This window comes from Periplaneta americana, chromosome 4 (genome assembly GCF_040183065.1).
Source record: "Periplaneta americana isolate PAMFEO1 chromosome 4, P.americana_PAMFEO1_priV1, whole genome shotgun sequence".
Classification (NCBI taxonomy): Eukaryota; Metazoa; Arthropoda; class Insecta; order Blattodea; family Blattidae; genus Periplaneta; species Periplaneta americana.
Window position 1 is genome coordinate 93,397,555 of NC_091120.1, and position 72,089 is coordinate 93,469,643.

The following is a 72,089-nucleotide window of genomic DNA, read 5'->3' on the forward strand; positions in this document are numbered from 1 at the left end:
ATGTCAGTGGACGTTATACACATTCCTCATTCCGCCTGCGCAACCATTAAATACCTCCCACATATCTGGACTGATATTTGGGCTGCCTAAACATTAATAAAAGGCTTGAATCATATGCTCCAAACACTATAGAAAGCTTGACAGATTTCCCGTAATGCAGAAAGGTTGGCCAGAGACTACAAGATGACGAACGATCACGAAGCAGTGGCAGAATTACAATTGCAGGATGGACTAAAATAACTGAAAAAAACATATCCCGCCTCTCCTGATAATAAAAAAAATGTCACAGGGTCTAGACCCGAAAATAATACCTTAGAGCAGAAGCCATCAGCTGACTGACCTACAGTTGGTTCTTCATTTACGACTAGAGACGTTCCAAGTTAGTAACAATCGCAAATTCTCAACTGTAGATTAATAATGCAAGAATATTTCGGATGTCAAATAGCCTATAGGACATTTTCAAGTTATTACGAAGTCGGAAAACTATTTGGCAAGTTAGCAATGAAGGAAGCAGATACGAGTTTAGCGTGAAAGATAATGCCTGCAGGACGCGCACCGCTCGATTGTTTAGCGTTGGCTCTGCCTTGGTGGTCGCACAGTATCCTGAAGCAGTTACGGAAACTTGGAATGGGTCTCACTGGTATAATTGTATTGGCCCTGGGCCTTGGGGGACGAGGGTGATGGGTGATAACGAGACATTAACCACGATTCCGCAGCAGTGTGGGGCGTGGGCGGAACAGCCGTGTCCTCCATACACTGGACTTCCACTAACAGACGGAGAATATGTGCAATATCTAGCACCAGCAATACAATTTCTCCCCTTATCGCATAAGATACGCATTGAGGCCGGCCGCACGTACAGGCCGAAATATGTTGCAGACAAATGAATTTGAGCTCACGAGAAACGCCCAGTGGACTTCAACAAAAGCAACCCTACATACACACTCGAATTATAAACTTAATCAAGCTGTTTCTGCACCTAAACTAATATAATGTATTATAAACTTAACCATTTTACCTAATCTAACTCATCCAGCTGTACATTCCTACCAAGTCAACACAAATAATTTTACTTGCGCGTCATACAAGTGTAATTATCTCACGTAAAATATATGAAAACTTTATAAACACTCACAATACAATGCTAAATCTAATAAATGAGTGGTTTAGTGAAAATAAACCTGCACTTAATGCCGATATAACCAGTCATCAAATTTAATGTATGTAAATTAATAGTGTCCAGTTTTCCTATAATATTAGATGAAATGGAACTCATCTCAAAGAATCTATATGTAAAAACTTTCTCGGGTTTGTAACGGAATAATCACTTGAACTATAAAACAGACATATACTCTTTTCGCTGTAAAAAAATCCTAATGTAAACACAAGCACGTGGCTGTCATACCCGTGATTGGGTCCCAGCAGAAACATTCACACGACGCAGAAAAATATAGTCCCGTATTTGGAAACTATAACCTTGTATTATTTAAAAATAAAAATTTAATTCTAGTTATTAAATACGATGAAAGATATAACTTCACTCATATGTAAAGCACTATATAAAAGAAAAGCTACTTTTATATTTTGTTATTTACGTTGTAAGCGGATGAATACCGGTACTAAGAGTAATACCAAGGTAGTCTGTTCTTGTAATATATAGGCGTCACTTGAGCTTGTTCTCGTGAGCACGTGATAGTATGGGTTCTCTATCCTCAATGTTGTGGATACCAGTACTAAACATGAGTGGAAACCCTCTCTAAAACCGAGAGAAAGAAATAGTGTTGAATGTACTTATATAGTAAGTTAAGTGAGTTGAATCCAAGATCTACTTTGTCGAGTAACGGGAAATGTTTAACATGAAACATAATGTACAACTGTGGGCGGGATCTCTACTGAGAATCTCTGGCGCCAAACCTCGGCCAATCAAGCCTCACTTCAGTCACTTGCGATTGTTTACAGTAGGATTATTCTTATAACGAAAAGATTATAGAATATAATGCTTCTAAATTGAGATCTTTCTGTTATGCATTAAGAGCCTTATCTTCTATTGGCGATATAAATACGTATAAAATGGCATATTTTGCATATTTTCGTTCTATAATGAAATATGGATTAATATTCTAGTACAATTTATCCGAAACTAAACTTATTTTTGTTTTACGGAAGGAAGCCCTTAGGGTAAAGACAGGTGTACATAAAAGAATACCATATGAAAAGATTTTCCTTAATGTAGAAATACTGACCTTATCTTGGAGTACATTCTTTCCCTGACGGTGTTTTAGGTTAGAAACCAAGTTATATTTATTACTAGGCTTCGTATTCCAGCTACCTAAAGACTGAAGTTAAAGACGCTTGGGTATATAGTACGCCGAACACAGGTAATGCAACGGATAAGGGTATAAACAAACAGGTCGACGCTGTGTGTTTGTGGAGTACAGTCAACTCCCGGCATTCTGAAGCTATACTAGTAAACACACGCTTGAACCGTGATGTTCATTTTCGTCGTGATCTTTACAGTGAATAATAGTGTGCATTCGTAAGTTACGGAACTTGAACATATGCGGATGTCACTTGAAATGATTTTATATTACAAGAAATTCTTTCAATAACTGGCGTTCAAAGATATCTGACCTATGATTTTGTGATCGCGCAAGCGAATTTTCCAACCACGGGATAAGTCAGAACCAAAGATAGAAAAAACTGACAAATTTTGAAAGAGTTCTGCTAATTCTCAATAGGTGGCATCATTAATGGGGGCCATTAAAAAGGTGCCAGGGAAAATTATTATGTAGATTAAACATAAAGTATTCTCATAATTGACAATATCAGCAGTTTCCAACTATTTTACAATGAATAAAGTGGTATGAAAAATTGAATTCTATAATGCGCGTATATCTATGTACGACTGTTATCATCGCCATCTATTTATAGAAGTAATGACTAAAAAAGCTACACTTAAACAACAAATTATCGATCACTATCGATTAATGGGGTCAGATATTTTTTAGTGTCGTGTATATGACGTTATTGTGCATGATGTAGTACAAGATATTCCTATTGTCTGATATTTTTTTGTATTTCATTAGGATATTGCATATGTCGCTTATCACTCAAAACTCACTAATTTTCTATGTACTTTTATAGAAATTCCCTAAAATGTAGATTATTTAATTTATTATACATTTTGATTACACAATTTATTAATTGGGATGTTGGCACTGAACATCATGATAGGCTACACAAATCCAAGCTAAACGTCGAGTTAATAATTTCATAACATTCAGATTTTGATAGTACTGGTTCTTTTAGATTACGTCCAACACACTTTCTGTGCCTCTTGGTATTGCAGTGTCTTTCAGTGCACTGTTTTTGTCACGTTTATGTTTATTTTTCACTTTTATATGTAATTTTGTCTATATTGACAGTGAAAATATTAGTTTAAAATATCCTCAACTATGCCCTGCAATATTACACGCTTGAGCATCTTACCCAAGGCATTTTACCTCTGCAATGAACCTTCAATCAGCTAGGCCTACATTTGATCCCAAGACACTTTCAATGATTGTAATATAAATATTTCAGAATTGCCCAAATTATTTATGCCCAAATTATTTTTTATTAAAAAGTTGGTGTTTCTTATATATTCCTACTTATTGACATATAAGAAACAAAATAAGATGATTATTGGTCCTCTCATATCATTTACGCCGTAAATAATGCATGTTCCCATTTGGGAACAGTGGGAGTAAAGGGGTTAAATAATACGACTAGTAAGAGCAGTGATCGATGAGACTACTCACTATGACTGCGTCCTGGTTTTGACCTTCTAGGGGAAGCGGGCAGAGGATGTGTAACTATTTTGTATACGAACATACCTGTACCTGCGCTGTGACGTCACATATACTTTGAATCAGGCAACCGCATTCCAGTTCATAGGTAGCTGAATTACGAAACCTATTTATTACTAATCAAAATATTAATAATTTTTATACAAGGCATAAATCAGATCCCAATTTATTCTCTGTTAGTCAAAGCTGTTATGAAAATATAAATTCACTATTCATATGTTACGGTCTTCAATGCACTGCCTAATGTTCTTGAAGCTTTGAGGGCGAAAGGAAAAGATTTAGAATAGCAAACTGGATAAAATTAACCTGCTTGCTATGTATTGTAGGTCTATATTTTTGTATAACTTTTGACTTGTTGGAGATCACAGTTGATGTAAGATCTATGAAATACAATAAATTAAAAAAATCATTCATCCATGCACTTACCAGCCTAGCTTTCCAATGCACCCATTCATCCATTCTCCCAATTCAGTTCACCAATCTGTGTTGTTCTCTAAGCAAACTCAAATTATGAAACATTTTCCACCATTGTAGGCTTACTTATGTTAATTATTTAAAATCAAAATTCCATAATCTTTTTATTCTGCGTCTAGATACCTTAGGTCCTCAAATTTGATTTGTAAAAGTAATAACAATCTTGCAAGAAATGGTTTAAAATATTAAACATTTGTTAAAACTTTAAGGAACTTATCATTTTAACATAAGTTAGGCCTATTTAATATTTTGCACATTGAATTATGATTGTTGCTTCCCCCAGTCATGTTGAGCGTGATGTTTGAAACAATTCATAAACGGCTGAGTCAGACACCCGGTACAAGTTTGCATTCGTGTCAAGAACATTAACTTCTTAATAACATCGAGGGCATCACGCTAGAAGAGCATATCAACAAAACTGCACGTTTACCTGTACACTTGTTCATCATGTCCATTGTAATTCTCAAACGATTGTTTTCAAACGTACGAGTAAATAGGTTCATTTAAATATTTCAATAACACAAAATTTCATTGATACACACTTCTGATATGATGTCCCCTAATAGAGTTCAGTTCTTTATGTTACACACCGCGCCAGTAAGTTAGAGAAGTTGCCTAGCAAGTACGGCGCTTGATAATATCCAAATTTAATAGTAATAGACGTAGTGACGAAATGTTGGGAATGGCGAGAAGTAACCTACATACAATAACATTTTCTGTATTTAGACTATTAAAAATTACGATATTTTTCAATATGGCATTTTTCATAGTTGTGGAAACCAGATGTAACGGAACAACCTGAAAAATGAAATTTGGAACTTAAGGAATAGCCTATGTTCCTACAAATAAGTAGATTCACTGAGTAGTTTCCTAATCTCCTCTGTGACCTGTAGGCAACAGTCGATGTTAGATCCTTAGTTTATTATAATTAAACCCTAACAGTATCACGTGTTATATACTTTTGGTAGGTAAGTGAACCTATCTCTGAAAAGGAAGAGATAGATTTCAGTACAAAAATCTAGATTAAGCTTACACATGTTTGAACAATTTATTTAATTTCAATTTATTTACATTCAAATATACAGAATAAAGAAATATAATTACAAAAACAAACAAAGAGAAATACAAATAAAATAATACAAGCAATATAAAAAGAAGATACAGTAGTATTAACAAAATTTGAGACCGAATGAGCAGCGCTCGTGCTCGTGAACAGGACGTCATCTTTAATAAAACTGCATATATCTCAACAGGAGACGTCTTGCAGTGATGTCAATGAGAGCACAAGCGTGCCTCATCGCCCGTATGCGCTGTTCAGAGCACGTACGGCACGCAGGTACAAGTCACTGGTGAACTCAAGGGTTATGCATTACACATTGAGGAAGAAGTTGTTCAGTAAGTTTTATGCTGACTGGACTCCTGACTTCTTATGAGTGAAATAAGCGAAAATTTTCTTTGTCTGATATATGGAAAGCATTTAGTTATGATGAGGAGCAACGTAAAACGACCGAAATAATTAATTGATGTACATAATGATGTATTGAAGTTTTGTTGTTTTATTGACATTAAATAGTAATAAATATATGTTCAGATGTACTGTAGAGGTTCTTCCTCGCTGCATTGCATTTAAGTTTACAGAATAAAACACAAAAATTATGGATGCTAATAGCATAGACTTTTTATGAATTTTGTCTAAAAAATTGTGAAGATATGTCGTCCATAGATTTTCAGTTTGACAATGGTCATTACCATTGTGATGTCTTTTGGTTAAGCCGAGGAAAATTCTATCCAGGTTCTTTGAATTGAGTGATCAGAGTCAAGTTGGAAGTTCGCTTTGCCTGGTAATATATCCAGGATACGAATATTTGCATCGCAAATTATTTCTATATTTGGCAGTAAGCACGTATGTGAGCAATTTTCCTCACTTATGAACCTCACAAAACTAAGACTGATATCAAGGTTATCAGGAGGTAATAAGCGTACTATGCTACGTCATGCTGCAGGAGATATAATTTCGTCGGATATAAGAAGGTGGTATCGGAAAAAAAAAACACTTCTGTAGGCTATTAGACGAGAAGTCAGGAATTTAAATTTGTTTCTAGAAATGTGCTGTTATTAAGTGTGTAACAGTTACATAGCATTTAATTAGGAGGTCTCATTATCTAAAAACCTCTAAGATAAAAAATATACTATGTTTATTATTTGTTGTAACCCTATTATTTCATTTTTCCGTATGCACAATCTCCTGTAATTTATTTCACTTTTGTATTGGTAAGTTTAAAACAGGAAAACAGTGTTTTTATACTAGATGGATTATTAGATAATTATATAAAAATTAATTATAGTTTACTATTATTTGAAACTAAATAAGTTAAGGAGAAGCTATGTTTATTATTTATTGTAGTCTACTATTTTATAACTCATTGTATTTATTAGAGAGGTACACTCTACAAAACATGTTCTGATTTCTTGTTGTCTTGTATGAATGTAATGCGTTATCTATTATTATTAAAAACAGTTTAATTCATCTTGCAGTGACAGGCCAATAGAGTTCACTTTGCTCACTCCTTCTTATTCTCTTCTGCTGCCTGCAGAATAGATTCATTGCAACCAGTGAGCGCTTGATCGCACGCAGAACCGTCTACGTGCTCTTGACCTTGACATCGCTGGTATACTGCATGTCTCAGCACAACATGATACTGCACATGTATCAGGAGGATATCTTGATTAAAACTTCGTGTGTCGAAGCAAGACGACGTCTGGATCAGCACTGTAGATATCTCAGAAGAACTACGCCTTGATTAAGGCTGCACATTCCTCTACAAGTCTAAAACACTAGAGACTTCACACGTTTCAGCAGGACTAACTTTGGAATAAGAATACGCATATCTCAGCAGAACGATGCCTTGATTAAGACTATAAAAGTTAACATCTCGACTGAGATTGCACATAATTATTTCAGCAGGATAAACGTTTGAATAACACTGCAAGTGTCTAAACAGGACGACGTCCTAATTAAGACTTCGCGTGTCTCAGTAGGACGGGGTTTTAAAAAATACTCCATGTATCAGTAAAACTATATTTTGATAAAGATAAGAATGAGAGTGGAGTTGATGAGGAGAATGGAAATTTAAAAAAAGTGTATGATATAATGATAAGGATGAGGACGAAGAGAAAGAGGACGAAAATGAGTATGAGCAGAAGAAATAAGTATGAGATTAAGGATGTGAATTACGATACGGACGAGAACAAGGAGGAAGAAGAGAAGGAGGATAAGGGTAAGTATGAGGATGAAAATAAGTGTGAGGATGAGAATCAGAATGGAAATATGAATATAGATGAAAATACACATAAAAAGGATGAAGAGGATACACATCAATGCAAAAAGGCGTATGAAAATGAAGATAAGTATGATGGGGAGAATAAGGATGAAATTAGGGATACAGATGAAGATAAGATGAATGTAAATATGATGATGAAGATAAGTATGAGGGTGTGGATGAAAATACGGATAAGGATAACGAGGAAGAAGAGAATTAGGATGAAGATAACTATGAGGAGGAAAATGGTAATAAAAGTATGGATGTGGAGGAATAAATATGAAGGTTAAACTAAGTATGAGGAGAATGAGGTTAAGGATAAGAATAAGAATTAGGGTGAAGATAAGTATGATGAGAAAAATGAGGATGAAAATAAGAGTGTGAAGATAGGATCAATGTAAATATGAGAATGAAGGTCAGTATGAGGATGAAGATCAGTATGAGGATGAAGGTCAGTATGAGGGTGAAATTAAGGATATGAATGAAGATATCTAGATTAAACCTAAAACACAGTTATATGTATTACAAAATGTTTACCTAAAGTTAACAACAATCTAAACAAGAATCACAGTAAATATTTCAAGTGAAAAAGGAATTACTGTCTGTACCTGTTTCTTGACTCCATTTTACAAATCTTTTTATTGAAGATTTAAAAAGAAATAAGTTATAGGTCACTTGTATTTCCAAAATTCATTCATAGATACTGGCATAGGCTAGCTCACCTAGCCACGAATTTATCGTAGATCCTATAGTCTACATATTTTCGAATTGCCTATTACAGCGTTAAGTATCGATTACATCATGAAAGTAATAGTCGTAGTTACTACTTTATCAAGGGCATGGATCTTTGTTCTTCGAAAGTTTGGTGTCTTGCGTTGAAGTAGAGACAGCATCGTACAGACCATATGTCATCAAATATCATTACGTGTCCATCCTTGGAATTACAAAGCCTGTTTCAGTAGCCAAATCTCTTTCTTGGTCTTCCTGTATCATGTCTAGAATTAGTTTCATATTTCTAGGCTTTTTCTTAAACTTCTAATTGGCCATTATTAGTGCATGAGAGGTGCATCGTTTCCAGTTTTATTTTATTTTACAGGATAATTAATAAATGCTCAACTCATAACTTAATACCTCTTAAAATGTCACTTCCACTACCTTAAGGTCTCGTTTGTTTTTTTTTTCTATCCCGTAAGTCTATTTTACTTCCGTAAATTCAAGTGCCTTAGACCTACAATTGTTTTATGAAACTTCCTTGTAACAAGGAAAAAAAATCAATGGCAGTTGGAAATGATTTTTCCATTACAAATAATATCAAAAACCTACAAATTTCTGTTGTGTGTTTTATATTGTTAACACTTCTAAATCACAGCCCCAAGATTACAAAGACTGCATTTACACAGTGATTTTTTGAGTTCACTTTTGTTTTCCTGAATCAAAATACGATAAGTATTAAGTAATTGATATAAATGTGTTTTATAATCACATCTTAACATAATGACAAAATTTTAACTGATCAGCGACTGTACTTGTAATTCCTTATGAATTGAGTAACGTGCAACTTCATCGGAAGATTCGAGCTCAAACTTTATCAACTCTGCCGGACGACGGAGAAGTTGGAAATGGGATTCTGGTTAGAGGGTCTCAAGAAGGAGTTGAACTCAAGAGGGGACAAGTGTGGGAGTTGACAAGGGGAGAAGAAGCAGCATTTGGGTGGTTAACTCTCACTCCTCTCAACGGCTAACTCTAACTCACAAACCTTATACTGTAATCACGAGGTGTGAGGATAGCCCTTGCGCGATTTCAAAGAGATAGGTGAAGAATTTGCATATCACTATATGGCTCCACATTTTGCAGATAAGTCGTGTCCTGATATTCATGCTTACGCTTTAAGTCCTCATTATTATGAGGTAGGGAAAGAAGTTGTAATGTAGGAAGATTTCAACTGATACAGACAATTTTCAGTAGGCTATTCTTTCTGCTGAAAAATAGTTTTCAGAAATAAATTCCTAGAATAAGGCCTACTTTAAAAATAAACGTTGTAGTGCTTCATTATAATAATTATTTTATAGAATTCCATGATGAGTTCATGTTACATGTCATTTCTTTATCTCTCCTTTTGCCCGTTCATTTAGTTGTACGTTATTCTCTCCTGAACTATTGAAGGATTTTATAGGCCTACCAGGCCTATTCAGTACTTACAAGACAATTTAAGGGTTCAGAACCATAGTGGGCCAAGCGTCATTTACTAAAACCGTAGAAAACAAGGGTTAAAATGAAGTTATCACCATAATTCAATGGAAACATATAGCAAGTAATATAAAGTATACACATTCAAAATAAATTATGTCAATCTTCATTAAACTATGGTATTCACTTAACTTTAACCCTTGCTTTCTCCGTTTTTAATAAATGACGCTTGACCCTTCAATTGGCACTCCATGAATTGCGACTAAGACATTTCTCTCGAAAAATGACAACTTTCTAAATATCGTCTTCATCGGTTTTCTTCTTAAATATTTTGCTTAATAAGAGAAATATCTAATGAAATGTTGGAATCTTAGCTATTGAAGTAAACTTTCAATTATTAGAAAAGGCATTTTTAAATGCAGACGCGCTAAAAGGAGTAGTCAAAGTACTACAAGGTAACTACCTCGAAGAGAGCAGGTCATTTTTTATTTCGTATCAGGCCGCCCATGTGTATAACCAGTGCCAGCGTTTTTGGCGCGTGTCCTTAAGTAAAAAGTCAGTCAGTGAGCACTTTTTGCCAGTGCAGCTGAAAACAGTACCACCCAACACGTCACGTCAGCAATCTGCCCACTGCGTCAAAGGCAAGACACTCGCACTTCGCGTCTCTGGGGTGTGTCCTTGAGTACACTGTCCAGTTAGTGGCATCTGTTGTCACTTCGACTGAGAGTGGTACCACCTCCTAAACAGATGTGACGCCAGCAATCTTCCAATCACAGTTGTCAGCTTTCTCGCCCACATTTTGTTGCGAAGATAAGATACTCGCTCTCAAATTCTCATTTACTTATTTCACACGCCAGAATCGGTGGCACTGACTGTACCACCACAACCAACAAAGAGAAAGTGAAGAGGATTAAGAATTCTGTCCTACGTATTGGTTTCCCTCAATTGAAGTGGATATTTAGAAATCCATAAGTCTTCCCTGAAATATACATGATATTATTTGCTGACATGATAACAGATATATTTCATAGAATAATAAGTATTTTCACTATAAAACTTTAATACACTTCTATAGGTTACAAAGGCCTATATGGAGCCCTAATAGCTAGTCGGTGGAGCAGCAGACTGCGGACTCTGGTTCCGTAGTGGCAGGATTTTCTTGGCATCTTAAAGTTCAGGACAGCTCCGAGGTAGTAAACATCCTTCCTGTAAAATTAAATATAGGTTATTTCGGAAGGAATAAAAGACGGACGGTTAGTGGTGTTGATCACATCACCTCCTTCTCGTGCGAGGTCAAGGAACTTTGTGAGTTCTACCTCTATACCCCATTTGCTGTACGGGGTCAGTAATTAGTCTAGAGTCGTTCAGAACCGGTTACGAAAGATGTAAATTATAGGCCTATATTGTTACTGAACGCCTGGCGCTGTAGACAGTATGTGAAGCTCTTCCATCGTGCTGAGTGCCTCAGTGTTCAGTTTAACCCTGCTGTTCTGTTCGGGTCTATATGACCCGAAGTGAATATTGGTTTCTTAATATTTTCTTGAAATAGTGAGATATGCTTATGAGACTCAGTGACTTTGTCTAATAATGCAATATGCATTTGTGATTTAAAAATAATTTAAATTTTTCAAATAGATTTGTCATAACCTGTAATTGTTACTTATGTAACGTTCGGGTCAATATGACCCAACATAAGATTTTATTATTTGTCTAATGTGTTATTAACATTTTTCAAGAATTTGTATCATGCTTTTATTATAATGAGTAGAAATTGAATTATTCCCAACAATCAGATACACTAATTTACAACAATGGACTGGTTTCCTGTGTTTTTCTGAATGAATTCCTTTTTACTGGATAAATATTTCAATGTTGTTTCTCAGTTTGAGTTCACACACCATGACGGAAAGACCACTGATTAATGATCAGTTAGTATCAATTGTGAATTCCTCCGACAGTGAAGAGTTTGTTTCGGAATTTGAAGATAGTGTAAGTGAATCTGAAATTGAAAATGATGACGATTTTGACAGTCAACAACCAGTCAATATTGTTCAGTCAATTCTTTCAAGAATAAAGCTATAGAATTGAAGTTGAATCCACCTCCACAACAGGAGCATCTTTCTGCCTCGAACCTCAACAAGACTACACCAGGATTTACATGGTATGCCACCATAATGAAATAATATAGATGCCAAACATAGAAGGATGGCAAGTTTATGGCCAGCAATGGGCAAATGTCGACTGTATTGTTTACCAGGCTTATGTAGGACTCTTGCTTCTTTCTGGTGTGACTCGATCTCATGGGGAGTTAACAAAATGTTTGTGGGATCAGAAAACGGGCAGAAACATTTTGCGGGCAACTTTTGCAAGATATCGCGTGTCTTTCGATTTGATAAGAAATCTACTAGAGAATAACGAAGACTCACTGATAAACTTGCTGCTATTCGTTGCATTTGGGAGAAATGTCTGGAGGTCCTTCCTAAATTCTTCAATCCAAGCGAAAATATAACTGTCAAACAGTTAGTAGGATTTTGAAGTCATTGTCCATTCAGAAAAAAGTTAGGGTATGAGGGTAATGTGTGACCTTTCCAGTAACCTAAGGGGTCAAAATGTAACTTGTGACAAATTTTTCACTTCTTACAATTTGGAACAATACTTTTGAAAAAAATGACAATGTTGGGGACTATACGGAAAAATAAGCCAGAACTTCCACAGCAAATGAACAAAAAGGAAATACATAGTTCTTCATTCTACTTCACAAATGATACTACTTTGGTCAATTGTGTCCCAAAGAAAAACGAAAATGTTGTGCTAATGAGTACACTGCATCATGTCAATGAAGTCATCAACAGGAATGATAAGAAGCCTGAAATGATTTTAGATTATAATGCATCCAAAGGGGCTGTAGACACACTTGACCAAGTAACATATACATATACTTGCAAAAGAAAAACAAACAGATGGCCAGTGATATTTTTCTATAACATTCTTGATGTTTCTGCTTACAATGCCTAGGTCTATGTCTTGTGGACTTCGATAGATCCAAATTGGAATGCAAATACATTGACTAGAAGGAGATTATTCTTAGAGGAACTTGAAAAATCACTGACAAAGGAACATATTTCATCAAGAAAGCACTTTTCAAGAACAGAGGAAGCAATCAGAATTGTCAAGAACATTCAAAAACCTATAATTGTGACTACAGTACCGGTATCAGAGTCTACAAGAGGAAAAATTGTAAAATGTGAACGCTGTAAGTTCTGTCCATCAAGCAATGACAATAAAACGAACATGTTGTACGGAAACTACAGCAAACATATTGTAAAGGTCATGTCACATATTTGAGTCACATAATTGTAAGCAATGAGAAAGAATTGTGATTATGTATATCATGTGTGTTACACAAAACATAAGACAGAAGTTAATCATTATAACATAGCACAAGCATTTAGTTCAATCTATAATTTTCCAAGGCCTATTGTTATATTATAAGTTAAACATTTCAATCAAACAAGTATGTTTATTCAATTTGTTGTTATTAATTTTTAATAAGAATGTAGAAAAAATAAATGAAAATGTAGAAAAATAAAATATCACAAACGAATAATAGTAAAAAAAAAAAAGCAAAATAATGTAAGATTACAATAAAATAAAAAAATTAATAACAGTAATATTAACAATAGCAATAATGATAAACTATGTTATTGTAGTCATGCAAATGTTCACAAACATGATTTTGTAATTTTATATGCAATTATAATAGGTCGGGTCATATTGACCCGAACAGTACATTTCGTATAGTAAAATCTAACAGAACAGCAGGGTTAACGAATGTTCGAGTTTTCTCATAAATTTGTGTGGGTGGACGGCTCTGAGATATGAAAGTCAGACCACATTGAGCAATCTGAGAGTCCCAAGAATCCTTGCGAGGATAATTCGTGTACCTTTCAATTAGTATTTCCTTCTCTTCCCTCATTCATTCATTCATTCATTCATTCATTCATTCATTCATTCATTCATTCATTCATTCATTGCAGATAGGTATTTTCAAGAGCAACAACATGTATTATTAAATTATAACCATTAGACCAGAGCTTCAGAGTACTTTTATTTCTGTTAATAACATTATACCTTGACAATAATTAGTAATATTTTAATAATTTTACAAAGAAATTGTTGCATATTATTTCATTGCAAAGTTATGAAGATATATGCAAATTTATTTATTTTTGTGCTAAAAAATATTCCATAAGAAAATTCTTCATAGATTTGCAATAAACTAATAGGACAACAATTTTTTAGCGAAATATATAAGCTCATAAAGGTCCTATATAGCATATTTTATAAGTCTGCAATGAAATAATATGCAACAATTTCTTTTGAGCACTGAATAGCCTACTAACAACTACTATTTTAGAGGTAAGCTTATGCATTTTGATTTTATAGTTTAAACGTTACAATGGGACATGTGTATTATTCGCTCTTCTATTTTGTAAACACTTGTGTAATTTATTCTATTCTTGAATTTGTTTACATAAATCAAATTTCATATTATTAGGCCTATGTACTATGCTTATTTCTTTTGCTATGCCCACTTGTTCATTTAAGTTATATAATACTTATGAAGATAAATGTATTTGAAGTGTCCGATCAATTGTAGGTGTAAATGAAACACACATTTTTCTTTAATTAAACAAAGTAAATTTCCTTCAATTGTTAGTCCGATTGTGTACCCAGAAAATGTGAATTATCTTGTATTATGAAGTGCGCAATGATGATTTTGTTTTTGTTGTCTTCTATCTCAAATATAAGTTAATATCTACTGTAGTCTTTAACGCTGTAACTTTTGAATGAAAGAAGAGTTGTGATTTTTTGTTACCTTCCTTTCCATTTTCATACAATTATTCAGCACGATAATTTATTAAAATAGATGACATTAATAGTTAAAACAATGAACCGTTATTGAATTCCTAACTGGGGAAGACGAGACGCCAATTGGTATAGACCTAGGGCAGTGGTCGTCAGCACTCGCTGAAATGTGCGAAGGGTACGCGGTGCCGTCCCGTGTGCACCGTCGTTCAGCAGGAAGAGATAGAGAGCATACGCGCTAGCAGCTACGAGTGCACTATGGTGCACTGCGTTTTCCGCGGGTAAGAGACGCTAGCCCCAGGGTGCTCTGTGCTGACGATCCCTGACCTAGGGCTATACAAAAGCTTGGAGATTGTTCTTGGGAATGCAACAGTGAATGTGTTGGTTACGATATGACGCCGTAGGCCTACCGGTAATCTGGCTAACTACCCCTGACTCCACAGAACATTCGCGGCCATCAAACAAATTAATCTGTTTCCTTAGTTAATATGAAAAGACTGTGTGATGATCGTTACTTGAATCTGATTTTAACTTGAAACACTTATGCTAGAGGCTCAAATGAATAAAATAGTATGGAAGTTTCAACATCTGAGATCACTGGCTTAGCAACGGCAACGAGTTAGTATGTCATACTAATCTGACGTCACTTGCTTAGTAACGGATCATACTCTTGCATTGATATGGTGCAAGCTAGATAGATGGACTTACTTTCTTGCATGAATTATGTTCCGTATTTCCCTTATCATATACCCATACTAACAGCTCTCCAAGAAAACAATTCAAATTAAACACAACAATTACATTGCAAATACTTATATACAGATTTAGACCTATAGTACATATTTAATAACAATTATATTTTTCCTTTATTTCTTTATTGAATCATTATTCATAAGATAATTTAAATAAATAGCTTTGCGCGCGCATGTGGGGGACTCAAGGCCGCGCGATGCCCTGAAACCTGTTCTGCTCTATACTGTTCACCCAGTATTTTATTATATTAAACATCTTTAAACATCTTAGATCGATAACTTACTTTCTTAAAAATTTAAATTAAATTTAGCTATATTAATTCCCTTGCTAGCAAACAAATGATGTGGTCAAAGGCCATATAGGCCTAGTCTATGCTATATTAAGCAAACACAATAGGAAACCAGAATGTCGCGAATGTAATCCTAAGTTGTTACAGATCTAATAAATAACTTTCTATTTTGTCTATTATCTCATCCACCTTATTAGTAATAATCATAACATCATCACCGTCGTCATCATTACCGTCACCACTTATTGAGTTAAAACAATCACCTGTTCTGGCTTCAGCTAAAATTAGTGTGCTCTGGTAAATAACATACGCCCCTGAGTAAGAGACTAACGAGCAGAACAAAAAGGCCTATTCAGAATTCTCTAAAACTATTATCACCATTACTAGATTTACTATTGCCACAATTGTTACCGCTAACAATTACCATCCCCATACCAAATAGGTCTACCTTCAATACCACTAGCGTTACATTAGTCCAGACAGCGGATTTTCGGCCCCGATACTGAACGTTAGGTGCAGCGAGGTCATTGAACTCACTGTTACGCTCCTCCGTAAGTCATGACGTCTTGTCGCTGTGTAGGGACCGAAAATCCGCTGTCTGTACATTACCACCATTAGGCCTACACCAAGAGAAGCTAACAGAAATAATTACGGTGGTCAGAGGTGACTTTCACTACACTTTTTACTAAAAGCATCAAGTTAAATATCACTACCTATAGGCCTCTTAACATTAACACTAACAAAAAACTAGTCTACTGTTAAATTGCCATGGCCAGTACTAGGCCTATTGACTAGCCTACAAGTTGGATTTAAACTAATGCAACAGAAAGGCATAAGCTTACCTAAAAAACAGTAATGCGACTTTTAATTTAATATTACGACTCTTATGAAACAGGAAGCTCTGCTAATCATATAAGATTCCTACAGTGCCCAAAAGTTACCGTTTCTCCCATTCATACCTACGTGCCCACACGATATCTGGTTCCATGATCGTCCGCCTCTGCTTTGGCATGTGACTGTGAGGCCAGCAGCCGGCTGGTCTGTCTGGGCTCTTAAAAGACTGTAGTGCCACGGATTATTATTATTATTATTATTATTATTATTATTATTATTATCATCATTATTATTATTATTATTTACTATTCTACTACTGCTACTGTTACCACTACTAGTCTAATATTAGCCTATTACAGGGTTGTTTCCGATCTCTGACGATCTCTGATAACGAATTTGAATGCCATTATGTGCGTCAGGAGTCACACGACAGCTGAATTGTGGCGCGAGGTGAGAGACCAGTAGTGAATGATCTCATAGTCAGAGTGCACGGCGACTCACAGCAAAAATTCCTACTCACAAGATGCCTTTCTTGGAAATAACGAAAAGCCACGGTTTTTTTTTCACGTAGGCCTAACTGTACTTGGCATTGGAAAGTGTTGTTAAGAACCGCTATCAAAAAGGCTAGATTTTCTTGGGCGTTACTACTGTGATACACCGTGCACTGTGATTATGAAATCACTCACTACTTCTCTGTCACCTATTGCCGCAATACAGCTGTCGCATGTCGGTGTGATTCCTGACGCACATGATGTCATTCAAATTCGTTATCAGAGATCGGAAACAACCCTGTACCTCTACTATGTCCTATATACTAACAATCTACCATCACCACTACGATTACCATTACATAAGAATGGTAACAGGCTATATTAAGGATGTCAGCTTAATTGCTTACCTGGATTTTATTCGTCTCAACACTAGGCGTACATATATAAAGATTCCCATAAATTGGTGTCAGCACGACGCCGGATCTGCCTCTAGGGCAACACAAAGCACTATATTAGAGGCGGGTCAACATACATGGCTCTTAAGTAGGATTACAACTTGTAACCTGTTCCCAATCACGTTTTTGCTATGGATGAGTATTTATGACTAAGTTATAGGGACTATTAATTCATTAGGCTCATAAGGAGATCCCATATATAGGCCTATTGTAAGACGTCAATAAAGTATCTTATTAACATTCTCTACGTAGGTACCCGTCTTCTTAGACATGGACTCACAAGACGTAGGCTAATTACTAATCCAAGTCCATCCCTTTATAAAGGGATAGCTTTACTTTTATTTCTTGTAGGCCTACTACTTCAGATATTTATAGTTGTGCTTTTGAATGTGAGTAAAGATGTTGAGGCAACATAACCAAGTATTACTCGACCAAGGCCAGTAGAGTCCTGCAGCCCGGAGCCGTGGCGCTACTGCTCCTGCATTCGTAATACCGCATCGCGATAGTTCACATTACGCCCGCGGCTCCACTCTCCTTGGCCGAGTAATAACTCTTGTATCTGCAGGTCAAACAGTCTATCATTAATTTTAAGACTATGAACAAACACAAACAAAACCCGCGAAATTTCTGCTTATTCTAACAAATGTTTGCGGTCCGGTGTTGGTTCAAGAACCGCACACTGGGTATCAGTGCCGTAGATTTGACAATCCTTACTAAAAATAAACAAAACATGAGATAAACAATCTATTCAGCATGTCTCAGCTGCTTTGTTTTCTTGCTGTTTTATCCGTGTCAGGACTCTTCTCTGTCTCACGACTCATGACATCATTAGCAGCCCCAAACCCTTGTCAGCGTTCCTCCCTCACCCCTCGTTACCATGGCAACGCTGTAGGCGGGACTGTTACCTCCGGTTGGCCGGGGAGACGGTTTACATCCACCAATCAGAATGTCTGGGAACCCTGACCCGGCGGGACACTCTCATTCTTGCTGGCATATACCCACCCTATCCTTGTCAACGGGAGCATTCCCTCCGTCTGGCTTTCCCGTGGTGGAACGCAGCAGCACCTGCACTCTAGCACATTACGGCAATCTAGCGGAGCCCTCGCACGGTCAGTAATTCCACTAGGATTTTAGTTAACACAGTTACATTCATCTCTATTCGAGATGCCGATGCTCATGATGATCAAATGCCCTTAATTGTACATCATTTATTATAATAGTCAGTATAAGTGTTATGGTCAAACCATCTGCAATAAATCCCATCATATTTTACAGGAGACACGAAGTAAATGCGGATTTATTGATTTTCTGATAAAGATGAAATTTTTATATTTAAATTCTGATAGCCTATCATTAAAATTAATTTAGCATTCAGATTTTTACAGTAGGCTAGATATACAGAGTTATTTAAAAGTCTGGGAAAATTATTTTATTTTCACAGAAACTTCTGCTCCAATTGTTTCATTATTATTCATATGATAATTGAAATAAATAGGCAGCAATTCTTGAGTGAGTTAACGTGTGTATTTTAATTTCTTATCAGGAACTAATGTTTGGCCTTATTCAGTGTTGTTATGATTGTGAAAGCTTGTAAAAAATTTGAAGATACAGTGTCTACCAAAAGTTTAAGGACACCCATTCAAAATAGATTTTTCACTCCTGTTCTTACAGGCCTACTTATGTGAAACCCCCTGATTTTTTTATACATGGACCAAATGCCTGTGAAAAATGAAGTTTTCTTTTTTTACTGCAAACCCAATCTTTCTATCTTCCAAATTTTGGATTATATAGGCCTAACAATTTTCTGTTATGAAAACTTATTGAAAAATTACATTTTTGTAGGAAAAAAATTAATTAGGCTACTCCAGAATTGATACAGCTACTCATATAGGCTAAATGAATTTTGAGATAGTCTTAGACTTATCTGAAATGTTTATTTTGCAATTATCAGTTTTTATTTTAAAAATGTGTAACTTCTTTCCAGAAGGATGGAATAATCCAAAACGTCTGAATCATTATTAACAGGTGACGATGATTCTCGTTTTATCACCTAACTATCAGACTTTCTTTATTTAATAACTAAATATATTACTTTATTAAAATATTCATCAATGTAAGTATAAGAAGGCTCAAAACTAAATTTATTAAATTCTCATATTTCGTGATATTTTATTTAGGCCTATTTTAAATTCCTGCGCTTTATTTAGGCCTATTTCATTTCTAATTGTTCTTATACCGGCTAGTCTATTTGCTTTACTCCCTGAAGCGCCTTTAGGAAAAGGCGAGAAGAAGCGCTTAAAAATTCTATGGACGTATTTCTAATATATTTCTAAAGAAATTCATTATAAGCAAGAAGATTAAATGGCATGCAAGCTAGAATATTGAAGTTGCAGTTGCATCTCTTTATGAACTCTTTTTAATAACAGAGGCAATTCAAAGGACGACGAAATGATATATGATGCACTTCACCCTCTTCGACCACCATAAATGTCGCAAGATCTATCTGGTATCCAGTAGCGTTCTTTCCTTATGAAACTATATCTGTTAATTTGCTAGTTAGCGATTGGACTTTGTTAATATTAAAGTGGTCAGATATCAGGGTGCAACTTGAGAAAACATGTTGCCACTCTGGAAATAGACGTAAGTTAAATGTGAAAATTAAATTTGATAGAACTTTTTTTATTAATAACAGGTGGTCATTTTAATTGGTTTATTTTAAAATTCTTATCAACTACTATGGTTGTCTAACTTCTAAGTGAGATGGTGTTAATACCAGCGAAATTAGTACCGGATTCAGTTCCAAAAGTTACCCAGTATTTGCTGTTAATGGATTAAGGGAAAACGCCGGGAAAAATCTCAACCAGGTAATTTGTCCCAACCAGGATTCGAACCCGGGCTCACTCGTTTCACAGTCTGACATAACAGGTGATCATGTGAGCACTTTGACACTTGACAGTAAATTAAATTTGAGATAATATGCCAAACGAACGAGTGTTTTTAGTCTACACAGGCCTAAGTAGGTCTACCAAATAAAGATAGGACTGTAGATTCTAAGTTTAATAAGCGTCTTTGTAAGTTATAGTCTACCAAATGAAGATAGGTACTAAGTGTATAAGTGTCTTTAGCCCTATGTACCAAATAAAGGTAGGTTTGAGTATCTTTAGGCCTATGTATCAAGTGATGATAGGTATCAGTCTAGGCCTGTTTATGTACCAAATGAAGATAGATAGCCTATAAGTGTCTTCATGTAACAAATGAAGATGGATATGAGTGTCTTTATATAGGCCTACCAAATGAATATATATATATATATATATATATGAGTGTCTTTATGTACAAAAGGATCATAAGTTAGGTATGAGTGTCTTCATGCAACAAATGAAGATGGGTATGAGTGTCTGTATGTACAAAATAAGAATAGGTATGAGTATCTTTATGTAGGCTACCAAATGAAGATAGATATGAGTCTCTTTATATAGGTAGGCCTACCAAATGAAGATAAGTAGAGTGTCTTTATAGATCAAATGAAGATAGGTAGACCTATGGGCCTAAGTGTCTTTATGTATCAAATGAAGACAGGTATGAGTCTCTTTATGTAGGTAGGCCTACCAAGTGAAGATAAGTATGAGTGTCCTTATAGATCAAATGAAGATAGGTAGACCTATAAGTGTCTTTATGTACCAAATGAAGATAGGTATGAGTCTCTTCATGTAGGTAGTCCTGCCAAATGAAGATAAGTATGAGTGTCTTTATAGACCAAATGAAGATAGGTAGGTATGAGTGTTTTTGTGTACCAAATGATGATAAATATGAGTGTCTTTATTAGATAAGCCTACCAAATGAAGATAAGTATCAGTGTCTTTATAGACCAAATGAAGATAGGCAGCTATGAGTGTTTTTGTGTACCAAATTATTATAGGTATGAGTGTCTTTATGTAGGTAGACCTACCAAATGAAGATAAATATGAGTGTCTTTATAGGCCAAATGAAGATAGGTAGGCCTATAAGTGTCTTTATGTATCAAATGAAGATAGGTAGGTATGAGTGCCTTTGTGCACTAAATGATGATAGGTCTGAGTGTCTTTATGTCTCACATAAAAATAAATAATGGCGAGCACAGACTTTTGTTGTTACCATTCCTCTAAAAAAAATTGGATTCACAATCTCGTTTGGTTCCCTTTGAGATTGTGCGCCATGTGGACATATTCATAAGTTTTGAAATTCAGTGGTTATAGCCTATCATCGTTCCATGAGGGAACACTTGAGACAACACTGTCTCTTTCTCAGTGGGATTCAGTAGCCTAATAAAGTAGTCTATCCTATCATTTGGCCGGAGAGAGGAGTTTCGCATAGTCTGCGGCTATAGAATAATGAAGTGCAGAAAAGTACTAGGTACGAGTACTCATTGATCATCACAAACCTATGGTCTATGAGGAAAATAAGAAGCCTGAAAGGAATTCCTGAAATTGATAACAGCGAATGAGATAGGAAAGTAAACGAGAACATTGAGGAGTTCAATATTTAATCTTCATTTAAGCCATGATGGCGAACTCTGAAACTTTCAATGCAGTCCACGAAATTATTTAAGAGTAACTTAACAATGGTTGGCAACACTAAATTAGACATACAGATATTTAAAGGCAAAAGTAATGGTTTACTTACTTACAAATGGCTTTTACAGGACCCGGAGGTTCATTGCCGCCCTCACATAAGCTCGTCATCGGTCCCTAACCTGAGCAAGATTAATCCAGTCCCTAGCATCATCCCTACCTCCCTCAAATCCATTTTAATATTATCCTCCCATTTAGGTCTATGCCTTGACCTCCCCAAAGGTATTTTCCCTCCGGCCATCCAACTAACACTCTATACGCATTTCTGGATTCGCCCATGCGTGCTACATGCTCTGCCTATCACGTCTGAATTTAATGTTCCTAAATATGTCAAGTGAAGAATATAATGCGTGCAGTTCTGCGTTGTGTAACTTTCTCCATTCTCCTGTAACTTCATCCCTCTTAGCCCCAGATATATTCCTAAGCGGATCAGGTCAGATTTTTAAGATCGAACAGACCCAAACAACTTTAAGTTCTACACTCAAATTAAATCTTAATCCAACATCGAGGTTGCAATAAGCAATTATTAATAAATAGATTTAACATAAAATAGCTTTTACATAAGTACACATAATATATAGGCCTATTCAAATAATTGAGATTTATATTAGTATAAAATAACCTAATAGCTACCTTATGAGGGGGAGGAACATCGCAAGCATGATCAGTAGCACAACTACTAAACAGCTGGAAGGCAGGGTCGTCGAAGATATTAAAAGCCTGGGAGAGTGACTGGTGAAAGGAGGCGTCGCTGTCCTCGCTAGACATGGGATCTGATCCCTAGCGTTAGGCAAGTGACGATGGAGTAAGCTCGCCACTCAAATAGGCTACCCAAGGCGACACGAGAAAATCAAGGCTCCGATTTTTAAGGCGTTATTTGGAAAATCCCGAAATTTATGTGGAGGAGTATGTAGGTCTAGGTCCGTGGCCCATTTATTTTAAGGCTCATCCCGACGTTTGTCTTAGCGCCTTAGGAAAACTACTGAAAATTTCAGCCAGAATGAGTTGTTTCAATTTAAGAGACAAGGCAATTAGCTATGAGATCATTCTAATAAAATATGGTCCTATCGACCCTGAGGGCTTGATGGGGAAATGGTGGGTATTTCACTTGATCATAAATGGTCTTCATAGCTTGGATGACTCGTTAAGTAAAGAACTACTTGCGTTAAACAGAGTATGCAGGCTGAGTTTCCACTTCGTGGAGTTCGGGAGTAATAGTCGATTGGACGTCTAGCCGCCTCGTGTTCTTGGTAGCGCACTTGCCCCTGCTTGTTATGTATCCCTGAACCGCTGGATGGCGGTACAACACACATTACGCCAGCTGGCTGGACGTGACGCTGTAATTGTTAATTACTCCTCGTTAAGGTGTAATCATTTACAAGCTGATGACACGGCGTGGGGAGGCAGTTGTGGCATAAAATTGTTGATTAAAGAATATCCCTATCCCTTGCTCCATCCTTAGTTATTATAATGCATGGCTGAGGTGCACAAGGGACGCTACCTGCATGCACCACTCCTTATTTCCTGCATGCCGCGACTTTAAAAGAGGGTTATTACTCTGCAAGACGGGGGTGTAACAAGGAAAGAAATGCTTTATCCCCCGCTCCCCTGTTTTCTCTACGCGTCTTTCCTCATTAAATCTAAAGAGGTCTCGTGGTTATTGGGCTTGCCTCCGGTCCCAAATGCCCTAGGTTCAAATCCGGTCAAATGTGTATTTTAAGAGCAAACAATGGTAAGCATGCTTGCCAATGGATGAGAAGGTAAAGCCCTTCTAACTTATGTCCGAACTTAGGCTAAATAATAACCAGGTTAGTAAAGACTGTGGGGACATTTGAAATAGAAGAAAGAGAGTTTATGTCACCCTAAAATTTCACTGATCGACAATGTACAGAGTGATTAAAAACCTCTGCGACAAACTCTGAGGGGTGATAGATCTAACAATAAGAAACCCTTTTTGTTAAACAACCTATGTCTTTTGACGCGTCGTTTCGAAGTTACCGTTGAAAAAGTTTTTGCGCGGGTGTATGTCAATGTATGCAAATGTGTGCACCCCTGTTTGTTTGTTGAGATATTTGTAAGAAACGAGAAGGGTTGTTGTTTGTTTACGTTTAATGTTCAATACCTTTTCCTTTCAGTTCAGTGTAATCATCAATTGAGAATGGATGTCTACGCGATCTTCCACCAATGCGCCAGGAACGAAGAGACTCATCGTCTCGAAGGCGCTGATAAAGTCGAGCGAACATTGTGTGGTGAGGGTGATTTCTGTTTTGAAACTGTTGTTGGTACATGTGGAGAGCTCTTCTTCTGTTTCCGCGAGCCTCCTCATAACACATTACCATGTCTGCTAACTCGGGAAAAGTGTAGACATCCATTCTCAATTGATGATTAGACTGAACTGAAAGGTAAAGGTATTGAACATTAAACGTAAACAAACAAAAGCCCTTCTTGTCTATTACAAACATCTCAACAAACAAACAGGGGTGCATACATTCGCATAAGTTACATTGATATACGACCGCGCAAAAACATTTTCAACGATAACTTCAAAACGACGCGTCAAAAGACATAAGTTATTTAACAAAAAGGGTTCCTTATTGTTAGATCTGTCACCCCTCAGAGTTTGTCGCAGAGGTTTTAAATCATCCTGTATAACGATACCTGTCAGTGTAATGTACGTACGAGGTGCGCAAATCGGAAATGGATTACAAGTAGCCTAAATCGTAATGTTTGACTTATTTCTTATTAAAATATAGAATAAACTATGACAAAGAAAACACACACCGAAACAGTCTTCATTTCTTGCCCGAAATCTAAGTTTAGTTCTTAATAGTATTATTACAAACTAAATCCAGCTACAGTAAGTGTCTTATTTGGTAAATACAATAATCGCTGCTGACATGTAATTTATTGATGTGTCTACTACCGATCAGGTTCGTAGATTTGAGCCCAGAATTTATTTTATTTTACAAATCTGACTAACATTGAGCTTGCTACAATACAGCATATTATACGAAATAACATACATCATTAAAAAATATAACAAATTAAAAATTTGTCATAGGCCTTTATATAGACACTAGATTTTTTTTTTTCTGAGAAGGGTCCGAAAACTTGCACCGCACCAACCTCATTATTATGGGATGATTGCTGAAATCCTAGGACCGCATTCCTGTAAGTACGTGATTCACTGCTCGGTGCCATCTTATTGATTCAGCTATGACATCCAGGTCTGACGGAGTCTCCCTGTTGTCCACTGCCTCCTCAGATCGATGACATCTGTAAGAAAATCACGTAAAGCGGCCTGCTGAATCCTATATTGACCCGAAGATCGCGGCACCGTGATTCACCATGGCGCCATCTGTACGAGGGAGATGCACAGAGCTACCAGATTCCTGGTTTGTCGTTGTCAGCTGTAGAAGCCTCTTCGACTCCCTGGGATCATATATGATAGGCTATGATATTTATTCATTCATCATATTTCTACATGACAGACCTGTTGCAATTCTATATTATCCCAGATCTGCCTTACTTTGAAATTTTATTCACCTATGTGAAGTCTTACATTACCCTAAAAACAATCCAATACACTTTATTTTACAAAACATAACACATTCAATTAACTGTCTAATCACACACATAGGCCCTACGCATTAAAAGAAAGATCAATTTAATACACCACTAGTTTTAACTTTCTCTTCCCATTTCAGCTTCACTATCATTGAAAATTTGCCTAATTTTTTAACTTGCTTATATTAGTTGTACTACATATGTCGTATATACTACATATCTATTAATACCCAAAACGTTTTTGCCTAACTACTTTTTCCTTGTATTGTCTGTTTCTTAACATTCTAATACTAAGTTATATGAAACGTGTCTTCTCCCATGCCGCAAACGGGGCAGATATCCTTCTCTACGGTACCCTTTTGTTTTTCAATTTCCACATTCCTAGCCTCCACCAAGCTAGGCCCATTCTTACTTCTCTATTATTTATTCTTACATATTGTTCTTGTTCCATGACGTTTTCATGTCCTAATTAGGCCTACTTAATGTTCTTAATCCCTTCAGATTTTGTTATAACTCTTGTCTTGTAATTTCGTTGCACTTCCCTTTTACGATTTTACAAATTACATTTAAATTTATTACCCCAATTTCATCCCATAACTATTTTAGACCTAATCTACTCACCTTGTTCTTTATATCTTCTAGCCAATTGGATTTCAAACTCCCTAGGATCATATGCAGCTCCCCAGGCAGAGACACCTGTAGGCGGAGCACAGTACCACGTCTGCTGGATCTCCAAGTCGATCTGAAACAATTGTAGGTGATAGATGAAGTTGAAACTAATGCAAGCGAAATGAATCTGAGGTCCAACGCCGAAAGTTACCCAGCAATTCTGCCTCAAGGGGTTGAGGAGGAGAAAACCTCGGGAAAAAACCCAACCAAGTAGCTTGTTCCAATCATGATTTGAACCCGTGTCCGCTTGTTTCACGGTCAGGCATGCTAACCGTTACTCGACAGCGGTGGGCTACACATAGATTTAGTTCAACATTTGTTAAAGTTAAAATAGCCTACATGATACAACTCCGCCGATTGCTGGCCTCATGTCCATATGCCTCAGCAGGACGACCATCGAACCAGTATGGGGTAACGTGTTGTCAGCACTATGTTCATTAGTCGTTATAGTTGGTTTTTGAAACCGGATTAACTTTCCAAACTCATCACGATGCTAGGTGGATACTGGCCCCAAACTCTAGCCGAAATTTCATGAGAAAAATTCCTACTCATGAGCACTCGAACCAGCCCTCATTCCTTAACACAAGTGAAGGCATAAGTTACATTGACATTTATTAAATTCGCTTATAGAGTAGGTTAATATCAGTCTCACAGTTTGAGAAGAGGTAGGGCATACTTGGCTAATTTCGTGAGATTTCTTTTTAAATTTATCACGAAATTATACCAGCGATAATGTAATACTCGTATTGATGGTATAGTACACGGCAGAATATGTCAGCGTTTCTGGCGTGTGTCCTTATGTAAAAAGCCAGTCAGTGAGCACTTGTTGCCAGTGCAGCTGAGAACGGTAGCCTACCACCAAAATACACGTCACGTCAGCGATCTGCCAATCACAGTGTCTTATTGCCCACTGACTGCAGAAAAGGCAAGATAATCGCACTTTGCGCTTCTGGGTTGTGTCCTTGAGTACTTTGCCTAGACAGTGGCATCTGTTGCCACTTCGGCTGAGGTAGGTGCCACTTCCTAAACAGAAGTCATGTAAGTTGTCAGTTTTCTCGCCCACACACATTGCGACAAAGTTAAGATACTCTCAAAGTTTCCACTACTTATTTCACACGCCAAAAACGGTGGCTTTGGTTATATTATAACAAAGATTTTGTTCACTGCGCTCTTGTAGTGACGTGAGTGGATTTTTTTTTTGTTTTTTAGAAATTTCTTGAAGAGCTGTGAGATCTATAGCTTTGAATTTGTGAGTGAATACACCATGCGATTTCCTTTGTTAAAAGAAGAGTTTTTTTTTTTTTTTTGGCTGTGTTTTGTGGTCCAAATTGTTTTCAATGGTAAGTACTGACATTGTGAAAAATATGCCTATCAATGCACTGATTATGTAACTGAGCCTTATCTTGGGTGGTTATTTTCTTAGCGGTTTTCTCATTCCTCGAGGGCATTTTTTTTGTCTTTAAAATTTTTCTATGCTATAACAACACTCTCTACTGGAAAAAAAAAAAAAACATCAAATGCATGAAACGTAAACTATTTGTGTGTGTATTCATATAATCTCTGATAAATTGTGCATGTCGAGAATGTTGCAGATGGCATATAAATAATCAAATGTGGAAAGAAATAGGCCTATAATATAAATGATATGAAAGATATAATTGATTGTGTCTTAAACAAATGACAACTGTGCAGAGAAAGATCGTCTTTTTCTTGGCAAATTCGACAAGAAGCAGAAGGAACCAAAGCAACAGTCAATGAGAATGACATTTTCAGCATCTCAAGTGAGTTAAAAGAGGTAGAGAACGAAACATCATCATCTTCAGGAGCCAAGTAAAAAGAAGATCTGTGCTTAAAGAAAAGTTAAATGATAAACTTAATGATTTGTGCGGATCTTGCTGAGGAAATTTCGAGGATGCCAAGCATTGTGAAAGATGCGTCAGTTGTAATCAGTGGTTTCATGAAATATGTCAAGGCCTTTCAAAATACCGAAAGAACTTTAATTGTTTGGGTTGTATATATGGACATGACTAAGGAATTTAAAATTTGACTGAATATGCCTAAATATTTTGAATTTAAGGACTATCACGAAAGTACCTTTGTACTATCACGAAATTATACCAACCTCTCTAGAATGGTATTTTTTTGTTTGTTTATTTGTATTGCTTGTTTGTAAATATTGTATAAATTTATTTGAGGTAAAAATGAGGACTTGTAACTTCCTGAAATCTAAAAATGTAGCCTATTTCTTTTAATTAGAGCCTTATTCTTGCACCAAAACCTTAGTATCACGAAATTAGCCAAGTCTGCCCTACCCTTGTACTTGAGAAGGAAGTTGGCCAATGATCAGTCCAAGATTACACTTTCCCCTTATGCCAGAAGTGTGCGAATGTGTGAGATGGTGTGAAACGCGCTAAGCAGAGGCGGTCCCTGTTGACCCACACAGCCCCGAGTCCTCCACTCGAGAGTAGGGGCGTGCTTATCCTCGTTCTGTTCGCTCCTTCACATTTAGAAATTCCTCGGGAGGAAAGCACGAACCAACGATGAATATTAATCAACTTTCTGCGACTTCTTATTTTATTTAGTAACACGCAGGGAACGCGGCTGCGACGTGGGGTGTTGTGGCGGAGCGAGTCTCCCACTGTCGCGCGTACGAGAACCGCAAGACCGCATTAAAACTTTTATTTTATGGAGAATTATATTTAAGGGCCTGTAGGTAGTAACGCAAACTTGCTAATTTTGTAGGGGTCCATTTCCTCGAGCATTTCGGCTACCCTCAAATTATTTTAACCTGGATTAATTATACTTTATTAAAATACTGTCTGTTACCTACATGTTGAAGTTACTGCTATTTGCTTACAGCAAAACTGTTGTCAACTTGGAAAGTTGTTCCAAAATTACATTACTTATTGCTACAGGTAATATTTATGTTCTATAATTGGTAATTTATCAATGAAGTGTTTTACTTTTAGCAGCGAGATGTAGATTGGAGTTCAATAGGAGTAATAGGGATTTTATTGAACTTTTCCCATTGTCAGAGATATAAAAAATCTCAACGTTTCGCAGAGTCAATGTATCTTCGCCTCCTGCGAAAAATGTAATCCCCTAGTAGGCCTATCTGGCAAAATTGACTGAGACATGTTGTCGAGTTCACTTCCGAACTCACATATCATGAGGGTTTCAACATATTTCCATGTAGTGCAATGACGAATATATTAGAAATAGATTTAGGCAAAGCGCTTCCAGTGATGTAAGCTCAATTGAGTAGCCTATGCCTATTAACAGAAAGATTTTCGTACTGATTATCAAGATGTATTCTAAAATCTACATTTTAATGTGTTCCATATTGCATTATGAAACATTTTACAGGTCATCCGTCACTTGAGGTGTTGTACTACACAGGTACACCGTCTATGACAGTGGTTGTCAAACACCACGAGATTGTGACGTAATAGAAATGCAACCCGCACACCACTATCGCAGGGAGAGGGGTGGAGTGGGTATCTCAAGTAATGCAGTGAATAACAGTACAAAGACGGACTGTGACCGAAAAAGAAAAACAATATAATACTCTCCTACTTATTAATTACGTACATGCACTTTCTTCCGTGTTAACTTTTTATCCACCTATTCATTATTTTTGTATTATTAATAAAGTAAAATATATTTTCTTATTTACCACAAAAAGAACGTGTAGGCCTAGTTTACATCAGAAGATATTTGAAATTAGATAAACATACCAAGCTGGTCACGAAGTTGTATGTAAATTACACTACATAGGCTACTCCAGAAAAACGTCGAAGTATTTTACCCCGATTAAGAATAGAAGCCGATACTTTCTATTGTTTGTTTATTAATGAAATATTCCAATTACACTACATATGTCGAAAAAAAAGTCGAAGTATTTTTCTCCGATTAATACATAGAAGCCGATACTTTTTATTGTTTGTTTATTAATGAAATATTCAACTTACAGGTAAGGGAGTGGTAGTCTTCGTAACAAGAAGAATAATGACAACGTACGTTGTTCTTTTATACTTCATTTAAAATTTTACAACCAATTATGTATCTCATATTTTTTTCCATCTGCACAAAAGAAATACTTTTCCTCCCATGCTCCTTAAAATTAAGTTTTTACATATTATCTGTTTTGGAAAAGACATCGAAACATATTATCCAACACACTTGTAACATTACACGTGTAGCCTACGTCCGCTGCTGATAAATGTCTTATATCGAAGTGAAGGCTGTAAACAGAGGGTGCGGATATGATGCCATGATTACGCTTGAGTGGAGGCAGGGGCATGTGTCGCGACACAGCTTTTGGCGATCACTGCCCTATGATAACTAGACCTTGCACTTTTAGGACTTAAAACTAACTTTTAGGCACCTAAAACAGGCATTGAATTTATCAAATGGGCACTAAAAACATATTCCTATATTTAGACAGCTGAAATACAATTTGAAGCAGTTAAATAGGCCTATAGCTACTATTTTATGCAGCTAAAATTTAATTTCTATCCATAAAAACTACAGTAACTATAAAAATGCAATTAATTAGTGATTATTAAGCATTACGGTATGCAGTGACAAAAACGATAAAAAATTGCTGTTAGAAACTTTATTTTTGTTAAGTCTTAAATTATAAATACCGATACGTAATTTTTAATGAATTCATCGGCCTCATTGCTCTAAGGCTGCTAATACATAAGTGCTCATATTATAATTAGACTAAATTAATTAATTTACCAATTAATTTACAATTAATGTATTATTTAAGATTGGCATTGCAACCCACATAACGTTTTCCTCTAAATTTCTATTGTGAAAGTTCTCCATTTCTTAAATAGAACCATCTTATAAGCGAGAAAATTCTTCCCAATGATAGCGAAGCAAAGGATGGATATTTAAATCTAGTAATATTTGCCATGCTGATTTCATTAGGAAGAACTACATCCTCCGATTCGTCACATTCCTACTGTTTCTTCAAGTGCTCCACAAAACCAGAGACCTTCCAGAAATTTCTTAATTCCTACAACCAAAGTATTACCTGCAGGATATTTGAACTAAACCCAGCCCATGATATTCAAAACTTTCTCTTTCACTGCTACAAGAAAAATTAAAAAATATACATGTAACAAATAGAAAAAGGCAATTTTTGGCTCTAAACCTTAAAAATAGGTTTCAATGGGCAAAATAGGCATCATAAAACCCTTTCAAACATTATGTTATATAAAATGTGAAGATATTTAACTAGTTTTAGCTTATTCCTACAGAAAAAGAAAATAGGCACTTAATCTAAAATCCGAGGTCTAATAGGCATTTTAGGCACCATAAAATCTCTTTCAAACGTTCTTATTCTATATAAAATGTAAAGATATTTAACTAGTTCTAGTTTATCCCTACAGAAGAAAATAGGCATTTAAACTAAAATCCGAGATCTAATGGTAACACATTAGGCCTATATGACATTGTTAATGAAAAAACAATATCTATGTCCGACCACGAATTTGAAACTAAGATCATGGTACAGTATTTGTTATTTGTTAACTCAGGCAAAAAAAAAAAATGAATTAAGTACTTACTGCATCTAAGTAGTTCTCGATTTCATTTCTATCTGTCTTCAAAGTATTCCCAAGTCTTTTTATTTGATTTTCTCCGGGTCAAATCTGGCGTCATACACTAATGCACGACGAAGGTTAAACTCTGTAAATGATAAAATTTTATATTATCGTAACTTTTAGTACAAAATTTATTAATTGGTTAATTACATGTATAATACATTTATTTTCATTTCACTTTTAGCTAAAGTTTAATAAATTTTCAGGTTAGTTATTATGTTTAATTTTTTTAAGTATCGAAATATGACAAGCGACATAAATCAGGATTTGTCATAATTCTCTTTAAAGTACATTTACACATGTTATTAAAAGTGTCACTTAATTAGCAATATAGTGATATTGAAATGACATATTAAAATCAATGAACATCTAAAATAAAAATTCCATTTCATAATAAAAATAGCAAAAATAGTAAATTAACTAAATAAAATTGACTAGACCACAGTAATTTGAACGCTTATTTTATTATCTGCATATTCCACCATGATAAGAGTGGCACAACTCAAAATGTTTCATTTTTGAGATTCTTACAAAAATGAACTCGAGAAGTAGTGCGCTTATATTTTAATCATAAATAACGACAAGTGTATGATTAGCCTACATTATTTTCCCACCTGATAGTAGATGTGTCTTTATTAAACTGTTTTAATTTGACAAAATCATTGCAATAACAATTATTTAATTTTAGTTGTTACGAAGCATTGAAACTGAAACGTTTAAATCTTTTCATGAAGAGTGACAGAATTTGTTTTGCGTCTTTTCATTCAACAATTTTTTCCAGCAAGAACGAATTATTTTGTGTTGTGTCATTATTTTAGGTAAACAACAAAGACTTATTTAACTTTCTCTATCATCAATATGCGTACATTTAATATTGTCACGGTATTTATGATTAAAATGATGTTGATTTAATAATTAATTTGTGTTATGTCTGTCTATTTGAAAAGTACAATAACGTTCTACCGTTCCATTTTCTAATAGGGTTCGTAATATTTTTTATAGAGAAATGAGTCAATTACGTTAATTCTAAAAATGGCAAATCAGAAACTTTTAGAAAATGAGTATGTCTGGCAGCCGGTTACTCAAACACAGCCCGAAGGTTTGTTCATTAATATGCTGAAAATTTTATCAAGATGAATATTATTAATGCCTTGATTAAAAATTTAAAAGAAATAACAGTGTGCCTGTAAATGAAAAGTTTAAACTATGTAACATGAATAATGATCTGCCCTGTTATTTACAGAAAGTAAGCAGGGAAGTGTAAGTTATGTTGATCCTAATTATAAATATATTCATAGCAAAGGAAAAGTTTATGTCGAACTAGCCCAACTTCAGCCTGATTGTTCCCAAAGTCAGATTGCTACTTCTTGTTGATGTTTTTAAAAACACTTTACATATTACTGACAGAGCAATTCGCACAGTAGTGGAGAAGAAGACTGAAATGCCTATGGCCATGAAAGATAGACGTGGAAAACACGGAAACCACAAAGCTTGGGTTCATGACTTCATTAATAAAATCCCTAAGATACCAAATCATTACACCATGCACATTCTACTAGAGAATTTATAGATGGAAGTAGAACTATAGCTGAGATCTATCGAGACTATGTTCCTCAATGTCAGATTAAAGAATCTGCGTATTGCAATTACATAATGTTTTAGGTCTATCGCATTTTCACAGACAATTTCAATTTGTCATTTCATAAGCCTAAAAAAATCAATGCGATTATGTGTAGCATACAGTAATTCTACTGGTGAGGAAAAGAAAAGACTTAAAATAAAATATGATGAGTATTTAGTTCAGAAGAAATTATCTTGAAAGCAAAAGAAAAACGACAAAGAGAATAAAGAGACAAATACTATTGTCACTTGTTATGATTTGTAGGCTGTATCTCAATCTCCTAAAGGCAATATTTCAGTCTTTTACTACAAATATAAGTTGAATGCTTTTAATTTAATATTTTTTGACTTGAAAACAACTGGTGTCACCTGTTTCATTTGGCATGAAAGAGAAGCAGAAAAGGATGTCAATGAAATAAACAGATGATGTCACCTGTTTCATTTGGCATGAGGGAGAAGCAGAAAGGGATGTCAATGAAATAAACGGATGATGACATCTATTTCATTTGGCATGAAGGAGAAGCAGAACAGGATGTCAATGAAATAAACAGATGATGTCATGTTTCATTTGGCATGAGGGAGAAGCAGAAAGGGATGTCAATGAAATAAACGGATGATGTCACCTGTTTCATTTAGCATGAGGGAGAAGCAGAAAGCAACGTCAATGAAATAAACAGATGATGTCACCTGTTTCATTTAGCATGAGGGAGAAGCAGAAAGGAATGTCAATGAAATAAACAGATGATGATACCTGTTTCATTTGGCATGAGGGAGAAGCAGAAAGGAATGTCAATGAAATAAACGGATGATGTCACCTGTTTCATTTGGCATGAGGGAGATGCAGAAAGGAATGTCAATGAAATAAACGGATGATGTCACCTGTTTCATTTAGCATGAGGGAGAAGCAAAAAGGAATGTCAATGAAATAAACAGATGATGTCACCTGTTTCATTTGGCATGAGGGAGAAGCAGAAAGGGATGTCAATGAAACAAACAGAACCGATATGAACTCTGACAAGCAGAAATGCTACTATCTACATAGATGTTCCAAATACATATGTTATCCAGCAAATATATATGGACAGAAGTTGAAGAATATATAGTGAATTGGTGGAAGAAGTAAACAAGGTATGGTCACAATAAATTGTTACTTTTTTTTTTTGTTAATTAGGCTACTGACATCTTAAAACCACTGGAAAAGTATTCAAAGACTATAAATTCATCAACGCAAAATAAATTATCTTAAATACCGTTATGGTTCATTCTAAGTTATTTAGTTTCTAATCTTCCAGGTCACAAAAAAGAAGTGGCAATGTTTCATCTTGCTGGAATGTTTGCTAACTCCAGCTATGAATTAAGTAGACTAATTCAAGCAATTTGTACTGAAAAATGTCCCGTACAGACAGGCAGACAGAATGCTAAACATTTCTACGGGACAAAATTGTAAAAACATAGGCCTATTACAAATATGAATACGTATAATTAGGAAATGACATTTTGCTATCTCGTTCAGAAAATGAAAAAAAACAAGAAACATTTTTATTCAGGAAGCATTACTAAAACTAAGCATAGAAATAGCTTATAGGAAATTGTATAGAACAGTAAACGAAAGAAAACTGAGGGAACTCGGAAAATTTTTGTGTACAGTAAAGAAAAAATGGGAAGGGAAAACTAAAATATAAACATCGGCTTATGTATAGGCTATAAGAAATATTAACCAAATGGAAAGAGTTTTTGTTAGTAAATAACTATAATGATTACATGTAATATATAATATATAGTAATAGTTGTGAAGAGTAAAACGTAGTTAAGAGTGGTTTCCTGGAAAACAGAAGTGTAACAGGATCACCATTAACAAATGATACACAAATTTTATATGCTTTTGGTGACAATAAATATACAACAATATACACGTCAGCAATATTAGGAAATGTAAACATTTTCTTTCATATTATTTGATTTCATGAGTAGGTATTTTTTCTAAGTCATTAAAATGTTATAATACTCTATTAACATAAATGGTCTTTGTTACATAAGTCAACAGTGTAATCACTATAAAAATGTCTCCATGTTATCTAATTACAGTTCACGAATTTTATAGGCCTACATTTCTTCAAAATGTAACTACCTTTAAGCTACTTCAGTAGGCCTATTTAAACTGCTGATGCCTGCTTTGCTTTTAATATAATAGGCTTATCTGATTTCATTCTAGCAATAACAATTATTATTATTATTATTATTATTATTATTATTATTATTATTACTATTATTTTTTTTTCGGTTCGTAATAATAGGCCCATATTTTAGCGCTTCTTGCATTTTTAGTAATAAACTTTTAAAAATAGAGAAATAGATTAGCCTATTTTGTGATAGTTTTATATTTCATCTCTAGCAAAAATCTGTAACCCTGCTCATTAGCCATGTATACGACTATATCAAAAAGTATCTTGTAACCTAAACGAGGAGCAAAAAATGAAAAATATAATTTAAGAAGGAAGGACTTGGGCGGTTTTAAAGGCAAGTAACCCAATTAGCCACGTCCAACCATGGCTAATTACGTCAGCTCTGGATGCAGTACACACAATAGTCCGCAACAGAGTGTTTTGAGACGGGCGAACATCTCTCTCGCTTGCTCCGATGTTATGATGCAGCTGTGGGCGATGTTACACGGAGAGGAAGATGTGACTTGCAGCTATACACCGTGATTTAATATTCAGACCTACACTTTTCGAGGTAAATCCTGCAGAAGATTTTTAAATTCCATATTTAACGAATCTTTTAAAACACAGAAATTATTTACTGACTTTGAGCAGAAGATAAGACGCTAAATGAGGAATTTGAAAGTAATATTACATGAATATCTATCTCAGCACTGGTAAATAAAACCCTTACTCCAGCCATTTATTGTAGTAGAATCTACCGACATTCGAACTTAGGTACATTTGATGAAAAGCTGATAGATAAGAGACTACGTTACATTTTGGCCAAATAAATAGCCACACCCATCAACTTTGTACAAACGTTACAGGAGCGTATATCCAATGTATGTGAGCAAACCCGACAACAGCCAGGTGTGGTCGCAAGAGTTCACGATTCACCGAGAAGAAGGTCTAAAGCATGTGTAACAATTAGTAGTAACCACATAGAACACCTTCTGTAGATGTCTACATAACAGACATTGTAGGACACAATACAGCATGGCCCTATCTCAACAGATATTTGTTTTCGGACACATATTTAGAGGAACTTTTTTTTCTAGTTTCGGTCAATGCTATCGCCCGCAAAAATATGCGACACTTTTTAATATCCTGTATTTGAGGGAGGTGGGGTATGATGATAGAGACTGGATTAATCTTGCACAGGATAGGGACCGATGGCGGTCTTATGTGAGGGTGGCAATGAACCTTCGGGTTCCTTAAAAGCCATTTGTAAGTAAGTAAGTATAATATTTATTAAAATATATCAGTGGAAGTCCACACCTGTGGCGTAACGGTTAGCGCGTCTTGCCGCGAAACCAGGTGGACCGGGTTCGAAATTCGGTCGGGACAAGTTACCTGGTTGAGGTTTTTCCGGGGTTTTCCCTCAGCCCAATATGAGCAAATGCTGGGTGACTATCGGTGCTGGACCCGGACTCATTTCACCGGCACTATCACCTTCATCTCATTCAGATATTAAATATCCTGTAATGTTGATACAGCATCGTAAAATAACCTACTTAAAAATATATAACAGCGGATCTTATTTGAGATCAGAAACACACAATAAGAAATATCGGGCAATTTTCTCTTGACTTTTAACGTGAAAAATTTATGTTCTTGACATTCGAGAAATGTGGTTAACAAACTGTTAATATGGTGACGTCATTTAAGCATGCTATGTCATTCAAGAGATAAGAGCCGCACTGTTCCGCTCAGGCTGAGAATATGTACAGTAAATATGGGAGCTTATCGATATACTATATAACTTAATTTTAATTTAACAAAAAATTAATATTCGTACACAAATGCAAAGTGATTAATAAATGCGGGAAGTGTAAAGAAAGAAATAGTCAATTTAGCCTAGTCTAATAATTTCTGTAATTGATGTGTGAATCATTTGGTCTGTTAATTGCATCACTTTGTGTCGAGACTAGGCATCGTGGAATGAGGAAGAAATTAATAAGTAATTAACGAGAAAGCTCCACCTCCTTACATTTAAATGCGGGGTGTATAAAAACAGATATAAAAAGAAATATAAAAACTTTATTCCAAATCTCAAACATAGGGTAAATTAGGGTCTGTTGGACAGTCGGGCATGTTGGACACTTTGTACTTTAACGTGTTACATCGCCACTTGTGGCACCACATTCTGCTAGAAGTCAATGACGGAAGTAGCCACGAATGGGGTTACTTCCGTCATTGACTTCTACCAGAATGTGGTGCCCACAAGTGGCGATGTAACACGTTAAAGTACAAAGTGTCCAACATGCCCGACTGTCCAACAGACCCTAATTTACCCTAATTATATTGACGTGTGAATCATTTCGAATACCTATATCAATTGCATTGTTGTCTTGAGACTAGGCTTCATGGAATGAGAAAGAAATTATGAAGTAATTAACGAAAAAGTTCCGCCTTGTTAAATTTAAATGCGGGGAGTATAAAGAGAGAAAAGAAAAGAAATATTCAAATCCCAAATATCTTTACATCCTAACCAAACTCACAATTACAATCACGAAACGTTTCACGCAATTATAGGGATTCGATTTCGATGAATTTCCTGTCACATTTTTATTACCAGTACTTATGTATAGAACAAACTGACAAGTGAAACGGAGAAGTTCGTATCAAGTGACAAAACTCCTATTGTTATTGTACCAGCTTATCGGCATTCATAATGTCTTTCAAATTATTTGTAAAAAAAAAATATTCTAGGATTAGTGTCTGTTTACACTTTCTTTTTCCGAATTCAGTTCTAGTTTTAATCCCCTCCGACAAGATAATTAAACAAATGTAAAGAGATTCCTCCTTAAAAGAGTTTGGTTGTTTTTGTGGGAATTTATTCATCTGCAATAAAGTATTACAACAGTTTCAATCTCATAAACCAATAACAATAAACTTGCGAATTGAAAATGAGGCAGTAGAAGAAGTGGACAGCTTCAAATAATTGTGATGTAAGCTACTATAAGCAGTAACATGAGCTGCAGCCAGGAACTCGAAAGGAGGGTAGCAATGGCAAATGAAGCTTTTAATAGAAAAAGGAGCATCTTCTGCGGACCTCTGGAAAAGAAGTAAGGAAGAGACTAGTGAAGTGCTTTGTGTGGAGTGTGGCATTGTATAGGGCAGTAACATGGATATTACGACGAAGTGAAGAGAAGCGAATAGAAGTATTTGAAATGTGAATATGGAAAAGAATGGAGCGTGTGAAATGGACAGACAGAATAAGAAACGAAGCTATGTTGGAAAGAGATGGTAAAGAAAGAATGATGCTGACACTGATCATAAAGAGAAAAAGGAGTTGGTTAGGTCAATGGCTGAGAAGAAACTGCCTACTAAAGGATGCACTGGAAAGAATGGTGAACGGGAGAATATTTTCGGGGGAGAAGAAGATATCAAATGATAGACGACATTAAGATATATGGATCATGTGCGGAGACTAAGAGGAAGGCAGAAAATAGCAAGAAGTTTGCAGTAAAAGACCTGTCCTTGGGCAGAACACTTATGTAGTAGGTTATTTTACGACGCTGTATCAACATCTCAGGTTATTTAGTGTCTGAATGACGTGAAGGTGATAATGCAGGTGAAATGAGTCCGGGGTCCAAAACCGATAGTTACCCAGCATTTGGTCATATTGGCCCGAGGGAAAACCTCGGAAAAAACCTGAACCAGATAACTTGTCCCAACCGGGATTCGAACCCTGGCCACCTGGTTTCGCTAGACACACTAGCCGTTACTCCACAGATGTGGACAACACGTATGTATGTATGTGTGTGTATGTATGTATGTATGTATGTATGTATGTATGTATGTATGTATGTATGTATGTATGTATGTATGTGTGTGTATGTATGTATGTATGCATGTGTATTTCTATTCATACGGACTAGAACGCGCAAATGACCCTAGTATGAAAGAAGTTTCAGATGAGTTTTGTGATGTTTCATTCTGAACGTGTAACAGTATGGTGTGCCATATCTGCAAAAGGTGTACTAGGTCTACTTGGCCCGTATTTTGTGTAAGACGATGGTAGACATCCTCTGACTGTTAACCAGGATCGGTATAAGTTAGCAACCTCATTGTCACACCATTTCTGAGGGATCTGTGAAGATTTTGTCGTGCACGAAACACTGCACATCATACCCAATGGTTCCAAGTGGAAAGACACTGTTGATAGTGAATGTGCGAATTTTGCAATTGTAACTTGTTTCCATTGCTCACTTTGCTACTATTTTCTTTTATTAACATTTCACGCCTACACGATCAGCAATATGTAGACCTATGTACTTTTCTAATTATTAATTCACTTTCGTGTCCATTAAACAGATTTTCGGAATTGCGTTTTCCTTTAAAACAAAAGTGTGATTGAAATTTTTAAGTTTAGATGGTGCTGCTGCAGACTAAACGGTTGATTTGACACGGGGAAAACTATCACCATATTATGACTCAGCGCCCTCAAATTAGTAGTGAGCTAGCTTTCATCTGCGTTCGAGTGTTCAAACCCGAAGGCATCCCTTGTTAGTTGATACTGCGTCATTAAATAACCTACCGGTTCTAAAAAAGAAAGAATTCCTCGTACGTGAAATCCAACATACGGAAGTTTGTCTTTTTATTTAGATGCACAGTAAATATGTTTGTTTCGAATAATAATTTAATAAGACAAACATACTATACACGGTAATATCATCCAAAATATGATAAAGAACTGAATTATCATGAAACGTGTGAAAAGTAGACAGGCCTAAGTTATAATAAGAGAGTATGTGTCATCTCCGTGGCAGTCATTTTGGTAAGCATAATATTTTCGTCTGATTTTAAGATGAAATGTTCATGAATTTTTTATTTATGAAGCACAACGATCCTTCAAAAGCAGCAAGTAGACTAGAGTCCTTGCAAATAAGACATGGCGTGGGAGGGTGTGCCCACCTTGTTTGTCAGCTATGGGGTCTTAATATCCATACTGACAGGCTCTCATAGACGTGGCATCGACTTCATGATCGATTGTTTGGCTCTTCTGGAATGAGGTTAATGTATTCTTGGTCTCTGATAAGATGATTAATGGATTGTGAAAAACTTATCGTGAAGGATCTGAAGGAATAGAGTCGAATGTGATTGACATGGTTAGGATAAGAAATCTAATAGCGTTGTTTATACTAATGTCCCCATCCCCTTTCTAGTTAGGTTCCGCATTGCATTATATCGGAGCATCGACCAGTCCAGAAAAATACCCTGGAAGGCAAAAACGTAATGGGTTTAATAACAAAATGTACACAGGCCGAGATTATGCGTTATACAGTAGGGTCTATACAAAGGATAATTTGTGAACTAAATCAGTCACGGATGACCGTACAAAAGTTAATCAACGTATGAACTCGATATTGTCCGATTCTATGCTAATGACTGTTAGATGACGATTTTTCAATCACATTAATCCACAAATTTTACTTTAACTCAATAAAAATTTCCAATAAAAGGATATAACCAAACATTAATGCTGGTTCATGAAATCATTTATAGCCTACCATTAATTAAATTTGAATTTAATGTTATATGAAATCAATATTCGATAATTCTATTTTTAACCAACTATTTAAGTCTGCTATTTTGGCTCTGTAAATAGCCATCGAAGTGGTCTACACTTCGATTCTCGGCGTGTGTAATAGGAGAAATTCATCTTTCGTCTAAAGCACAGCATTATTATTATGTGTTGTCCTGTGTTGTCTCAGCGGTGAATCTGTTACGTGTCGATCACACGATCAGGAAAACTCGCAATGTTTGTCTGTCAAGTGATGATCTACAAAATATAAAACTACCCTCCCATACACCGCATTGGAATGTAAGTTGGTATGAGGGGAGAGGTAAAACATGACAAACATAGCTACATAAATAGGTATATGGATAGATTTAAAACATAATTACAGAATTATGCGATCTTAAAACGGTGTCGAAATTAATATATAGAAACTTAAGCTTTAGGCTATATGTGTTACACATATAGGCTACACTATGTTCATATTTCTCAACGGCTTTTGATAGAGTTCTTGTGAACAAGTTGGCAAAAGGCAATGACTCACAAAAAAAAAAAAAAAAGCCCTATCAAGTCCTTAACTCTGCTTGGTAAAATAAAATATATGTATTATTATTATTATTATTATTATTATTATTATTATTATCTTTATATTTTAGAACAATGTGTGCACAGCTTTATTATGTTGCATATATTTACTGTATGTAAAACTACTTGTAGCCTATGTGTGGGTAGGATCATTTGAGCCGTTCAGAGCAGAAGTGATGTAAGTCAAAAATGGGTAATGAGGGTTAAAGTAAACATTCTGTAAAATACAGTGCAAAGTAGCAATTAATATTCAATTTATTTAAACTATTAGTAGCCAATGGATAGCACGAAGGGCATATTAATTGCTACTTTGCGCTGTATTTTACAGAATTTTTACTTTAAATCTCATTACCCAATTTTGACTTACACCACTTCTGCTCTGAATGGCTCATTTGTCAACAGTTGTTGTAAATCTATATGTTGCTGCATATCTTCACGTAGAACTACGTGTGGAAGGTAGGACAAATGAAGCAGGGAGAATACAAGGATATGGGAAGACAAGGAGAAAAGGAGGAAGGCAAGGAGAATAAGGGAAAACAGAAAGAACAAGAAGAAAACAAGGGAATATAAGGAGAAAAAAACGAAGACAAGGAGAATAAGACGAATACAAAGAAACCAATGGAAATACAAGGATAAAAGAGGAACATAAGGAGAACGAAAGGAAGACAAGGAGAACAAGGAGAACAAGGGGAAGACAAGGAAAACAAGGAGAACAAGGAGAACAAGGGGAAGACAAGGAGAACAAGGGGAAGACAAGGAGAACAAGGAGAACAAGGGGAAGACAAGGACAACAAGGAGAACAAGGGGAAGACAAGGAGAACAAGGGGAAGGTAATAAAAGTTGGTAATAAGTTACCAATGAGTCGCATGGATGGTATTTATAACTGTGTGGATAGCATTGGATTGCACTGCGTTGCACAGTCACTATCAAATATTAAGCACAGTTTTCAGTACTTCATTACACTACGTACATTTTTTTTGGGGGTGGGGGTTAATTGTTTTAGATGTATCACACTTCGATTTCACAATCGATTGGGGACATTACACACAAAATTAAGCTATTGTAGAATGCACACGTCTCACTCCGATTTTAACACGGACATTCGTAGCAAAATCATCTCATATCGATTTCAATGGACTGTATAACGTTAAGGGGACTAAGAGAATAAGGAAGTTCGCATACAAGTATCTATGTTTTGTTTTCTTGGATCAAAGCAGGTTAACGTATGCGCGCGTTGATAACAACCATTACATTTTCCCATAGATTAGACTACACTATGTTCAAGGGCAGACATCAAAATCTATACCTCAAGTCATATTTGTCGTTATAAGTCCACATTAGGAAATATATAAAACATATTTTCAATATTATAAGAAAAATTGTACACAAAAAGACAGACGAACAAGCTGACAGACTCAGAGATAGTAAGACAGACAAGCGACATTCAAAATCGTCTTTTGTTATGACTAGGGAACGGATTTCTAGGTCCGTACCTATTTTCATTTCTACGTCTGAAACGTGTGTTATTCAGATATTATTTGTACTTTTCATGTACACAGGATCACCCTATTAAAATGTTATAGGACCTAAAATGTCTAAATGAAACATAAAGTCTTATAAATGCCTGAAAACTATGTTTGTGACTAAAAAGCGCTTTTTTAGTATTGTTATATAGGCTAATTAAATAAAAATACCTGTACTATAAATGCAAAAAATGCCCAAAAAAATCTCTTACAAACACTGGTCGGACAAGTACGTCACATGTTGATCTTGGAAGGAGAGGGAAGAAGATATTACCTAATTTCCTCGAACCGAAGTTCCTTTGGAAAAACGTCCAGCCTAGCATATAAGGGATGGTAAGTTGTTCAGGTTAAGAGAGAGTTTACAAATTAGTTTTTGCGTCAGTGCATCCCCGTTATGCGAAATGAAACTGACCGATTAGCATTCAGTTTCTTTCATTGATAGAATTTGAGTCTTCAGTTCAGTAGCACTCATTGTCAGCACCCGTTTTTTGTACATAAATTCTACCTAAATTGGAATGTTTACTAAAATTAAAATTAGTAATTGTTAATTTCATAAAAACTTCTAAAAGTCCTAAATTGGATTTTATAAAGTCCTAAATCTCTCTTCTTTTTGTACCTATAAATCCGATTCCTAGTTATCACATTTGCTGTGACAGTGGATTTCCATGGAAATATGTAAATATATCTTAGCAGCATCACAAAATTTTCTCTATATTTTGTGAAGTAAGAAACGAAATGTAAGACAACATTGTGACATGATTGTATTCCCTCTTATTCCTTGATTCAGTGGGCCTATCATTTATACAATCAAAGAAAATCATACAGTTCTCGTTAAAAAAAAAATGAACAAGAAAGCGAATCCTGACACGGGGATCCGTGGACTTGTGTAACATTTCCTCTCGCGAGCGAAGGCTGGCGCTGTAAAGATCTGGAAAGCTACGATATAGACTGCTAATTAGCCTGGAGTCATAGGCATACAGCCGCACCATAGATTTTCTGTTTTGTGTTTGTATTTCATGAGCTTTATGATACTCTTCAAGTCTGTATATACGAAATCTATTCATTTCGACGTCATCGTCATGGTTGAATGTTCGTAAAATCCAGAACATGAGAAGGAGTCACTCACCCGTCCATTGTAAGCTATAAGCAGTGCGTTGGTGTAGCCACTTGAGTCTTGGATTTACGTGATACAGTACACTTCTGCTAATTATACACGTTTTGCGGAGAAAAATTTTCCGCTTCAGATATTAAGATACATATTCTCTGTACGAAAATATTAGCTACTTACTTGTCGAAATATGGAGGTATCATGACAGTCGCAAAGGAAATCAACGAATATGGCTTAAAATTATTTTCAGTTTTCAGAATGGAAGACGAATTCATTATTATTATTATTATTATTATTATTATTATTATTACTTACTTACTTACAAATGGCTTTTAAGGAACCCGCAGGTTTATTGCCGCCCTCACATAAGCCCGCCATCCGTCCCTATCCTGTGCAAGATTAATCCAGTCTCTATCATCAATCATCATATCCCACCTCCCTCAAATCCATTTTAATTTTATCCTCCCACCTGCATCTCGGCCTCCCCAAAGGTCTTTTCCCCTTCGGTCTCCCAACTAACACTCTATATTATGCTTTTCTGGATTCGCCCATACGTGCTATATGTCCTGCCCATCTCAAACGTCTGGATTTGATGTTCCTAATTATGTCAGGTGAAGAATACAATGCATCCAGTTCTGCGTTGTGTAACTTTCTCCATTCTCCTGTAACTTCATCCCACTTAGCTCCAAATATTTTTCTAAGAACCTTATTCTCAAACACCCTTAATCTCTGTTCCTGTCTCAAAGTGAGAGTCCAAGTTTCACAACCATACAGAACAACCGGTAATAGGCCCATAACTCTGACAATTAAATTAACGATCAAATTTTTTGACAGCAGACTAGATGACAAAAGCTTCCCAACTGAATAATAACAGGCATTTCCCATATTTATTCTGCATTTAATTTCCTTCCGAGTATCATTTATATATTTGTTACTGATATTTGAATTTTTCCACCTCTTCGAAGGATATATCTCCAATTTTTATGTTTCCATTTCGTACAATATTCTGGTCACGAGACATAATCATATACTTTTTCTTTTCGCGATTTACATCCAAACCTATTGCTTTACTTGCTTCAAATAAAATTTTCGTGTTTTCCCTAATCGTTTGTGGGTTTTCTCCTAACATATTCACGTCATCCGCATAGACAAGAAGCTGATGTAACCCGTTCAATTTCAAACCTTCTCTGTTATCTTGAACTTTCCTAATGGCATATTATTATTATTATTATTATTATTATTATTATTATTATTATTATTATTATTATTATTATTATTACTATTGTCACCATCAGAAGCAGCAGCAGCAGCAGCAGCAGCAGATCACCTACCAACAAGTTGCTTACGCTACTCAATTTCATTTTTAACGTTTTATTATTCTTTACTGATATTGGACATTTGTAGGGCAGTCCAAAATTCCGCTTAATCAGAACGAGGTAAAAAGAAATTCTCGACTTGAAATTTTTGGTAACCACACCTGAATGCGATCATTCTTTAAAAAGTTAAGAAAAACATCAAAATATATTCATAACTAAGTTTAAAACTTTCCTTGAAGTTTGGATCGAAGTCTTAGGAATAGTTTTGAAGAAACAACAAAATATTCACCAAAAACTATTTAAGCTAATATTCACTACAGGATGTTAAATTATCTATAGAAAAAGAAATAATACGCGGTATGTTGAGGAAATATAAATAAAAATAATAGAATTTCCGAACATTGCCAATCCGAGCAGGTTCGAGCTCCAATTAGTTCAGATTTGCGAGGTTCTACTGTATATATTTTCTTCGTGAATACAAGAGTAAGTTTGAAAGTAAGATTCCAAATTGCAACATCTCTTGCACTGCAGTCATTTCATTCAAAAGCTCGTTCAATTGACTGCAGCTTCAACAGACATTATGTCTCATTTGCATTGACATAGAAACTTACATCATTCATGTATTGCATGGTATGGATTACAGGTGAAGAATGAGAGAAGTCTACGTCTTACTCGGTCAATGACTCAATGAACTACTTTAAAATTTTTAAAGAGGCGAGAAATGCCAGGTAAATCTTACCGCGAGATTTCTGATTCTGGAATAGGATTATTTTACGTGTCGCAAGTCCAAAACACGATCTCCCAGATTTACTTCCTTTTGCAAATAAAAAGCCATCTGCTTCGGCCTGATTTGAACCTGAGATCTATTTAGAAGCGTGATAATCACTAGACATCTTTCGTCCTGGAGTCCGAGAGTGATTCGCAAGGATTTCGCGGAACCAATATGTGTTTTCAAATTGTATCCTGACAATCATAAATTCATCATGCTTTCTGATTTTTCTCAGCTTATCGGAATATCTTTTGTTTATCTCACACTCTTAAAAAACAGAATTTTAACAAGAATTCGATCGTTTGAAGTACTTAGCTTGGATTGTATGTTTTTCCTACCTATATGACACATAAATTTTTAATTCTATAAATTCCACTCTTCAGGTTCCAACTTTAACAGTGTTCGCAGTCGAGGTTAAAGAAACTCAACGTATGGTCTCAACGAATTAACAATCAATAAATAGATCTATTTTCCACAGTCAGTGACTTTCTGTCTATCTATTATAGGAATTTCCACAATTCTGTAGTTTTTCCTCAATCAAAGTATCATGTTATTCATTTAATTTTTTCCTCCATTGTTTCCTATCTAATGTATCTGGATCTTGCAGTCCTTTCAGTTGCATATTTCTTCTTATTCCGTCGATCCAATTTTCATTAGGTCAGTGACTTTCTAAATATACTGCTCAAAAAAAAATTATCGGAACAGGTTTTCAATCTGCTGTAAATTCTTGGTATAAGGCAATAGCTGTACTGTAATGATATCACCATTTGCGTTAACATCTCCTCTATTCAGGAAACACTAAATTTGGTTTTCATCTTCATTGCAGTCCAAGGAAACCGGATAATAATCCATCCATGCTGAAAACCAATATGATTTAGCTTGATATTCTCTGTTTGACTATGACCGTTTTAGAACAAATCAGAGGCTACGGTCATTTTTGTGGTCTAATTTAACTTAAATGTTATTGCAAAGGAACTACAGGAAGTCGCACGAGCAGTCACCCTCATTCAACACGAATAGACTTATCGTCAGATTGACAATGACCACCGTCACCCTGTGTCAGTTGTGTATAGAGTTGTCAAACGTTATAGGAATTGAGGGAAGTAAGTACGAAAGGAGACGTGGGCAAGGACGTAAACGAAAGACAATTGGAAATGAAGACAGATTTTTAGATATTTCTGCTCTGCGTCGGCGTACATCCACGAATAGATCGTGGAAAGTTAATTTGAGACCTCGAAGACCTCTACGTGCTCCTCGTTTGGAGGTCCATCACAAATGAGCTAGATTGAAATCCGTTCTGAAACATGTAAATTGGCAACTTCGACATTGGAGACAATGGGTCTACTGTTAACAGACGAATCAAGGTTCTTCCCGACTTCCTGTGATGGACAATTTATGTGCCTGGAGACATCGTAGAGAGCATCTCGGTGAACTTTATATGTTTTAAATTGACAGGTTTGGTGGAGTTGAATTATGGTCTGGGCCGGCATCAGCTTAGAAACGAAAACTCTCCTGACCATCGTTCCTGGCCGACTAAATCCAATTGGTTATGTTGAGAATATATTGCGACATGTTCTGCCTGTAATGGAACGTATGGGTGCTGGATTTGTGTTGATGCATGACAACACGAGAGCCCACGTTGCCGCTGTCTCCATGAACTTTCTGAACGAGCATGAAATTCCTGTAATGGATTGGCCAGCGATTAGTTCAGATTTAAATCCTATTGAACACGTAGGGCTATGGGAAATGCTTGAAAGACGCATCCGTGGGCGACATTGAAGCCCGCAGAATCTCAAATCTTGCAATGACACTTAATGAATAGTGGATGAATATATCCCAAGTCAACATTCTGTGGTTTGTGAGAAGCATGTCTCGTAGATGCCAAGCAGTAATTCATTCTCATGAAGGCCAAATGAGGTACTAAGTCCATGTAGAGATCGGGAGGACTCATGGTTGTTAGAATAAAGAAACAGACTTTTCACTTTATTTTGTGCAGTATCGAGTAAGATGACCATTATTGACCACAACTTGGTTGTAAAGGCCATCGAAAGTAATTTGTTATAAAATATAGTGTCTGAAGTTCATGCTGTATACAACATTCTACGTTTTCATTGTTCAATAAAAAATTAATTTTAAATCGTGTTCCGCTAATATATTTCTGTTTGTTAAATGTAGTTCTGTTTGTTAAATGTAGTTCTGTTTGTAAGTATGAATAAGGGTATAATTGTATGTCTTATTTGAACTGTTGTATCAGTGAAGTGTGGTGAGTCAGTGAAATTATGGTTTTACAATGTAGTGAATAGTTTCGATCAGTGATAATTTATAGTGTCAGTGAAATGTGTTATATAGTGTCAGTGAAATGTGTCATAGTGCCAGTGCAGTGAGTAAGATGAGAGTAAAATGAAAGATTATTATCCGTACCAATGTGAAACTTATGTAGGGCCTATACGTATGTAAAATTAGGTTCACTTATTATTTTATGTATTATTATTATTATTATTATTATTATTATTATTGTGTATAATTGTATTGTGTATTCTTATTGCATTGTGTATCTAACTGTATTGTATAATTGTATTATGTATTGTAATTTTATTGTGTATTGTTTATATTGTTTGTACCACTCCACCAGGTGCTTGCCCACTTGCAGTGTAAACAAATACATAATATTTTTGAGCAGTTTAGTAACAAATGATGATTTCTCGTCCGATATCGTAAAAGTTGTTTCCTACAAAAGCTCTGTTCAGTATTTTGGTTACATGCACAAATATATATCCCGATGTTTCCCTAATCGCAATAAAACACTGAATACCATTTGCATAAACATGTTTTTGTGAGTGTACATTTTCTGCTCTGGTCTTCTTGAAAAACCTAAAGTTGAGCCAGAGGCATAGAGAGAATGTTTCCACACTCCATGTTTCCTAAAACTTTATTAGTTACATAATTCGACTTCTAATTAAGAACTTCAGGCATAAAATTAAAGCTATTAATAATATGTATATTTACATTTAAATGTTAAAATCATAAAACAGTTTTTTTGAACACATTAAATGTAGATACATAATTTATACATACTATTAATGTACATATAGGTTATAAACACTAAAAATTGTATTTTACCTTTATAATACTTGTATGAAGGTAAGACTGTGCGAAGATACGCGTCATACTGAAACAATGAATTAGTAGCATTAACTTTTTTTGCCTCTTCTCGTCTATTTTCTTTATTCGTGGTCGAGTCTTTCTTCTCTTTTATCACTATTTTTTTCTTGCATTATTTCTATTTCTTGCTACATTTTAGCTTAAAAATGTTTCATCATTGCATTAGTTTACATGAATATTGATATAACCTATTATGTCTATATTTCTAATTTAACGAAGTGAAAGCAGGATTATTTCCATCCGGCAGCTATTTTGTTTTAGATCGTTTTCTTTCAATCGGTCACGTATGTTCTGCATTATAACCCTATATAGAAATGCAGAAGTTTTTCGTCTACAGGAAAGAGCTCGTTCAACTCTTAAGATTACAAAGTGGTCGAAGAGTTGAATGACAAGAACGCAGAGATGCGATAGTTGAGAGTGTCACGTCATAGACTCTTTGTGACAACATATGAGGAAGGGAATACGGTCAGCCACTCGTCCTCCTCAGGTTGGCTGATTTTCATCCTTATGAGAAAGTATACATTTTCTCTTGTCTAGTTATGTACCTTCTTCACCTAAATATGCATTTTAATTAATCTTAGCAACCCACCTGCCAATCCGCGCAAGGCTTTAGAAATGAACATATTAAAGCTAATGTGTGTATACACGTAATAATTCTGCCTTCCATCTTTCTCCATTCCCCCTGCACTCCAGCTCTCAATGGTTTTCGAATTCCATTTCAAAACATTTTCTCTCTCTTGTTAAAAGAACGACCACTAGAGAGTGGAAACTCTCGTCGTATACTCTTATATGTCAAAGGCTTCTTTTCTTTTTTTTCCCCCCATTTCTGTCATTTCCTTTTTTATATACGTCGAGTCATACAGCTAATTTTCGAATAAGTGCTGCTTTCAACGGTATATGAGAATTTAGCAAACGTAAGCAAAAACTTCATATTTAACTCATAATGCTAACAATTTCGCTTCGTTAAAATTTTAACTACATAATATAACGAATAATGAACTGATATATACAGACTCTGTGTACCGTAAATAGCTGCAAGGTAGATGGAACAGGTGCAGATTCGGGCAAATAGCAAATTATAATACGAAAACAAATAGGTTGCGTGGTTCTGCCCTAGAGAAATATTTACGTTTTATGAACGCGATGTACTCTGGTGATTTTAATTAGAGGTTGGACTAATAAAACACATCTACGCAGCAGACGTGTTTGAGCATTAACATAATCATAATTAGGCCTTTAGGACGTGTGTGTATAACTCATGAATTCATTAGACACTTTTATTTTGCGTGTGGTAGCTTATTCATACGAGTAGCAGCCTAGTTATAGTTCGGCATTGTAACAACTCTTGAGTTTGCTTTCAAATAACAAACTGTGCAAAACATTGCACAAATATTGTCTTATGTACGTCAATGGGTTAAGCAACCTCCAGCGTAATACTCAGATAGATTGGTGTAACGTAAGTTTTCAGCTCTTTGTTCTCAGGGCCAGAACGTGACTGGCATTCTTTGTAACAGATTAAAAATGATCATTTTTTAATAAATTATAGTAATTTCCCAATAAATCATTATCCTGGTTTCAATATAATGAGCTTTGACAATGTTCCTAACGTGCAACAGTGTACTGTTTACACAAGCATCTAACGTACGGGCCTAACAAGTGGGAATATTTAACAGTTTTTCAAGATGTAGGCCTAACTACTAATAATTTTAATCGTTCAGTCGATGACTTTATATAAATAAGTCCATCTAGCATCGGTGGAATTGATGATACCTAGATCGTATTAGAACAAATGAGTCTAAGGATTCAGTCTGGAATTTCCTGACATTTGCCTGACAGATGAGAAAAGCCTCAAAGAAAATTGACAGTGAAACCTTGGTTCTAATAATTTGACGTAAATACGACTTCTATGAAAATAACTTTTTAGGCACAGTGACCCTTCGTTATAGATGTATTCATGTCAACAAATTCCCAAATATGATTTCTGATGTTTAACTATCAAATTTTCAACCGCAGTAATAGAAATGCACGATGATGATGATGATGATGATGATGAATAGACCGTGTGTCTTATTTTTTGTTTATTTTAATAGGTTATTTTACGACGCTTTATCAACATCTTAGGTTATTTAGCGTCTGAATGAGGTGAAGGTGATAATGCCGGTGAAATGAGTCCGGGGTCCAACACCGAAAGTTACCCAGCATTTGCTCATATTGGGTTGATGAAAAACCCTGGGGAAAAATCTCAACCAGGTAACTTGCCCCGACCGGGAATCGAACCCGGGCCACTGGTTTCGCGGCCAGACGTGCTACGTATGTCATATCAGCGATGTGGGTAGGTGATGACTGTTTTAGAGCCTTAGATATCCTCTTTAAGTCAAAATTCATCCTATTCAGTAATTTGATTGAAAATAAAACGATACGGACCGCATGAAAAACACCAATGAACAAATGAGGGAGAAAGGAGGAAATGTAAATTAAAAGATATAAGATATCGTGTCCTTACAAAGGCTGTTGAAACTCATCTTAACCTTTATGTGAGCTCCAGGCCTATAAGCCACTTGTCTCATTTCGTTCTCACTGTCCTATTGGAGAGACTTGGTAAATTTTTCAGGGAGGGGAGCCGAAAGAACAGTCAACATAAACTTACTAGAAACAACGTTCAATGGACGGGCAATAAATAAATGAATGAATTAATTAATTAATTAACGAATAAATGATCCAATGAATGAATAAATAAATAAATGAGAAACAAATTAAATGGTACGAGAAAACGCTCCCTAGCAAGGGAAATTGGAGCTGATGAGAAGTGTCTCTATGTGAGCTCCAAGCCAGTTCGCTGTTTGTCTCACTCCGACTTTCGCCGTTCCATTAAAGGAACATTAGAAAATTTTGAAGTGGCCAGGCAATTAACGAGGCATATTACATACAAAATTAAATGAGAGGGATCGCGTGTAAAGCAAGCCTAAAGACAGCTAGAATTATAGGCCTATGTAAAATTGAATGAGCAATTGATAGTTGAAATTGGCGCAGCAATGAAACACATTTTCGTATCTTAACTTTTTCTCGAATGACACTTCGGCATAGATGTATTCACGTCAAAAACCCAATCAGGCAATCAACCAAACAGGATTGAAACCTGCCACTCTTGGAACAAGAGTCCCGCTGGCTAACCGCTGGATCATATCTGCTACAATATTACTTAGCCTATTTATTTTAAAATATGACATACAAAATTTCTTTATTTTGTAGAAATTAAAAAGTAGATGTGTCATATTCTAGGCCTATCTACCGCCTTACCAAATTACTTCCCTCTGTCAAGATAGGATCTGACTTCTACCTCCATTTGTCGTACGACGTCGCGGGACACATTTACTGTTAAATATTGGATAGACCTACTTCATTTCGCCTTATGTTTCTGTGTGTGATTGTAAATACAAGAAAGGGTAGACTAAATTATGTGTAACTTTAGAATACAAAGTTAATTATAAATTACGTGATATTCATTTGTGAACAATAGATCTACTCCAGTAATTATAAAGGCAGGACTAGAAAGTTTATTTTAAGTTGGTTATTTAAAGACGTTGTATCAACTACTACGTTAGGCTATTATTTAGAATAGATGGAATTGGTGATAGCGAGATGAGAGAGAACATTCGCCATGAATTACCTCAAATTTAACTTACAGTTAGGGAAAACCTCGGAAAAAATCCAACCAGGTAATCAGTCCAAGCGGGAGTCGAACCAACGTCCGAGCACAACTCCGGTAAAGTAATTTTGTTGTTGTTTATTCAACTGTTTGAAGACAGGTCTGGATCCCACAAGTGATAAAAACAAGGCATCACTCATGAGGAAACTTACTATGCCAGGTGATAATAAGGTGGTCAGCTCCTTTCCCCTTCCGTTCCAAACGTGGCTGATTAGTTGCATAATATATTCCACTAATCACACTTCAGATGCATACAAACAATTGTTCTTCCTCTGGCACATATCGTCAAGTGATATCTAGGCCTACTGCCTGATAATAGATGCACATAGCATATACCTGGCCTGTAAATAATAATATAATGATATTGATAAAAATAATACGAAATAATAACAATAGTGCTAACTAAATATAGGCTACTGGACTAATAACTTTTCTAACAACAATAACCAAGACAAGAACCACAGCCTATAAAAAATATTGGAAACCTAGGAATATAATACAGTACAATCAAATAAAATTTGTATTAAAAACGTCTCCAAGGAAAACAGTATCGAAAAATTACGAAATAGTATATTATGAAACAAGTCCATAATGTTACACTTTATAACATGAATTAAAATATTAGGGATAGTTTGATGAGTCTATGAATAAAAAGGTTGCTATGGCAACAATGATATATTAAATATGTGTGTGTGTGTGTGTGTGTGTCTAATGCCTATCCACTTCACTTTGCGTGATTCGGGTTCCGTATACTGCGGATAGATGCCAGGACAGTAACCCATTTTCAAATTGCACACCACTTTGGCGTGCCACGTTATGCATGAGGTGTACCTGTGAAGAGTTGTGTCGTGTACTAGGGTGAGTGTGTTAAGTGTACGTGTAAGTGTAGTGTAGTGTAATGTAGTGTAGGGAATGGGTGAGGATGATGATGGTGAGAAAGGGGGAAGGGGAAACCCGATGCCGACACGTAACCTACTCTTCTCGAATAGCATGAAGGAGGCCGCCAGGCTTAACGTCCCCATCCGACGGACGAATCACTATCAACAATGTCATATGCCTTCCCTTCATATGCACTGCGGAGAAATTTGGGACTTAACCCAGGCATATTGATGCACAATTTAGTGATTAGAAGTTGTGCACCGCCATCTCTCTCCGATGTAGCCTATTAAATATTATAGCATGGCAAATAGTTTCATAATGTTAAATTTATGACACAAGTTATGCCATCATAATAGAAGTCATGGTAACATTTTACGGTTTTGGTACAATAATAGGCCTACGGCATTTTATGCACGCTTTTCACTAACGATAAAGACTGTTTATAATGCTAGAATACAAAAAAGGAGCAAGTTTTTGGGAACTTCAAACATTGGAGGAGAATAATATAGTCCATTTAATATGAAATAGGCCTATGATTTGTATTAACTTATGTTATATCTATATATTTTATAAGTAAATACTTGCACTCAAAACTCGGTGTATTCAGGGATGCAAGGAGCAAAGTATTCTCACTTCCATGAAAATAATAGGGCCTAGGGCCTAGGGCTACACCTGCAATCTCGTGAGTTGAAATTTTGATCTTCTGATCCAATTGCTGCACAATAGTTTAGTTTCCCCACAGGCTCTGCAGACAATCGATGAATCCTTTGTCTTGTTCAGCTTAAGTGAAGACCTCCTTCTGAATGCCTGAGAGATGGACGTAAAAAGAATAAATAAAAATAAAATATTCACTAATTTAAAACAATAAAAGAAAATATATAATTAATTATTTCATAACTAAATTAAATTATAAAACTAATATTTCACTAATAATAATAATAATAATAATAATAATAATAATAATAATCATAAATAGAACACAATAATACTGAATTCACAAAATTAGTTAAAGAGTGACAGGGGATTTATAAATTCTATTAATCTATTGATTACATATTTATTTTTACGTTAGACCTAATTCTTTTAATAATTTAGGTAGGCCTGTATTATAATTATTTAATTTTAATGAGATAATTATGAGAAGTAATGATACCAAAATAATACTCTGCTGTAGATTATTTATTGTTATTGCATGAATTATGTTTATTAATTTAAAATTTAGTTAATGAGAAACATGAGCCTTTTCCCTTCGTATCTTATGGACTCGTCCTATCTCATTGTATGATATGGACTCATCCTTTGTTCATACGTATCACGATCGTCTCCTGTTACATAATCCGACAGAAATATTAGATACTGCTATTATGCTCTTATCTTATCACTGTATGACATCACTGCTTCCTGTTACACATAAAATGTGACATTTTTCTCGTTTATACTTCTAATAAAAACGTTGTTACGTCAAAAATACAGTCAAAACCACTGATTTAAAAACTAATAATCAGTAATGGTATTTGTGGCGGACTAGTTTAAATTGTTATAATACTCCATGAAGAATGAGTTGCTATAACACTGATGTAAGTTATTCAAATGTTATTGCGCGGAAAATCATTTAATAGTATTACATTTATGACACAAGTTTTGCAGTCGTAGTAGAAGTCAATATTATGTTTTAGTTGGTATGGTAATACTTTAGGGCACCGCAACAATAATGTGGCATATTATTGTGGTTTTAACTAAAAATAAAGACTGTTTATAATGCTGGTATACAAAAAGAATTCATGTCTGTGATCAAAGAATAAAGCTTTATGTCATTATGCAAAACTTTGTGTAGGCTTACCTGTGTATGTAGCTATATACATGGCGGAAGCGATATAACACTCTGCATTGAAAGGAGGGATAGATTACATGAAAATAAACAAAAGAATCTATTATACCTTTTGAGATTAAGTGTATGGTTAATTAAATAGTAATTGCATCGAAAGTTTAAGCACGCTGGCAACATTGCAATGCCAAAGATGCCGCACGGAGGCACTGAACTCATCTAACGTGAGATGTAAATAAAGACTACATATTGCAAAATCAAGCGACTGCTTTAGTGAAGGTTTTTTTTTTCAACCAAATTTAAAATCTCCTCTTCCCTGTGAATAATTTCGTCAGTCGTTATCGACCCCGTTTGTGAAATGTTGGAATTACACTGCCTGTGTCATGGATCAGCTGGCAGACAGCTATGATTACCATACTGAAAATACCATGAAAACGGGGATTCAAAACGATCTGAGTTTCAAGGTCAATACACCTAAAAAGTGGGATCGGATCGACTGGATAGTATTCAAATTTGCAAGAAAATGTGTATCGTATTCAAAACTATCTCAATAGCCTACGCTAAGTGCGTGATCGATCGTCATTTGTTTTATATGTCAGCTGTTTTATAAACAGCGACCTCAATTACGTATGTTGAAAAGGTGTGTTGTAAAACACAATATATTGTAATTTCCTGAAAGCCATTATTACCATTCTTTATTAACAACCAGAATATTAAGTTTTCATGCGCCTTACTAAGAAAACTCATTAATGTTTATAGCTAAAGACTACAGAGTGACCACTATGCAAACATGTCGATAAAACAATAACTAGACTACTTCCGAAACTTCAGCTTCCGTATTTAACCTCCGTATTCAGATTGTTTTCAATACGTATTGAAAATTGCACGAAAACAGAGATTGGGGACATCGTATTTAATACGGAAACTGTATTCAAATCGATCTGAATACTCCATGAAAACGTAGTAATTTTAACTCGCAAACATACGTGTCAAAATATTCTAAATAGTAAAGTAATTTTTTGTGAAAATGCCAATTAAGATATTGTAAATAGTACAGTCAGTGTTTGTGAAAGTTATTTTCAACTAACACTTTCAAAATCACGGAATTTACTATCTACAATATTTAATATCCTGCCGTAGAACGACACTGGGATAAGATGGTCTTGACCACCAACTCATATGGAGCGTGAACAGCTGATCAGGGTTGCCGCGTCTAGTTTTCATTAGGCAGGGAACAAGTTTGCAACAGTTTTTATTTAATTTACACGAAAACCGTTCATTCTGTCGAAATACGACAAAGGGAAAAAATATTCTTTATTACTTTCTCTATTGGTATTGAGAGATATCAAGATCCTATGCAAAGACTAGTAATTATTCACAACGACGACGTTAAAATTTTAGGAAAAAACATTTTTATTTCGAAAATTATAAACTTTCCAACGATATGGTATTAGACTTTTTTTGTTATACTTAATATGAACAATTCGCTCTATAAAGCTAAAGGATTATTTCACTTGTGTGTGTGTGTTTTTCAGTGTTTCAAACATCAGAAGGACGTGTGGCAACAGATGAAGAAAATCTCAGCTATGTTCTGAATTCTTTGTAATCCAGGTTTTGTGATGGAGTGTATCCTTACAGCATTGTCCAAAAGAAAGATGGCGGCGGAGACACCGGAGTGAAGGGTTGTGGACTCCTCTATTGCTGTAGGCTTGGTTTGGTCGTCGGTCGACTTAACGATCTTTTCTCGTCGCCCTTCTCCATTCCTTCATTTTCTGCTCTCTCTTAGTCTTCTCTTAAAACTGAGAGAGGCAAGAGGTGACCGCAGGCATAAGAGCGGGGGTCGTAAAGAGAGCGGTGGGGGGAAGACCAAGGGAGAACATTAGGTGAAGAGCGATGGCGATCTCTTACTTCTCTGCTGCAGTCAGTCCAACATGGACTACCGCGTAGCCTTCCTTTACGCTCCAGCTAACTCCCAAAACATTCCATAGATGCCTCCACCTCCGCTCGCTCTCCATTCCTGAAATTCAATCCATATTAATGTATTAAGAGAGGGGAGGGGACCACTTTTAAAGTAGGAAAGTAAGGGGAGAGTAGCAACATTCTGTTGTATTTGAAAGGGTGGAAATTCCTTTATATTAGGTTCGATAGGAAAGTGCCACTAAACTACCGAACTAATATGGAGAGTCAGGCAGCCTGGAATGAAAATCTGTGAGAAGCAGTCGTTAAGATTCTTAATTAAATTAAAACGTGTAGTTTATATAATCACATAATATGTTTTCCTTCCTTTCAAATATGCAGTTATATTAACTGATTTTCCTTGTAGTTTCTTCCTTTTCTTTTGCTAAAATGTTCTCCCCTCTTTTATCGAGTTTACTTTAAGCACTCCAGAGACTCTCTGTTTTCCTCATAGCTTGCGACAATTCTTAGTAGTACCATTATTTCAGCATTATGAAGTTATTAAATGCTTCTTGCCGATGAGGTCAGGCCTCAAGTTCCAGTATTTCCTCTGAAATTTATTTGGGTGCTGCGGTTGTAACGTCTAATTCCACTGAGTGCTTTGATTTCGCTTATTATTAGTAGCTATTACATCTTCAGCACAGCCATGTCATCTCATCACCGCATTAGCACAGTGCCCAGCATTTTTAATTCGAGAGGAACGTTAAACTGATAATTACAATCAATTGTGATGAAGTGTTTTAATCATGTAGTGAGTGAGTACATTGAAAAACTTCTAAAGTTTCGGAACTACTTGTTGGTTTCAACATCAGGCATATCTGTGGCTCCTACAACATGTAAACAATAACTTATACGCCAAAACTTCCAAACTTATGCAGCCCTTAGAACACAATCAAATAGACAAAAATGTATAATAATGTTTTTTTCTAATTGTAACGGTTTGTCTAGAAAAGAATTTTGTAAGTCCTAGGCCTACTGTATGTTTCTATAAAAGCAACTAATAGACTATTATGTAGGCCTAGAGTTGATATAGTTACCTGTACAAGGTTATGCTTACTACTAATCGTTAGCAAGACCGTCATCGAAATAATGATAATAATAATAATAATAATAATAATAATAATAATAATAATAATAATAATAATATTATTATTATTATTATTATTATTATTATTATTATTGACAAAGAAATTGGAGGAGGATGGCAATTGATCGCGACAGGTAGAGAAAATTCCTTGAGGAGGCCAGGACTCAGCAATGAGGTGTTGCGCCACTGATGATGATGATGATGATGATGATGATGATGATATTTGCTGCTGCTGCTGCTATTACTACTACTTCTTTGTTTTGCTGCCTTTAATGGTCTTACCCGTCATTTACATCAGCGTGCTGTTCACTCTATCACGGTCGACTCTAGTAGAAGGTCGGAAGGTTCAACCTGGCAACACTGTGTCGTCTGCTGTTGTCAGTCATACTGCTGGCATACTTCGCTAACAGAACCAAAGCGTTTTAATGTTAATATCAGAAGAAAACCGTTAAAAAGTTAATCATACGTCGTACAAGGAGTCAGTATAATACATTACGGATTATAGATAGCTATATAGCTACATTTGCAACAAAGTAAAGTAATCTTCTTATATATTTTTAAAATCTTGAATAATGTCATCTCTTAAAAAATTTCTGTAATTTAATACAAGGATTCGTAAGGGATATGTCGTGTTTTTATTATTTTTCTCGTTATTTTCCATATGCTATAGTTTTATATTATTTATAAAAAATATTCCATTACATTAAGTACAAAACTCAAACAAGTAGACCTACAATTCATAGGAGTGAATATTAAGACATTGTATTACATTGTACTTTATTTAGGTCATAGGCCTACGTTGGTTTTCAGCCAGAATTAATGGACATATCCAGTAAGGCTAGGCCACTTTTTTCAAACTTAAGTAATTTTAATTTATTAAAAGACACTGTAATATATCTTAAAACGAGTCGTATCTTTATTACTAGATATTTTTTACCTTATTTCGAATATCTATACGGGAGTAAATCGTTCCATCACTGTTGCAGAAAAAATCTAATTGGGCCGAATTGCTTAGGCGTAGTCAGTGTCCCGTTTGATTAGCATCTCTATACCTATCTACTGTATTGGTCACGTTATATACACGGAGAGTCGTCACTAGTTGCCCAACAGTGTCATTACATAACTCATAAAATAAAAAATAAAACAACGTGCCTCAAGTTATAAACGATGATTGATATTTATAAAGCGGTTAAAACATCCAAAAGCTATATCATAACTAGACATCGGATTTTTAGGCACTAAAAATTGCAGTTTTAGGCGCCTAAAATAAGCTCAAAATTTGTAAAATTAGGCTCTATTTTAATGAAAATAGGCATTTTAGGCACATCAAGGTATCATACTTATTTCTTTCACTGAAATTTTTAGTTATACACTAAAATACGCACAAAAAAAGTATGTTTAAACATTAAAAAAGAATACTATATTATATTTATAAACAGAGCTGCACAAATTTAATATATTGAAACTAATGAAATAATGATTATTGATATCAAGATTACTCATTTTAAGTTATTGAAATTCGGTTCCATGCTCAGACTTTATTATAATTATCTGCACAGTACACCACCAGAATTTTTTCTAAATTCTCCACAGTTAACCTTTGCCTTTTGTTACTGTGAATCATTTTGAAAGCAGAAAAACTTCTTTCAACCGAAACTGATGTGAGAGGCGCAAATTTTAAATTAGGTACAATAGAAACATCAATACTTACTGGAACATTTACACTTTCCCCCGATATCACTCTTGATACTTTTTCCAACAATGAAAATCCTACATTCTTATTTAATACGTTGTCCCACTTATTTTTAACTTTTTCCCCAGTTTCGCCCAAAGCAGAATGTATGTTCACTTGAGCTTCCTTTACTATTGCTATTTGGCTACAAAGAGATTGTTTTTCATTTTCTAATTGTTCAATGCTTGCAGGTATGAAAGGAAAGTTTGATGTTATGTAGGCAATATCATTTTTCACTCGTGAGTCATTCAGACAATCTTTCACTGCTTTTACACACGCTGCACTATCAGTTTCAGGTAATTTATTAATAACTGTGACCACTTCTTTAAAATACTTAGAATAATACACCACTGACTGAATCCAGGTTCCCCATCGTGTAACAACCGGCTGAGGTGGGAGTGGAATATCTGGAAAGTTCTCTCTGAATATTGAAATCCTGGATGGGGCTTTACAAAAACATTTTTTTGTGTTAGAAATAAACGAATTGACAAGAGGAAATTCATTCCGGATTGTTTCAGAAACCCTATGAAGGCCATGTGCAAGACAGGTTACATGCGTGAGGTTAGGATAAAATGTTTTAAGAAGTGGAGCTGCAGCAACCATGTATGAGGCAGCATCAGTACAAAACAACAGAACTTTAGAATCGTCTATATTACCTGAGTATAAAGACTGTAGGCCTTTATTTACAAAATAAGCAATGGCTTGGCTATTCATTTTCGAAAGTTCCTTAACACATACGAGGTGTGGAATCGAAGGTCCATCAGGACTAAGTTTTCCTACTACCATATCTGCTATATACCTATTCATAGGATCTGAGGTTTCGTCCACAGAGACCCATATGTAAGAATCGCCTATATCCTCCCGAATGGAAGCTAAAGTTTCATTGTATATTCTGTCTAAGTAATTTTTTCTTAGGGTCGACTCAGATGGGATATTTTGTTTGCAGTATTTTTGTAAAAACTGTCTTAAAACCGGATTTTCAATTGCATTCCAGGGAATGTTAGCAGCAACAAACGCTCTAGTTAAATCAACATAGAAATTGCTGCTGAGATTGGATGAAGTAGGCTGTGTTAGTAAAGTTTGTTGCAGTTGATTTTTCTGCTGAGCTTTAGCCTTATGAGCCGCTCCTTGCACATGCTGCTTTAGGTGGCACTTCTTTTCTTGCGAAATCTAAAAATGTAAAGTAAACTGAATTAAAATAAAATCCTAATTGTTGTATTGCCGTATTTCTATCACAAAGTTAGTGGGTTCGAGTTCGAAGAATCAAAATTTTAATGACCTGCAAATACTTTAACTATCGGAATTTAAAAGGTTAAAGTGTAGTGGTCTTAAAAAGAATTATACCTCAGGATAGCTCAGTCAATGTATAAATATTATAGGCCTACTCATTGAAATTAATAGAATTTATATATTTCAACTATTGTCACATACCTGTTTGCTACAAATCTTCCAGAATATTATTTTTCCATCATAAGTGAATTCTAAATATTCTGTTAGCCATTGCCGGATCAATGTAGATTTTGCACTTATATTTTTCGGCATTATCGCGTTAAACTTCACAGGAAAACGTCCTACCGCTCAAAACTTCTCAACACAAATAAGGTGAAGGGCAGTACAGCTAATCGGTTTCAGATCGAAAACAGTCATTTTTATAGTATAGTATATCTCTGAATCGGTAGCAGCACATGTTGTGATTGTTGCCTGCTTCAAAACTAAGGTTGGTTCTTTGTCGGCATTTATGCCTCCAAACATGTTAAATTCGGTGAAATCTATTGCGAGTGTCGTGAGATTCAAAATATTTTGTTTCCTTTATCAATGGTTTCATGGCCGGTGTGAAGCAAACTTTCCACTTTTTAAATGCCTTAAATTTCGCAGTGAATGCATGTATAAATTATAAAAAGTAAGAGTAAAATGCGAAACTTTACAGTGAGTTAGGCATTTTTAGGCGAATATTAACAAACTAGGCTCTAATAACCGTTTTAGGGCATTTTAGGGCACTATAAAACTCTTTGAATACCTTTCAATTTCCATGAAACACAAATATTAATAATTATTTTTACTTTTCTCCTAAAGAAACAAAATAGGCATTTGCCCTAGAATCCGATGTCTGATCATAACCCAACTACTGTGAAAGCCTCAAATTTTATAAAATTACAATCGCAGCCTTTGTTAATGGATTATGGAATCAGAATAACTTTATTAATAGGCCTACGTAACTGAGTGGTAGAGTACCTACTTGATTATGCACCGAGTACCTTGAATGCTTCTGTTCAAGATTAATGGCCATTTCATAGGGAGAAGAAATGAATCAACCCGGTTTGCAGGTGTTTAAATTGTAAATATAAACTAAATAGCTACAATTAAAACCAAATCAACACGGATGAAAGAGTGCTATAAATTCTGGGGTGTTGAAAAGGTGTAACATAGATAAACCCGATTCTTTCTCCCTACGACATATAAAACCGGCTCAAAAACCTGCTCCACTGGGGAGAGACGCAGCAAATGGATCAGTTAGAGAATAATAACAGAACACACGCAGTGGGGAGATGAAGTAAAAGCTGTACCTGATAGCCCAAGACCTGAGACAGTGGCCACCTTTCGCCTGGCTACTGGACATGACTTCCTGGGTCGACACTTACATCGCATTGGAAAAGCAGAAACCAATGGGAACACATGGACAGGAGTTATCTGGGAATCTATGTGCATCACTCTTCAGAACAACTAAATCTTGAAATGCGGAACCCCTCAAATCACAATTTTTCTCAAATTCAGTTTTTCATATGGCTGTAATATAAAAAATTGGGCCTTTCAAGTGGTGCAGAAATACCACCCATCAGATGCTCAGTATATATTTCACTACGACTGCAAAAAATTCGGGGGATCCCGACTGCGCGCAGATCCAAAATTTTACCTGTTCTGAAATAGACAATTGCACACACAGTCACTTTTCGAGTCAAGTCAACTGCGCTCAGAGGAAAACACAAGTTAAGTTGGGACTACAGTCATTTACTTCCCATTTTCACTGATATGTTTTCAGAAATGGCGGCAAAATAGACCTTCTGGCCCGATAAATACATTTTCTAACGTTAGAACATCAATTTCTTTATGAATCAATTTTAATTCACATAATACTTGTCTAAGTTATCAATGGCTTCATGGTTATGACTAACTTCATTAGTAAACAGAATGTGGGTTGAAGAATCGTTTAAGTAAATACGCGTCCACACCTGTGAAGTAACGGTTAGCTCGTCAGGCCTCGAAACCAGGTGGCCCGGGTACGATTTCCGTTCGGGCAAGTTACATGGGTGAGGTTTTTTCTGGGGGTTTTCCCTCAATCCAATATGAGCAAATAATAGGTAACTTTTGGTGCTGGACCCCGGACTCATTTCACCGGCATTATCACCTTCATCTCATTCAGACGCTAAATAACCTAAGATGTTGATGAAGCCTCGTAAAATAACCTACTAAAATAAAGAAAGAAATACATGCCACTGTACACCTCCACGCTACTCCATGTTATGTCTGTTTATCTTTCCGAAATTTATTTTTTCCTACAGTACAATGATCAACTTATGGCCTTTTTTTACTTGTCACATGCACCACAGGGACGTTACAATCAATTTCTAACTTACTAGACACATACAAGGAGTATGAACTGGCACAGCACGCCATTTTATACACTCGGAAAAACTGACTAATGATAACAGTGCTACCAACAGTTTTGTGCAAACATTACCAAGTCGCAAATAAAACTCTCGCTCGCAGTCGACCTGTTCACAGCATACTTCATCTCGCGCAGTCGACCTGTTTGCTGAGGTAATGCTGAACTTGCTCTCGCGCAGTTGGGCAAACAATAAACCTTTTCGCGCGCAGTTGGTACACAACCAAAAAAATTGTTGAAACATCACAAATTCAGGGGCTGTGGAACTTTTTAGAAACTAAACGAAATTCAATTTGATATTTTTGTTTTTTGAAGGATTGCGAGAGAAAGAATTTGAAGAATTAAATATAGACCTAGTCTACTATTTACATAATTTTTCATTATTGCATTTTTGTGTAGGCTAATCTAGTTTTTAATTTCTTGTTTTAAATATAGCCTATATTTAGTTCTTTATTAGATAACAAAATTGTAGGCCTACTTCTCCGTGTTCTTCACCTAAAAATTGTTTTAAAGAAATGAAATGTTTGCTAATAGTCGTGAATTACAGAAACCCTACATGTCCAGGGAATTCAGACTTTTTACCAGAATATATTACCGAAAAAAAATCGAGCTTCATGTATGTTAAACACTACAACTTATTATGATGCTTTAATGAAAATTAGTCACTTCAAAATACCAAACACTTTTGAAAATAATCAGTCTCTGTGCATTCTGAAAAATTTACATGTAGGCCTACGGTTTCTGCAATTCACGATTCAACTGAAACCGCAAGATGCTGGGAAGTTCGAGAATTACTACAAAGACTATGATTATACTCATTGTACTTGCCATTAAACTAATGATTCTTTATTTGAAATCCAGAACACAAAATGGCGATGAACTCTAAATCAGCTCAAAAAACTTTAGAAGTTATTTTACTTTTTTTTTTTTTTTTTTTTTTTTTTTTTTTTTTTTTTTACACAATAATTTCGTAGAACTCGGGCGTGGATTTGATTCTTGCTTGAGCTGATTATCTTGTTGGGTTTTTCCTACGTTCTCTCCAAACGTAAGATGAATGTCAGGTAATCTATGGCGAATCCTCGGCACCATCTCGTCAATATCATTTCGCTATCACCAATTCCATAGACGCTAAATAATCCAGCAGTTGATACAGCGTCGTTAAATAACCAAATAAACATATTTTAAGCATAATTATTTCCAGTCTTTGTGAGAATACATCTAACTCTATTAGGCGTAGGAACATCGAAGTAGTAAAAATTGTTTAAAACTCGACCCACATCGGTTATAGCCTAACAAAGCTTATTATATGAGTTTCAGCCTACAAACTTATCAAGAAAGGTAAAAAAAAAAAAAAAAAAAAAAAAAAAAAAACATTACATTACATTATTACTCAAACAGAGTGGATTTGACTAACGTTTTCAACCATCCGATGGTCATCTTCAGGTTGATGTTGATTAGATGAATATACTTAAAACATAAAAATCATTAAAAATTGTACAAAATTGCAATATGAACCGATGTTAAGTATGTGGTTACAGTAATGGTTAATACAATATTGACATTGAAATAAAATTAAATTCGTGAACAGGTTACATAATATCAACTTTCACGTGGTTAAATTTAACATAATATATTGTAGCATGTTTCTTTTTGAATAACTTGTTTCAGTATATAAGATGGCAATTGAAAGTATTGTATTTACTTACGGCCAACTCGGAGGAAACTAGTAAAAGTTTTCTGAAATAATGACAAAAAAAGAGTAAGAGGTTTGTAAAATGTTGTAATACTCGTATGTAATTTAGAAGTAGTATAGAAAGTATTCCAGTTTATTTACTACAGAGTGTCCCGAAAGTCTCCGTACATAGGGAGTACCAATTGAAAATAGAAATGTCACATAATGCGTTCAATAATATACTTCACTGCTTTCGAGAGTCAGGCATAGGTCGGTGAATGTATTCCAACCTGTTCCGATGCAAAAGCTGCAACACGTCCGTCGTCACATGACAGGTTTCGACGATAAGGGCTTGGGGATATAAAAAAAATGTCAATTTTTAGCGATTTTATGGTATATAGCGCATTCTATAGGTGGCAACTGGAACTACAGAACTGTCCAAACACACAAAAGAAATTAAAAGTGGAAAAGTTAGTGTAAGGTAACGTTGGGCATTTGGTACACTGATTAAAAACCAGGAATGATCAGGTATTAAAACTTGTTTTTCTCGACAATTATGTTTCGTGACATTCCCTGTTTTCTCTCGACACCTTTCAGATGTTGAGAATCCCGAGTTTTCTCCTGGTATAGCTACAACTTAAGATCATCCTAGAGGTAAAAATCAAAGTGTGTGAGATCTGGGAATCGTGTTGGTCACATTGAGCACATTATGTGAAAATTTTTATTTTGAACTTACATTTTTCTATGTATGGAGACTTTTGGGACACTCTGTATAGGCGATGTGTGTTTTTTATGTTGATGTAGTAACCTGTAGACTAATTCATCGGAGTTTTACATCGAGATATGCGTGCCATGTTAGTGGGACGGAAGGAGGTTGGTCATTTGACTGACATGAGTGGTCGATAAACTGTCTTCTGGAATAATCTAGGCCTATAAAGTGGGTTTTGGAGGTTTGGATTTATTCATTCAATAATAAAATTGTATACGTATTTTGATTATAATGTTTAGCAATGTAGTATTATTCAGCTGTGTTAATTAAACTATCGTTGACTATTTTTAAGATTTGTAATGTGTTATTAATGTTGTTTAATTCATGCCCGATTTGAATTAAATGGGTCGTAAATTTAGATTTGTTACGGTTATTTCGGAAATCTAAAATATGTTTTTTGTATATTGTATTAAAATTTCTTTTCATTTGTCCAATGTATTTATCATTGCAGTTTGTGAAATTGAGTTAATTATATATTCCACTTTTCAGGTATCCATTTCCATCTCCTTATTTTTTGGTACACTATTGTTTAATTTGTTATTTGTTTTAGTTATTCTTTGGTATAATTATAGGGTCTATTATAATTGTGAGTTTGACAAGTATACAGTGGTAAAAGAGTTATTCTCAAACGAATCTTATTCAGAACACTGTTAATAAGAAATAGACTGCAGATTTTAAATCAGGTTGCCTTGTCTGCGCTACTGCAGTCGGGTTGGTCATTTGTAAGCGTGTTTTCAATTGTTCTCTTCCTTTGGAACCGCGTCCAATACATTTTCATTCAGAGCGACGGAACGTGCTGACATGTGGGAGTCGCAGATGCGTTTAGGAATGTTTATCTTCGAAAACGATTACTGGGGAGATTTGGATACGATCCAATACCCTTGCGAGCTTGTGGCCGCCTTTGGCTACAGCACAGACGATACTGTATTTTGTTGCAGAATGTTATGCGAGGACAGAGGAGAATTTACTGAACAGATAAACATACACAGTCACACAGCCTTCCCCCGCAGTTAGCCAACAAGCGCAAATTGCTGAGGGAAGTTACTCGGGATTGATAAAAGAGGAAAGGAATGGAAATAAACTCCCGGGAATTTCTAATGCAAGCCCGGACATCCCAGTGTCAGATTATTGTCCCTAGAGAGTTTATTTAGTGCACTGTGCGCTTGATTAACACCCAGAAAATAATGTAGGTCGACAATGGTGCAGGAGTTTGTAGAATCACAATTTAGCACAGACTTTTCAAGTACCTACGCTACCGTAGGCCTATATGAATCGGCAGATTACAATACAATTCTTTATGCGATGATATTCAGACAACAATATGACAATGGAAACCAAATTAGACCTATTAAGAGGAAGTACGTTCCATAGTCGCTTTATACAGCAAAATAAATTCTCAATAGTATTTACGCGAAGTTGAATCAATTTTGGTTCATCACATTTTTCAGCATTATTATACACAATTTAAGTTTTTATTTATTCTGGTCTCGCTTACAGTATATTACTATTAGAATAATCACACACACTCACTATTAACTTATCCCAATTCATAGTCTGTCATACACCATTCATTTTCATTCCACTGAGTTTTTCCATCCTTGTTTATTACATTAATTTTATGATTTTAGTTACATTTTTTCGTCGCTTATTTTTTCAGATATTAATGAAAGAATCCTTTTTGCAATTATCTTTGTTCTTTGTAGACTTTTGTAAAAAGTATGCGTATTTAATTTTCTCCAATTTTCTCCCTATTGCTAAATAAACAGTGGTTACTTACAGTTACTTCCCACATTCATATAATTGTTGCGTAAAATATACATTTAATAATTTACCCTTAACCAACCTAATGATGATAGAAAAGCATTGGTTTGTAACAAAAATTTTAACCCATCCCATACAGACAATTTTTAGCACGTTTTTATTAAATATACATAATTTGTAATAAATGTTGTATGTAACCTTTAATTATTTTTAATCTTTTATTTTTTATTGATGGTTGTTTTAAATTTCAAATTTGTTTATTGCAATATGTTTAACATGGATTTATTCACTTTTACATATATATCTACTTATTAGTCTGATGATGCCCATAATAAGGGCAAAAACGTTCACTAATATGTATTAGTAAAATACCCTTTTTCATATTTTGCTACAATAAATAAGTCAAAGACTGAACAATCAAGACTTCACATTTTTGTATTTTCAGATTGACCTTGGTGAGAATTTGTCGGTTGTAGACATATAATAATTTATTATTTTTGTGTTGCTTATTAACGTGCTAACCGACAGTAGCTTATACCAATAACAATTTAGCATAAGATATATTTACATACATAAGTATGCCTATGTATATAGGAATATAAGTTATAGACTTAGCCTAAACTTACATGAAGGACATTCGGAAAGTAATGGCAACCACTTGATGTTTTAGGCCTAGACTATAAATGAGATATATTTAGATTCTTAAAAAGAAAAAACGTTGGCACAGGAGCCGTAGAATCTCTAAAATTGCGTGGAAATTTTAAGTGATTGTGTGGTTATATTTATACTGTAGGTGTTTATGTTTGTGGATAATGCTGTGTAAGAAGGAAGTTAAAGATCCATTATGTATGTGGCATTATTGAGTTATTTTATTTGTAATTATTCTTCATGCTATGTTGCAGGTTGCATCTGTGAACTCCGCTAAGGAACGAGATGTGCGTGGAGTATTACAGAAATGGTAATGGATATTTCTCCTGAATAGGTGTCCACTTGAAAGTTCCACTTTAAAATAATTATTTTATGAATGCATACATGGACCATAAAGTATCAGAAAAGATAGCTTCATCAAAACCCCAGTTGCACAAGGGAAACATGCAACTTAATGCTTAGTGATATTACAAGAAGCTTGCAGAAGAGAAGTCCTGTCATATCGAACTATTTATTGTCAGGTGGGTAGAAGCCTTTCGTAGAGGAAGAGAGGACTGCGAACGCAAATTTTGTACTGGTAGATCCGTCGCGTCGTTGCAAGTGACGATGTCCACGTTGAGGTTGTAAGAGGCTTTATTGGAAGATGACAGACAATGGACATGTGTGGAACTCTTCAAGGAAGTTGGTATTGAGTATCATCTGTTCATAATTAATTTTAGCAAAAAAGCTGAAAATACGGGAAGTCTTTGCCCGCTGGATTTCACACAGTCTAACTGCACAATCCTTGTGCATACTGCATCTTCTCATACAAGAGTAAATTCAGCTTGCTATTCTAATTACATGGGATATAATTTGTGACCAGCATTGCGTCGTAAACGACCACCGATCATTGAGGAGGACCATTGTGTTAAATGATAATGCTCGCTGTCATTATTTTGTGCCAGCCTGTTAAAAAGATGAAAATGAAAGTACTCGAATATCCAGCAAATTCACAGACATGAGCCCGTGTGAATACGACTTTTCTCGAAAATTAAAAAATCCCTGCAAGACATTCGCTTTCAAGCAGAAGTTTACATCCTAAAGGGATTTAGAGCGCTCTGTGAGAGAGGTGTTCAACAAAGATGCAGCAGATGGAAAACGCCGTTTTCCAAGGGTATGCTAACTAGAGGTGAGGTGGGACAGCGTTTTGCTATCACAGCTCCGTACTGTGACAGCTTCGAAAAAATCGCTGCGACAGATAATAGCGATTTTGTCACCTTGTTCATTTTTGTGTTCGGACGATTCTTGGCGATTGCGGATGTTGTAAAGCCCTAGCATTCACAGAGTCATTCATTAAAGACGATGACAATAATCCCACATTCCAAAGATAATGCTATTATCAAAGTAGAAGTTTCTTCTTTCTGTAAGTCCCACCCAGCTTGTCTGAGTTATTCAAGTATTCAATTCGTAGCCATTTTACGAAAGTAAGAAATACAGGGTGGGCAAAATAAAACTGGCCCGGACGCCTGGACGCTTTAATGCATGCACGACAGTAAATTTGTAAGGATACAGATGCAGGTCTTTTTGATAATGTTTTGACACGACGTTCTCTTAATTCCCACTTGCACAGATAAACGGCGTTGCGATTTCGTCGGACTTTGTTTCAGGCTTTCCTACACTCGAGCAATGTTTTCTGGTGTTCGAACTTTTTTCGGATAGTTACGGTTTTTATTCGCTACGGAGCCCGTTTCACGTCATTTTGCCACTAAGTTTTGCATTTCAGTCTTTGCTAGATTTTTTACTAAAACACGTCCAGTCTGAAACTCTTGCACAAACAGTTCCGCACACTTTTCCATGAATTGTGCTTAGCATAACACTCGATAATGAATATGCGTTGTTTTATCGTGAGCATCATTTTGTGTTGCATTCAACTGGCCATTAAACATGTCTGCTCCTCTCACTCACTCAAACGTAATGACACAGCGAAGCTCAGGACAGAGCATGCGGGAGATGCGCATGTGCGGACATGTGACAGCAATCCACTGTTGCATCGAAATCACGGTTTCCTGCATTGTCAGGGTCATTTCCGCGTCAGTCTTATACATAGCCTATAAGTTCATATATGTCATATATATTTTCCGCGGGCCAGTTTTATTTTGCCCACCCCGTATAACTGTTCTTTGCAACGATTTATTTATATCGGAACAAAATCGGAATGAATCCGAACGTAACATTCATAAGGCATAGTACAGCCTGTACCAAGTACTGTACCAAGCACAAATCTTCATTTGGGGACCCAAACCATTACTTCTAACTGATAACCAGTGATCTGTTCAGTCTTCTCTTTTACATATTCCATAACATTCGATTATTTGAGATTTTAGACTGGGACGATAATTAATTGGATCCCAGATATCTTATCCTTCAAGTAGGTCTACGTGTGAATCTTCTGACATGCAGTTATCTGGAGCTGTCACATATTGTCACGTCATATATACGTATTGTACATCAGTCGCCAATATCGCTTTCAATCACATATAACGCGAAGATGGCGATTTCTCGGAACTGTGATTTTCTAACTTCAGTCACAGTAGAAACCAGAGAAAAACCTGTCACATCGAC

General features: G+C 35.5%; 1 long non-coding RNA gene across 3 annotated transcripts; it reads right to left on the reverse strand.

Moving 5' to 3' along the window:
- Positions 1 to 10,774: 10,774 nt before the first annotated feature.
- Positions 10,775 to 58,207, reverse strand: LOC138698846 (uncharacterized). Of its 3 annotated transcripts, none has more exons than XR_011331958.1 (5): positions 58,111 to 58,207; positions 26,319 to 26,439; positions 25,257 to 25,406; positions 17,473 to 17,554; positions 10,775 to 11,035 (listed from the first exon to the last, which is right to left on the reverse strand). It is a non-coding gene; the product is annotated as an uncharacterized lncRNA (long non-coding RNA). The 3 variants fall into 3 exon arrangements; XR_011331956.1 differs by lacking the exon at positions 58,111 to 58,207 and adding an exon at positions 31,949 to 32,069; XR_011331957.1 differs by lacking the exons at positions 10,775 to 11,035; positions 58,111 to 58,207 and adding exons at positions 16,710 to 16,800; positions 31,949 to 32,069.
- Positions 58,208 to 72,089: the final 13,882 nt, after the last annotated feature.